The sequence below is a fragment of the Ricinus communis genome, chromosome 4 (genome assembly GCF_019578655.1).
Source record: "Ricinus communis isolate WT05 ecotype wild-type chromosome 4, ASM1957865v1, whole genome shotgun sequence".
NCBI lineage: Eukaryota > Viridiplantae > Streptophyta > Magnoliopsida > Malpighiales > Euphorbiaceae > Ricinus > Ricinus communis.
Window position 1 is genome coordinate 3346636 of NC_063259.1, and position 72089 is coordinate 3418724.

The 72089-nt window shown below is 36.3% G+C and overlaps 1 non-coding gene across 1 annotated transcript; it reads left to right on the top strand.

Annotated features, from left to right (window-relative positions):
* The first annotated feature begins 14307 nt into the window (after positions 1–14307).
* Positions 14308–14413, top strand: LOC112535016. The gene has a single exon (XR_003079222.2). It is a non-coding gene; the product is annotated as a small nucleolar RNA R71 (small nucleolar RNA).
* Positions 14414–72089: the final 57676 nt, after the last annotated feature.

The window sequence follows — 72089 nt, forward strand, 5'->3', positions numbered from 1 at the left end:
CGTTTTGCAGGGCTACCGATCAACTCTCTTCTCCTATCCTTTCATCTCAAGTCTTTTGTTGTGGTTTACATGTGTGTAATGATTGTCCATTGTATAGTGATGTTGCTCATTGTTCTTATAACTGTGAACAGGTGAATTATACGGGAAGTTGGCCAAATGACTCGTATGGAAGCACCTACAATCAAGAGTGGAGCACTCATTCACCCTTTGGATGGAGCTTAGATGGCCAAGAACCACTAGGAATTCGAAGAACTACATCAGTGACCCTAATCTTGCACCTTCAACTCAAGATGAAGAGTTAGTGTCAGAGGAGCTGATGATGAGGTTCATAACAAGTCTTGAGGAAAGATTCCAACAAACAGAGAGGGTACTTAAAGGTCAACAAGCCTCAATTAAGAACATAGAGCATCAAGTAGGCTTGATCTTTCGCCATTAGTGGCGAACAATGGGGAACTCCATCAAATGCTACTGAATCCGAGGAGCATTTGAGCGCCATCACTTTGCATTCAGGTGAGAATTTTTCTGGTTTATCTACTATGTTTGATGATAATGCTTCTGTGCAGGACGATTTCTTGAACATGGAGATGGAACCAGAAAAGGAAGAGGCAAACATAATCCCTCTGAAAGACTACCAACTGGAATGTACAGTTGATGATGTTGAGTTGCAGTTAGAGGAATTGTTGGTAGATTTTCCACAAGTCCCTTCGATGATGGAAGATGAGCACGAGTTATCCAATGAAGAAGTCTTGGAGGAGCTCGCGTTTCTCCTAACAAGTGAACCAAGCCAAGGACTGAAGAAAACCATCAACACTCCTGAAGAAATTGCCCAACCGTCGATCCTTCCAATTGTTGAAACTCCAGCTTTCAAATTGGAAGAGCCCCTAGAGCATCATGACTACGTTCAATTATACGAGGAGCAAGTCTTGCCCATCATACTGGCAGCTTGCTTGATAGTCGGGAAGAGGAAATTGATGATTATCCCTCTAAGCGGATACTTGAAGACATTTTCTTGGAAGAAGGATGGATGGTCTTCGATCACGCCCATTTGCCTTTCACCATGAGTCCAGCTAAGAAGACTCATCACATAAAAAAGAAGCACTTTTGGGAGGCACCCCAATTTTTATCTTTAATTTCTAATTTTTTAACCTTTTTGTTTTGAAACATTTTATTAGTTTTAGTTTTCATATTTTCAGTTTTGATTTTATTTCTTTATTTTATTATTTTCAGATTCTACCGAGGAGGTACTGAATTTACACAACATCAGCTTCGATGGATGATCAAGGCAGTCCCCTAGATCTTTTTATTTTTCTGCATTTATTTACTTTATTTTTCATACATGTCATGCACTTGGATTGTATTGCCTTTGTTCTCTTAGTTGAGCATTCCATGCGGGGTATCAATAACATTTTACACTGAGGACAGTGTGTTCTTCAAGTGTGGGGTGCTTATGGGTAAACCTTAATCTCTCATATAGTTTTTAATATATCTGAAATTGCTATGGCTAGGTGTTGTGTATTTTTAGGGGATGTTAGGACACTGTGTTTTTATGCACTTGAGTATGCTATTTTTGAGCTGATTGATGACTTGATTTATAGAATTGTAGTTACTTTTCTTTGTTGTTCATTGTCCTTGGAAAACAATTTATGGTGTTTTACACATCAACCTACCGGGTTAAACCGTGTTATTTAATTGTTTTTTGAATTGTCGAATTTTAACTTAGAACGTTGATAATATCATATGCATGTGTTTCTTAAGTAATGATTCAATTAATGATGTTGCGAACCAACTGCACCTAATACCACACCTGAAAGTGAGATTTTGAGCCAGTTGAGCATTCATTATACTTATGCTCTTTATATTTCTTGTTTGAGTGTGCATTGTACTTAACTTTGCTTCTAGAACTTGCTTTGTAATGTGTGTTGAAGTTACATGAATATTGTGAATACCATGGGATGATTTGGGCGATTTAGGAATCACCACATTTGACCAAAAGCCTATCACCTTATGTTTCCATTAGTTAGCCAGTTTTTGAGCCTTAACCTTTTCTTCATAATCTACACCTATACACTTCAATTATACCATTCTTTACATTTATCTTTCCTTTACCCTTATGCTGGAATTTCTTTCTGTGATTTGTTCAACTTTATGTGGGATTAAAATTCTAGTTGCTATGTTAGTAAATTCACTAAATCTTTTTAATATTTTAAATGCTCCCTTTGATCCAATTTGCATTTGTTATTCTTTATGTTTATTCGAGTTGTATGCGGTGGCTAATAAGCTGCTAGTTCATTTCTTCTTAAAAAAAAAAAAGAAGAAAAAAAAAAGAAAAAAAAGAAGAAGAAGAAGAAGAAAAAAAAATATATATATATATATAATAAATAAATCTCTTTAATTATTTATCTTTTTATTGGATTTAGAGCATTTGCAAGCGTTATTCTATGAAGTGGGGATTTTAGTGAATGATTCTTTTTATGATCTTAGGCATTTAATCCTTTGAGCATATAATACTATTTATCGCACGAATTCCAGCATTTTCATACTTCTATCCAAATCTCCGTACCTTTGCCCTAGCCCCATTACAACCTTGGTAAAGACCCTTTGGTTTTGGTATTTACTTATTCACAGTAGCGAAGATATGATTTATGAGCAAGCTTATGGTGAGCGGGTCTTGTGCATTTGCTTTGAGGGATTTGTTATTCACCTAATATACACTTTGAGCGACTTGAGTGATCCCTGTGAGGCATTGGTTCATGATGTTTGTGTTGAGTTGTCATTTAAGTTACTCATGCATTAATATTATTTCCATTCTTTGTTAATGATTTGCAATTTGATTTATGATTGAGTATCCTTTGAGATGTGTTGAGTACTATCTGTTGTGGACTAGGGGCATAAACTGCAAGGAATTGCTAACTGTAGTTTTATGGGTTGAGTTGTTAATTGCTTGAGGACAAGCAATAGCTTAAGTGTGGGGTAATTTGATGAGCATAGTTTTACACATATTTGCTTGCATATTATTGCGTATGTTCTTAGCAATTATTGTGCTTTTATTCCTAGATCACCCGTCTTTTGTGTTCTTTTGCATTTCAGGAACATTTATAGGACCATCATCGGTGTTTAAGCAATTATAGATCAATACGTGCGGAAACGGATGAGAATTCATCAATATCGGACAAGAGCCCGCAATGCATACATTGAGCACGGCCTGGACTCTGGCCGTGCTCAACCATTGGCTTTGATTCTTGAAATTTGCACTTTGGGCACGGTTTCCATATAAGAAAAATGAATTTTTCTTAGAAAGAGAGAGGGGGAAAAAGAGTGACATAGAGCCCTGGAGGCTGGTTCGGTTTCTGTACAGTATTGAGTGCAAGAGAGAGTTGCAGTGAGTAAGAATCCTAGAATCGCAAGGTTCCGAGTACAAAACAGTAGTGGAGCAATTCAAGAGGCAGTTTGGGAGATTAATCAAAGTGTAGATCCAGATTTGAAGCTGTTCATCCAATTCGAGAGAAAAGGGTGTACATGTTTTATTTTCATTATTCTTTCATTGTAATTGATTTCCTAGATTGTTTTAAACATGAACATGTTTAGCTAGACTGATTTAATCCATTGAGATTTCTTTACTATGTTGGCTTGATATTATATTGTTGGATTGTTTGGGTTAATTTTGTATTCTTCTTGTTTTCAGTATTAATAAGATAATGCATTATTCATGAGACGTTGTGAATTGTGATGTTTAGATTGCTTTATGAGATTGAGAAATCCGTTTGGCAATTGGAATTTTGAATAACAAGAACTGGTTAATAATTGCTTAGAGATAAGGATAATTAACTAGCCGGATTAAGAATTAACAAAGCTTATTAGAGGCGGATTAAAGCTTAATGCTAATTTAAGAATCAATCGTTAGGAAGAGATTCCAACTTTAGGTTATTAGGTTTAGGAATTCGGTTATCTCGAGAGAGAAACCGAATTCGGTTAAGAATTCATCCACGGGTAGCATAATTAGACTCACCGATCCTTTATCTTTTGTTTGATTGCCAACTAGTTTAGATTCCCTTTGGGTTTGTCTTCTTGTCTTGATTATTTCACTTATCAATCACTCCTGCATCTCCCTTAGAACTTAGCTCGTAGTTAATAGTTAGTTTAGAATTTATTCATCATCCATTTTAGGTTAATATAACAAAGAACAAAGAAGTAACTCTGGGCTTTCGCTTTCCCGAGAAATACGACCTTGATACTCGCCATTAATGCTAGACTGCATCGATAGGTACACTGCCTTAGATTGTAGCTAACACGAGTAGCACCCATCACATTAAGTATGATTTAAAACTATTAAGAGTTATTAGTTCTTAATCCGGCGAGTAAATCAACCTTATCTTTAAGTGTTAACTACCAGTTCTTACTATTCAATGTCCAGTTGTAATAAGCATTTCTCAATGTCAAGAAACAACCTAATAAACAATTAATCCAACGTCTCAAATTAACTGAATCAAATTTTTATTACTGAATAGCAAGAAGATTGCAAGAATGACAATTATAAAAACTAACAATTAAGCATAATCCATCAACAAAGGTGAACCCTAATGGATTCAAAAGATCTAGCTACTCATGTTCATGGTTAAAGCAGTTAGGGAACAAAATAAGGAAAAACAAATTAAAGGCATGTACACCCTTCTCTTTCAAGCTGAATGAGAAACCCTAAAATTGCAAAATTCGAAATCTCAAACCCTAGTTGCCTCTTGAATGCTCCCAAAGTTTGTCTTGATCTTCAATTCGATGTTGGAACAAGTGAAATCCCCCCTTCAATTGATGAATTTTGATCTCTCAAGGTCTACAATTGAGGTATAGGAAATAATTGATTAAGTGTCTGTCTTGGAATTGAGTCCAAAAATCGTCCCCCTTCAAAAAGAATTCAAAATCGCCTATATAGTTGATTCAAGATGGCCGAGTCCAGTCGATGATTCAAAGACGCACGAGTCCAGTCGGCCGAATCTATGAGTCCGCTAGCCGACTCCTTCCAGGCCGTGCCCAAGCCTGTGCTGATCCACCACAGGCCGTGCTGGAGGCCGTGGTGGCTACGGAAGTCGTGCTGAAATGGCACAACTAGGGATAGCCTCTTGGTAATTCAACACGGCCGGAGTCCAGGCCGTGCTCAACCCTCTGGGTGCTACTCCTCGCCCAATCTGATGGATTTTGGTCCGTAATCACACGTATGTCCCTCGATTACTGATGATGTCCTTCGAAAATGACCTGAAATGAGAAAGGAAACAAAAGACAGGTGATTCTAGCATAAAATGGGATAATCATGCATAAAAAATGTAAACAATCGGGCATGAAAACATGTGTATTATGATGCTTATCAAATTACCCCATACTTAAACTTTTGCTTGTCCTCAAGCAATTTACAACTCACTCCTCAAACAGATACCAAATAACTCAATCAAATGCATTGCAGGAGGTTAGCTCAAAACAAATTTCAAAACTCCGTAATGATTTTTCCCAAAATCCCCAAATCATTAAATCCTTAAGAGAGAGAACAAACTTAATAAAGTTGCTAAAGTTAAAATGATAAACCATCTAAATTGAGAAATTGAGAACCATGCCTCACAAGATGTCACTCAAAACACACAAGTGTATATAGGTGAAAGAAGATCGCCAAACTCTCAACGCAAAAATACAGAAATAGTGCTTACCATAGGCTTGCTTATGGATTCAATCTCCACTACTACGAAATAATCAATAATCATGATCAAAGGGTCTTGAGCCAGGTTGTAATGGGGTTAAGGTAAGGTACGTATAAATATGGAAAGTAGGCCACAAGTTGCTGGAAGTTAAGCAAGTAATGCAAGAAAGTAACGAAGGATCAAGTGCTGTACCAAAATGAACACTAAGTTGCTCTAAAAATAAGATGATGCTCGAAATGAACTAAATTAATACTTTTTTTTTAATATAATTATATATATACTATGTATATATATTACAACAGCTTATGTAGGAGTTGTTGGTTATTGACACATACAATAATTGAAGGGAGCATCTATGAAAAATCTAGCAACTTAGTGAAATATATGAATGCAGATTGATCCAAAGTAAAATGCAACATAACTTATATAATTTCCAGCAACAATGGTAGAAAGAATGGTCAAATGAATAGAAGTGATACAATGAGTGTCACTGTTATTATTGTCACGAAAGGAATGGCTAAGGCTCAAAATTGGTTCACTAAGGGAAAAACAGGGTTAGGCTTTTTGGCCAAATTGTGTAAATCCTAAGTGCCCAAATCATCTCAAGATTATTGACAATTCATGTAATCTCAACAGATATCGTAAAGCAAGTTCTAGAAACAGAGATTCTGTAAAATGCTCACTAATGAAAGAAAAGGGAGCATAATAGTGATGCACCAATTGGCTCAAAATCTCACCATTTGAGTGGGTTAAAATTGCATGAATTCTCAACCTAAAGTTTAAACAGTCAATCACAATAATAAGCAGCAATATTAACAGGGTTCTATATCTAAGATAAAGTAATATGGAAGAATTAAGGAAAAATACCAGTTTTACCTGGCTGGATTGTAGTTAAGAGATTTATTCATTGCCTTCTTCCCAACAAGGTTCGATAAAAGCTATAAGGGAATCCATTCAAAGGAGAAAAAGTCATCAACTACTTAATTAAAACAAAACTCAAGATAGGCACAACATCGGTAGGTACCTACCCCACATTTTAGTATAACACTGTCCACAGTGTTAGACAGATGAAGACTGAGGAAGCATATGATTCACACATTATGGTTATGGAAGATCATGCTGATGATTTTTTTTTTTAATTAAAAAGGCATAGTGTTCTACTTAACATAAACAGACAAGTGCAAGGAAATAACATAAAATTAAGCAAGCTACAAGCAAGAAAGTAAAAGGAGATAATAAATTGAAAGAAAATAAATTTAAATAAAAAAAATAAAGAAAAAGGAAAGAGGAAAATATCACAAATTTTTTTTTTCGCTAGGAGTCTGCTGATGGTGTATCGTCACTAGTTGGATCTCTTCCGGAAGTTGGGGCGGAAATTTCTTTGAGGAAGGTGGCGGTGGTGGATCAGGGTCCGTGAAGCATGTTGCCAAATCGAACTCTATATCATCAATGAGCCGCTGATTTTGTGCTCCAGCCTCTGCCATCTTTTGAATCTGCACTACTATAAAGTCTATCTGGGTGGCCTGTCTTTCTAAACCACTCAGGAACTGTTGAAGTATACTGTTCAAACTGCCCAACTGTGCCTTCGTTTCTTCTTGAAACCGCACAAACTCAGTATACTGCTGCTGTTGTAGATCGCAGACTCGATCTAGACGGTCAGCCATAGCACTGATTTGAATGCTCGATGGCCCTGCCGAATGAGAGGATGAGGCTCCAGATGAGGGCATAAACACTCTAGCTAGGTTAGGAATCCTAACATCCGGGATCCCGGCCGACGGATGTTGGGCTCCTCTAGCCGCTGCCTTTCTAGCTTCCCTGACTATTGTGCTCACGAGCCTATATTCAATACCATGTGGATGTCTAGTGGCCGTGATCATCTGCATATTGATCATCTATCTGATCCCTAGTGGTGTCATGTCACCAATATTTGAAAGTTCCGAGAGACAGTCGTCCAATACATCCAGTCTCTTAGCTAACCTAGTCACATACGGACCGAAAAAACAATGCATCTTCTTCTGGGCGTCTACTATAAATGAACGGACTTGGCGAGCCAATAAATATCCTAAGTCTAGCTTCTTCTGATGTTGCATAGCCCAGAGAATAAAGAAATCAGTCTGTGTGACTGCCCCAAAATTGTCCCCTCGGCCTATAATGGTGTAAGCTAGTAGGGTATGAATGTAGCGGAGATGGTCCTAGGTGGGCTAGAGGCCTTAGACACCCTTGGGTAGTATGTTTCCGGCCTCATTACCAATGAGTCCCACATGGCGTCATATGAAATTGGGTGGATGTAGAGACATCCCTGATACTCCTCCCCCGAGATTTCTTGTTCAGTCCATAATCCCAAATGCATGACAAATTGTGGGACCGACATCGAGAACTCCCTTCCCCCAAGCCTGAAATAAATTGCATCAGTCGATGCCAGCCAGGATATGTTGCCGCAGGAAGAAGGTGCTGAGGAACTCGATCGTAAGCTCACGGTAGGTTGGCTCAATGATGTCAAAGAATCTCGTGATACCAGAGAGTGTCGAACAGTGTGTGCATATCTTGAGCCAATCCCACTCTCTCTAGGGATGTGAAGTCTATGCAACGGCCCGCCATCACTTGCTTCCATCTCATGACTTGGAATTTACTTTCATTGTCTGCATTAGGGAATGTCCACAATGGATGACGGCCAGTGTGGATGGATTCACAGTAGTGCTTTCCGAGTCTGGACTATTTGTTGTGGTGGAGGTGGAAGTCTTTGGTCCGGTTCTGGCTACCGTGGAGGAAGACGTTCCTTCACCACGCGATCGCTTGCTGGTAACAACGCGTTTTAGTTGCTTTCTACGAGATTTATCGCGGTCCGTCATATCACCTAATGCAACGAATTATTAGTTTTTTGTAAGAATTCAAGTTAATGAAAGAAATAATCTACCGAATCAACAGCATAATGATTATACTTCGACTAACCGAAAACTTGTATAAACTAATAAACCGATACATACCAATCTAATTTATCATGAACCAGCAATTGCAATTTAAGTCTAAACATTATTCATGCTTTGCATGCTGTAGGCACATTTTATTTCCACCAAAACCCCACACTTATCATTTTCATAACCGATTACACCACAAACACAACAACTAATGTAAATTAACCTAACCAAGGTCATATGGTTACAATATAAAGCCACCAAGATATCCTAGCATGTCCTAACAAGAGTATATGTATAAAATAGAAGTCAAATCATAATAAAAAAAAATATAAGGCAACAAATGAAGGGACTTACCTGAGTTCGCTGAGGAAAGTGAGAAGGGTGAGATAAGGGTATAAGAACAACACCTTTGAGCTAAGAAAAACAAAAGGGAAGCAAAATTTTCGGAGGCCTCCCCTTCTTACAGGCACGTGTTTAGCACGGGTGAGGGTAAGGCCGTGCTGACCAGCACGGTGCTAATGAGCACGACATGGGGTTTTATCCCGTGATGCCTTCGGAAGCCGTGAAAAATTATTCTTTATCCTTCAACACGGGCTTGATTCTGGCCGTGCTCCTCAGCACGGCCTGGTGTTCTAGCCCGTGATGGCCACGGAAACCGTGGTGAAACGGAGTGTTTCTAGGCTTTCCTTTGCCATCTCGAGTCGCCTTGCCCCCTACCTGTAATTAACACATATATGCATGTAATTAGATCATAAAACAAGTAGATATGGTCAAACGAAAGAGTCCGTCCTCTCCGATTATATAAGTCCGAAAAATTAAAAACCCTAATTACTGTTAAGCAACTATAATAAAGTCAAATGAAAATGATGAAACAATCACAACTAATTAAAAACATAAAAGTATAATCCAAGTCAAATGTACAGAAGTGCTTATTTGCAGAGTCTTAAGCTTGACTCATTCGGATCACCCTTCTTGTGCATACAAAGCCAGGTCAACTCGTTGCTCACTATCCAACGAGTTACAATGGTATTGCTTTAGCCGATGGCCGTTCACTTTGAAGTTTCCCTTCTCTGGATGATGCAACTCTACCACTCCATATGGAAAGACTTGTCCGATCTGAAATGGTCTAGACTAATGAGTCTGCAGCTTTCTGGGAAACAGAAGAAGGCGAGAGTTGTAAAGCAACACTCGATCCCCAACCTGAAACTCCTTAGGCTCACGAATCCTTTGATCATGCCATTTCTTAGTCCTTGCTTTGTAAGTTGAGGAGTTTTCGACACCGGCACCACTCATCTAGCTCACTCACCGCCATTGCCGCCTCCTTACCCTGCAGAATCAATATCAAAGTTACAAGTTTTAAGGGCCCAAAGTGCCCTATGCTCTAACTCAACAGGCAAATGACATGACTTTCCATAAACAAGCGATAGGGCTTAAAACCTATAGATGTCCTAAAAGCATTCCTAAACGCCCATAATGCATCATCTAACTTAAGAGTCCAGTCCTTCCTACTGGTACTAACGGTTCTCTCTAAAATACGTTTAATACCCCTATTAGTTACCTCAACATGCCCACTAGTCTGGGGGTGATAGGGAGTAGAGAATCGATGAGTAACTCCGTACCGCTTAAGTACTTTCTCTAATTGGGCATTGCAGAAATGTGTTCCTCTATCACTAATAAGCGCCCTAGGTATGCCAAACCTAGCAAACAATCGCTTAAGGAACCTGCAGACAACCCTGGCATCGTCAATGGCTACAGCCTGAGCTTCAGGCCACTTAGAGAAATATTCAACAAAGAACTGTGAATGTACTTATTACCATACGAAGAGGGAAAGGGTCCCATGAAGTCGATGCCCCAAACATCAAAAATCTCAACGACTTGCACACCAGTTTGGGGCATCTCATCACGAGAAGAGATATTACCTGCGCGCTGGCAAGGGTCACAAACCTGAACAAATTTCCGTGCATCTTGGAAGAGCGTAGGCCAATAAAATCCTGCCTCTAGCACCTTCCTCGCTGTATGGTTTGCTGCTTGATGACCTCCAGTGGGTCCCTCATGGCAGTGCTTCAATATTTGGAGAGTCTCCTCGCCATATACACAACGGCGAATCACCTAATCTGCACATACTTTAAACAAAAAGGGGTCTTCCCAAATATAGTATTTCAAATCAGCGAAGAATTTCTTCTTTTGCTGATAAGTCATACCCTTTGGTAGAACCCTAGTAACCAAATAGTTAGCGTAATCTGAAAACTAGGGAGTATCAGTGTATACCAGAGTGACATATAAATGTTCTTCGGGAAATCGATCGTCTATGGCCGTCTCATCAAGTGCATCCAAGTGAGGATTTTCCAATCTTGATAAATGGTCCGCTGCCAGATTCTCCGCGCCCTTCTTATCCTTGATCTCGACATCAAATTCCTGTAACAAAAGAATCCACCGAATCAATCTCGGTTTTGCATCATTTTTTAGGAATAAGTACCTCAACGCCGAGTGGTCCGTGAAGACAATGGTTTTGGAGAGAACGAGGTATGATCTAAACTTGTCGAAGGCGTAAACAATGTGACCAATAACTCCTTCCCTGTGGTGGTGTAGTGTTCCCGGGCTCCCGTCCAAAGTCTTGCTAGCGTAGTAAATGGGTTGGAACTTCTTTTCAATCCTCCTGTCCAAGCACAGCTCCAACTTCATAATCACTAGCATCGCACATCGCTTCAAAAGGCGGCCCCCAATCGGGGAGAAACTATGATTGGGGTCAAGAAGTTTCTTAAGTAACTCAAAAGCGGCCAAGCATGCATCATCAAAAATAAAAGGTACATCTTTAACTAACAATTGAGTGAGAGGCCTAGCAATCTTAGAGAAATCTCTAATAAATCTCCTATAAAACCCTCGCATGGCCCGTAAAACTCCTAAACCTTAATGAACTAGGAGGAGGTAGCTTAGATATTACTTCTACTTAGCTCTATCCACCTCCATCCCGACTGAGAGATCTTATGCCCCAAAACAATCCCCTCTCTCACCATGAAATGGCATTTTTCCCAGTTTAGTACCAAGTTAGCCTCAATACACCTAGCTAACATGCGCTCAAGGTTTGCCAAACAAAGAGAGAAAGAATTACCAAAAACAGAGAAGTCATCCATAAATAACTCCATAGACTCCTCAATCATGTCCTAAAAAATAGCCATCATGCACCACGAAATGTAGCTTGCATTGCAGTCCGAATGGCATCCGTCTATAAGCAAATGTCCCATAAGGGCAGGTGAAGGTAGTCTTCTCTTGGTCCTCAGGTGCAATAGGAATCTAAAAGTAACCTGAAAAGCCATCAAGAAAACAATAAAACATGTGACCTGCTAAACGTTCAATCATCTGATCAATAAAAGGAAGAGGGAAATGGTCCTTCCGAGTTGCATCATTAAGCCTACGGTAATCAATGCAAACTCGGAAGCCTGTTACCGTCCGAGTTGGGATCAGCTCATCCTTCTCATTCCTTACCACTGTGATGCCTCCCTTCTTGGGTACAACCTGCACAGGACTAACCTACGAACTGTCAGAAATGGGATATATTAAACCTGCATCAAGAAGTTTAATTACCTTCTTCTTTACCACTTCTTTCATGTTCGGATTGAGTCATCTTTGAGGCTGAACAACCGGCCTGAAACTGTCCTCTAATGAAATCTTATGAGAGCAAAAACTTGGATTTATGCCCGGGATATCTGCTATATTGAAAGCAAAGGCCTTCTTGTACTTCCTTAGAACTTCCAACAGCATGGCTTTTTGAGTTAGATCGGCTGCTATGATTACTGGTAAGCGCTTCTCTTCATCCAGGAAGGCATAAACCAAGTGGCTCGGTAACTCCTTCAGTTCTAAGACTGGTGGGTCCTCGAATGAAGTCTTTACTTTACGCACCCCGGACTGCCAAGAAAAGATAGGGATCAGTTGACAAGCTCGGCTCGGGCTTAATAAAACAAATGAGTTGCTCCAACACTTGCTCGTTGGACAACTCCTCCTCATCCTTAGCTATTGCTACTTGCAAAGGGTCAGAACATAAAATTTCTTGCAAATGGGACTCAACCACATCATCAATCACATCAATAGAATATACAGTATTATCATAGTCCAGTGACTGTCTCATAGAAGTGGCTAGGTCAAAGGTAATGGTCTCATCATCAACTCTAAGCTTAAGCTTTCCATCGCTTACATCGATAATAGCCCTCGATGTAGCTAGGAAAGGCCTACCCAGGATAAGAGGCACAGTGCTCTCACCCTCCATATCCATTACCACAAAATCCACAGGAAAGATAAATTTATCTACCTTTACAAGTACATCTTCAACAATACCTCTAGGAATTTTAATAGTTCTATCTGCTAACTGAACACTCATCCTAGTAGGCTTAGGTTCATGCAACCCTAATTTGGCAAATAAACCAGTGGGCATTAAGTTAATGCTAGCTCCTAAATCAGCCAATGCACCACTAATTGATAAATCACCAATCATACAAGGGATAGTAAAACTCCCTGGATCTCGTCGCTTGAGTGGCAGTTTGTTCTGGAGAATAGCTGAACACTCCTTATTAAGCACCACCTGACCAAGATCCTCCAACTTCCTCTTGTTGCTCAAAATCTCCTTTAAAAACTTGGCGACTTCTTGACCGTGAAATTGCCTCAACAAAAGGTAAGTTAATTTTTAGGCCGCTTAAATAAGTCAAGAAACTTACTCAGATTGCTTGTCCACCTTATCCCGCCTCAACCTTGCAGGGATATGGAACCGGGGGCCGATGCTCCCACAGGCTCTTTGCCTGTATTCTTTCATTCTCTCATTCTCTACCACCTCAAGGTCCGGTCCTTCCTTAGGCCGGCTCGACCGCACGATTGTATTATCCTTATCGGCCTAAAGGCGAAGAACTACCAATTTCTTACCTGAACACAAGGTGATAGCCTTGCAATGCTCCCTCGGGTTTGACTCTGTAGTGCTAGGGAGCGATCCTGGAGGTCTCTCTGAAAGCATCTTAGAAATTTGGCCAATTTGAGTCTCCAAGTTCTGAATCGAGGCCTGCTGATTCCTAAGTGCACTATCAGTCTGCTGCAATCTTGTTTCCGTAGACGTCACAAACTTCATCATAAGCTCCTCTAAATTTGACTTCTTTTCTTGTGGAGGAGGAGCTTGTGCAGGCCCATCTGGTTGTTGCTGTGGCTGTTGATGAAGTCTTTGAAAACCTGGCAGACTCTGGGCATTATTGTTCCTCCAACTGAAATTGGGATGATTGCGCCATCCAGGGTTGTATGTATTGCTATAAGGGTTATTCTGCTGCCTTGGGGCATTCCCCATATAATCAACCTGTTCAACATCAGAAGATATAGCAGAATTAGATGGAAAACTAGTAGAAGATGAAGCAAACATACTTCCCGCGACGACCGTAATACGGGCCACCACAAAACTCGCAGCCAACGCTCACCGCATGAACTCAAGATCTAGAGTTGGTCGATCTTCTTGGTTAGAAGCTCCACTTGAGCTCGCCAAGGCTACTGTAGAGTCCACTTGGTTGACCACTCCCTGTCTTCCTGGTCGGCTCCTAGAGGATTGCCAACGATAGTTGTTCATGGCCATTTCCTCTATCAAGTTCGAGCCCCGCCGGGCTCATCGCTTAGCGCCCCCACCGCAAAGATCCACCATCTCGTTGCAAGGTTCAACCCACGTAGAAGGTCTGAACTGCATCCACACCGGCAATCCGTGATGTGGGCAGATCTCAAAAGATCTTTAAATCTCTCCCATGCATCATACATGCTTTCATCATCAAACTGCACAAAAGAAGATATGTCATTTCTAAGTTTAGCAGTTTTAGCAGGAAGAAAATACTTATCATCTGGATAACATTGGCCTTTATCTCAAAATTGTTGGCCGCTATAGCAGGTCTGACTATACTCGTTTTCGTCCCATCTAAAGAGGGTCGAGCAAAATCGTACATAGTCCTTTGATCATCATCGGCCTAGGGGTTGAGGTTCTCCATCGCGTCAGTTCCTTGAACCTGAACCGTAACTCTGTCCTCCTCCTCAACTGCCTGCAAACGTCATCTCAATAATCTGAGAGAGCGCTCCGGGTCAGATAAGGGTACTATTGGATCAGGGTTAGAGCTCTTGGTCATATACTACCTGAAACCGACAACCAAACAACCACCAATCAATCCCAAAAAAAAAATATAACAATAAATGATAATAAAAATAAAGAATAAATGAATAAACAAATAATGACTAAATTAACACAAAAATAATTCACTCTAGTTCACCGTTACTATTCCTCGGTAACGGTGCCAAAAACTTGATGGGCTCTTTATGCAACCTAAACCTAAGGCAGTGAACCTATCGATGCAGCCTAGCACTAGTGAGTATCAAGGTCATATCCTTGGAGATCGGGTGAACCTAGAGTTACTACTATTTGCTATGTTATCTAGTCTGAAATAGGGTGTGAAAGTTCTAACGTACCAGCTAATGGTTATGAGTGCAAATAAGTAAATGAAGAACAATGGATAATCAAAAGACAATTGCAAAGAGAGAAACAAACCCAAAAGGGAGCCTAAGTGATGGAATTCTAAAGATGGATTTTATGGATTGCCGATCTTGCTTACCCGTGCCTAAATCCTGAATTGAATCCCGGTTCCTCTCTCTCGAGCTTACCGGATTCCTAAACCTGCACTAACCTAATGGAATCTCATCCTATCGGATTACTACAGATTAGCATTAAGTATGATTTAAAACTATTAAGAGTTATTAGTTCTTAATCCGGTGAGTAAATCAACCTTATCTCTAAGTGTTAACTACCAGTTCTTACTATTCAATGTCCAGTTGTAACAAGCATTTCTCAATGTCAAGAAACAACCTAATAAACAATTAATCCAACGTCTAAAATTAACTGAATCAAACTTTTATTACTGAATAGCAAGAAGATTGCAAGAATGACAATTATAAAAACTAACAATTAAGCATAATCCATCAACAAAGGTGAACCCTAATGGATTCAAAAGATCTAGCTACTCATGTTTATGGTTAAAGCAATTAGGGAACAAAATAAGGAAAAATAAATTAAAGGCATGTACACCCTTCTCTTTCAAGCTGAATGAGAAACCCTAAAATTGCAAAATTTGAAATCTCAAACCCTAGTTGCCTCTTGAATGCTCCCAAAGTTTGTCTTGATCTTCAATTCGATGTTGGAACAAGTGAAATCCCCCCTTCAATTGATGAATTTTGATCTCTCAAGGTCTACAATTGAGGTATAGGAAATAATTGATTAAGTGTGTGTCTTGGAATTGAGTCCAAAAATCATCCCCCTTCAAAAAGAATTCAAAATCGCCTATATAGTTGATTCAGCATGGTCAGAGTCCAGGCTGTGATGATTCAAGACGGCCGAGTCCAGCCAGGCCGAACTGTGGAGTCCCACAGGCCGACTCCTTCCAGGCCGTGCCCAAGCTCAGGCCGATCCACCACAGTCGCGGCCGGAGGCCGTGGTGGCTACGGAAGTCGTGCTGAAATGGCACAATTGGGGATAGCCTCTTAGTAATTTAGCACGGCCGGAGTCCAGGCCGTGCTCAACCCTCTAGGTGCTACTCCTCGCCCAATCTGATGGATTTTGGTCTGTAATCACATGCATGTCCCTCGATTACTGATGATGTCCTTCGAAAATGACCTGAAATGAGAAAGGAAACAAAAGACAGGTGATTCTAGCATAAAACGGGATAATCATGCATAAAAAATGTAAACAATCGGGCATGAAAACATGTAACATGACTTATAAATCTAGAAAGAGTTAGAACATACAGTTTACTTTCTAAGATTGAGATCTATAGAGATAGTTGCTTCAAACTGCATGAATGTTCTGAACTTCGTGTACATAGACATATGTGTTAAAATGTTTAACGTGGAAGAATCAAACAAAGATCCTTGGCATATATATTTCTAAAGATATGTGTCATAAACACTCATTGAGAAAAATGTTATTGATAGAATGATTTATGCCAAGCATAATATTCTATTATGTACATATATCATGTTATGTACATAATATTCTAGATGTTCATTATGAATCATATAGAATAAATTCGCAAGATAGATTCAATTCAATTTAATGGAAAGTATGAATCTTGGAAAGAATTCTAAAAGGTCATAATTCTTACAACTTAAGGTTAATATTTATCATTATATTTAAGGATATATGAGATATATTTGAATCTTTATTATTCTTTTTCAAGCATAAGATATGGTGCTTAAGTATTATTGATCTAACGAGTTAGACAAACAATAAAGCCATTTTAAAAGAACCAGGGTCTCATGTACGATCCAAAATTCTATATTGGAGCATTACTAATAAATGACTTATTTATATAATATAAAGACAAAACAAATACCCATTGAGGATAACAAGGTTGATCCTCTAACAAAGTCGTTTGACCTAGCAAGGACATGATCATCATCATAAAGAGTTCAGTATTGGATACCATGATGATTGGCTTTGATTATTTTTTAGTGCAAGTGGGAGATTATTAAAGTATGCCCTAAAGACAAGGAGTTATCAAATAATCTATGTTAATTTATACATCATATTGATAACATACAATTATACAAAAGGTATTGTTCAACTCTTCAAGATAGTTTGAGTAGTTGTGGTATTATCAAAGAATAATGCAAACCGTTAGAGGTGAACATTATGGAATATATACACAAATGTAAGAGAAATTGTAAATCAAGTTATAATGATGAGGTTCTCATTACATACATTTCTAAACTTTATTCATAGAGATGTTTGATACTAGCATTTTCTTGAGGGTGCATCGGTACGATATCGTCGTATTCTTGAGGCTGCATTGGTGCGATACCGTCGTCTTCTTGAGGGTGCATCGATACCAAACTAGCTAGGGCATCTGCCATTTGGTTATGATCTTTCCCAATCTGTATGAACTGGCATCTCTTCAACTGCTTGGCTACCTCTTATATGTGCTCATGGTAAGGCCTTAACTTCTCTTCTTTCAAGTCCCATTCCCACGTATCTCGAGACACCACTAACATTGAATCTCCAAGAATTTTGACTTCCTGAATACCAATGGTAAGTAAGTTCTTCAAGCCGAAGGTGCATGATTCATATTTTGCCATATTATTCGTGATCACAACCTTAGCTTTTTAATCAGCAGGATCACCTCACCTGCTGGGGTTATCAACATTATGCCTATCCCTACGCCCCTTCAGTTGACTACTCCATCAAAGTATAACTTGCATCTGACTACTAAGATAGCCGCAAACCCTTAATTTGTGAATTCAAAGTCACAAGGATCGATTTCAGGAATCGAATTATGTGCCAAGAACTCTGCCACTGCTCGGCGTTTCACCACTTTTTTGGTTACGTACTCAATATCGAACTCTGTTGGCATGACTAGCCACTTTCCCAGTTTTCCAACCAAAGAGGGCATTCCTTATAGGTACCTTATTGGGTCATGCCTCAACATTGCTTGTATATGGTAAGACCGGAAGTAGTGTTGCAGTTTCTTCGAAGACCATACTACTGCTAGACATGTTTTCTCAACTTCATTGTACTTGGTCTCATAGGATAGTAGCTTTGTATTGGTGTAGTACACGACATGTTCAGCCCCTTCTTTTGATGCTTATGCCAACATAGCCCCCAAGGATTCCCCTTATACAACTACATATAAGATGGGACTCCGCCCAGGCTGTGGATATTCCTTGATTCTCTCAAAGTAGTCTGACACTATATGGGCAGCAGTTTTAGGCGCGCACCTAAGTGTCCTAGCGATATAGCACTGCAAGGCTTTTCACCCTAATTGGGAACATGCTAACTAGTCATAGAGACTAGCATGGAGAAAGGGAGTTGCCACTTTGGTAAGTTTACTAGGACAATTTTATTTTTACATGTCATAATTAGATTCCATAAGGAAGCTTTGCCACATTTAGAGATGGATTCAGAAATCAACTTCCTTATTTATGTATACCCACCTTTAACTTTATTAATTAATAATCAATTCCCTACAAATGCAGCATAATAACTATCTACACATCAAGTAATATAACAAGTTAGGTCCACCTAATTCTAGCATATTTTATTAAGTTTAGCCTAATTCCTTATCTTCATTTGATTAACCTAATAAACTATTCGATTATGCAAAAGCGCCCCACTTAGTCTAACCCAGCTTTTATGTATTATGTTCTAATTACCAATCATTAATCCTAAATGGGCTTTATTTAAATGCCAAGGCCTGTTTTAATTCACCTAAGTCTAAGTGGGTCAATTTTAATTATTAGTATGGCAAAGCCTACCTAAGTCTAATTAACTTTACTTTTAGGCCCAATTTCTATCTTATTAACCTAATGGACTACATTTTTCCTGCCAAGATCCAAATTAAAAGCCTTGAGTCTAGGTTATTAGTTTTAATTATCAATCAGTCAAATAGGCATTTGTCATCACAAGTTATAAAGAAAAGCAAAATAAAAGAAAGTAGAAAAATTACTAAGCTAGCACAACCTCCTACAACTAAATAACTCAAAATTGACTAAAATATGCATTAAAGGTCGGAAATCATATAAAATCTTAAAAAATCAGCAAAACGGGTGACTCTCGAACAAATACCGCTTGGCTATATCACAGAGCTGTTTGGCTCTATGTACACCCGATTGGCTATGCATAGAGGTGATTGGCTCTAGGTTGGCAACTTTTAATTTTTTTTACAATTTAGTCCCTAAACTTTTTAGTTGATTCAATTTCATCCTTAGAAACTTAATTTTTTTATTAATTTAGTCCAAATTGATTTTAGAAAAAAATATTTGGATTAATTACTCATAAACCGAGCTAGGATTTAACTCTCCTCAAGTCCATGAGTCTCGGGAGAAGTAGCAACTTTCATCATCGGATTTTCCGTAATTACCTTGATGGCTAGATTTAAAAAATGGGCACTTAGTGTTTACCCCCACTTTGTCAAGATTTATAAACATGCGCATGATTAAATAAATCAAGACAATCATAAACATCAAGGATATGGATAAACATCAAGTCAATCATTTAAAGTACACTTTATAGGCTCGACATTTTAAAGACCACCCACAGATATGCATAGAAACTTCTGACTTAGGGACGACGCTCGCCACATTTTAAGGTATACACTTGATACAAGGACTACGCCCATCACATATTGATTTGTGGACCACACCCGCATACTTTGATTAGGGACCATAACTACATACCTTGATTTAGGGACTATGCTCACACACTTTGATTGGGGACCACGTTTGAACACCTTGATTTAGGGACTACGCTCACACACTTTCATTAGGATTACGACCAGACACCTTGAATTAGGGACTACACCCGCACACTTTGATTAGGGACCATGCCCACACAATTTGATTAGGGACCACATCCGCACTGTCTAATTAGGGACCATGCCTGTCCATTTTGAGTTACTTTCACTGCGAAAAATAAAAAAAGTTAAGATGTTTGATTTTCCCATTCTGGGACCAAGCTGGATAATTTTTCACTTTTGAGATATAAAATGATAGTTTTCCAACATTAGGAATGCAATTTGATTGTGTTTTCCATCCAAGGACTAAATTGGTAATTCGCCAACTAGGGACCAAAGTGTAATTTTCTAGTTAAAGACCAAAATGGCAATTTGCGTCTTTTAAAACATATATTTATCTTTTTCCTTTCTTTGATTTCTCTCTCAATTCTCAACCAAATTCGCTCAAATTTGTCTTGAAATGCAAGTTCATCTCCATGATTAATGGGCCGCACTCCATTCACACCAAATCGGGGCTTTTCATTGCTGGTTTCAAGACTAAAAAACCTAGGGTTAGCGAAAGGGGAGAAAATCCCCTTTTGGCCAAATTGAGCGCACACTAGGCTTTCTCGGCCGACGATGAGGTAGTTTTCCTTATTATTTTTACTTACATGTCATTTATACAATGTAATCTATCAAAATTTTGCAAAAATTTGAAGAAAATTAGATTGCCCTAACCTGAATAACCGATCGGCTCTGGCTCGCCAATAGCATCATAGAGCCCCGGAGTGGTTCAATGAGCTTCCAGGCGTTGTCTAGGCCTAGATAGGTCACACCATTGGTTCATAGCTACTCTTCCCTCTACTATTGGAAGGACATGTCACACTTGGTCTATACACTCATCGAGCATGTGGGCGGCGGTTTCGGATGTGTATCCAAGTGTCTTTAGAGTCTATGGCACTGTAAAGCTTTTTAACCTAATTGGGAACAAGCTAGCTAATCACTGAGACTAGTGTGGAGATTGGAGTCGCCACTCGGATAATCATCGGAACACTTTTACTAATGAGTAGCATTTCTCATATTCTATAAGGAAGCTTTCGCCACAGAGTCCAAAGATGGATCCGAAAGCTAACTTATTTGTGTATATTAGTTTTTAATTTTATTATTTAACAAATTACTACCTATAAATGCAAGAAATTCATACACATGCATGCCAAAACAACAAACATAATACACCTGAGTGTAGCCCATTTATTCAAGCCCAACCCATGTTTAAGTTTGTTAATTTAGCTTACTAGTCAATTATGTACAAGCCGACCTAGTCTAGCCCGATTACCAATTTTGTTCTTGAATTCCAGCTTTTAAACATAATGGACTACTTGTTATGAGAAGGCCCATTAATTGTGATCTTAACCCTAACTAAGTTCAAACTCTAACTAAACATGCCAAAGCTTGCTATTCCACTTGGATTTTAGAGTTTCAAGCCCAACTAAGGTTGATTAGCCTATTAGACTACCAAATTTAAGTTGGATCAATTTTTAGCCCTAAGTTTGTGTGGCCCATTTTAATTAATCAATCATCTAATCATATATTTGATTAACATACAATAAATAAAAATATAAACAAAATAAAGCAAAAAGTAAGACCTAGTTATTACAACTAGCCCACAAACACGATTGCAAAAAGGAAAAGACCTAAAACTATACAAACACTGAGTGTACGTCAAAAATCGCCAAAAATACAAAAAAAAAAGGATTTTGGCACACACAACCAATGGGCTCTATATGAAGAGCCGATCGGCTCAATTAGAGCCAATTAGCTCTACCTTGAGCCGATCGGCTCTAGGGTCCTTAGGCAGATTTTTATCGATGTTTCCTTAATCCTCAGCATAATTTCGCATCCCTAGTGCCGATTTTTACATGCACAGACATTAAAAATTGATTAGAATAGTTTAAAAATGTCAAAATAAAAGTGACAAAGGCCATTTAAACCATCAAGACCCTAAATTACTAAAGAATAACCTTAAATATTATGAACTAACATAAGACAATCAAAATAAAAGAATCATGCTTTAACAGGTTCAATTATTTTATCACAATGACAAATAGATCTAAACATTGATCCTACAACATGTTTCTAATTAATTTTAAAATCCTAACTGGCGAAACATCAAATCTCAAAAAGAACCATAAGTTCTTATTATTAGATTCAAAACCCTATTACCATGCATATTAATAATAAACCTAATCTAATCATATTTATCATAGATCAAAACCATAATCATATTTCTAAGGACAAATAATATAAAAAAGTCAAATAAGGAATGAAAGAAACAATTTTTATGATGAATGTGGATGTATGGTGGAAGGAACCCTTAGGTTGTCACTATGAATGTTGGATCTACGAGTCTCAGGCGAGGAAGATACAGTTGAATCGAAAACTAGGTAAGAATCCACTACTAGATCTGACTTAGAGAAACCTTTTGTTGATTGAAAAACAGTTTTCAAAAATGCTCTTTCTTCAGTAACTTATTTCCTAAAATAGTTCTTTCTTCAATGACTTGGATTCTCAAAATGATGACTATGATTGACAATACTTTTCTTTTTGTTTCCTTTTGATTTTTTTTTTCTTAATGTTTCTTCTATCTTGATTTTACTCACAGCCGATTTTCAATTCTCCCTCCTCCTCTAAAATCCTAAACACATCTTTCTGTTTATAGAGATAGGGTTTCAAAGGAAACCGTAGAGAAAATGATAGACTTTAGGATTATATCAATAAATATCTCATTTAATTTATTTAAATTTAAATAATTACCAATAAAACAATGATTATCATCAAGGAAACTTTCCAGAATTTGTATCTAGACGTAAAATCTTCTTAAAAAAAGATGTCGGAGTGTCAAAATCTCAATCAGTTCTATGAAGAGCCAATAGGCTCTTCAAAGAGCCGATTGGCTTTATAGAGAAAGTTTGAAAAATTTGCAATTTAGTCCATGTTTTTGTAAAACTATAATTTTGACTCTCAAACTTATTTTTTTCTAACAATTAGGTCAATTTGATTTTGAAAAGATAATTCCAGCTGGATTAACCTTGACCCTAGCCTTAAATTCACCTGTCTTCCACTTCTCGAGACACGAGAAGGTAGTAGCTTTACTGATAGGGTTTTTCGCCCTCGATATTTAAATCTGGAAATGGGGTGTTGATAGAGCAGTGGATGGCTACGAACCACACCTTCAACACACTAGAAGGAGAGCTTATAGGTATCAAATTCTTAGTTACGCCTGTACTCTTTGATGATACTATCCATGATCAGAGGTTCTTTGCTCGAGACCAATTTATTACTGATCCATTGAGGTACTTGCCTACGAGCAAGAACACCCATTGCTTGGCCTACCAAAGCATCCCTCTCCACTACAGATGGTTCACCCCTTGGCCTATCTAAGAGGTAGATCAGATCGCTCAAGCTTTCTTGGTCTACTTATTTGGGACCATATTGTTCTACGATTTGAGGAACTCATTGAACCGCCACTACTTGGCCCCTTTGAAAGACTTGGACCGGGTCTTCTTGTATAACTAGGGGTTCGCCGTGTTGTCCTATCTATACCATCAACTGTATATCATGGTTGTCAGCATCCATTTTTCGTATTTAGGTATTAAGGGGATTATGGCAACTCGATGATAAAAGTTACTGTCTTTCTCGAGTCTCAGAGATTGGGAAGGGGTGAATCCGAGAGAAGGATGGAAGACTTGAACCGCCACTACTTGGCCCCTTTGAAAGACTTGGACCGGGTCTTCTTGTATAACCAGGGGTCCACCGCGTTGTCCTATATGTACCATCAATTGGATATCATGGTTGTCAGCAGCCATTTTTCGTATTTAGATATCAAGGGATTTATGGCAAACTCGATGAAAAAAGTTACTGTGTTTCTCGAGTCTCAGAGATTGAGAAGGGCTGAATCCAAGAGAAGGATGGAAGTAATTGGATTTAAAATTACTTTTGTAGAATCAATTTGGACCTAATTGAAAGAAAAAGTAAAGTTTGGGAGGTAAAATAGTAATTTTCACAAGTTTAGGGAATAAACCATCAAATTTTTTAGAACTTTTATTTCTTAGAACCAATTGGCTCTATGCACAGCCGAATCAGCTCGACATAGTGCTGATCGGCTCTGTGTAAAGGTGATTGTCTCCACGCGGGACTGATTGGCTGTTTTTCAAATTTTCACGTTGTTTTTTTGTGTATTTTCAATCCATAACACCAAGAATTGGTAAAAGTAAGTTTCTAGAATATATTTATGATAATAATTAGGATTTATAAATCATAATTGTTCAAAACTAAAAGAATAAATCCCTTTTTATTTGATATTAATCTAATAAAGGGGATAGTTATAGCCTATTTATTTTTATAATTGAATAATTATCAACATCTCTTAAGGTTTTCTAAACCTACTCCTATAAATAGAATAATATGGCCTAGGTCTAGGGTTAGCAACAGAGCTAAGCATAACAACTAGAGCAAAATTTACATCGACATATACATAGAAGAAACCCTGAACATGCCACTAAGAAAGAACTCCCAAGTTAGGAAACCCATTGAAGAATGATAAAGATTTTTTTGAAAACCTAAAAAAGTAGAACTGGATTCTCGTCCCCTCTTTGATTCTACAGCTTGCTCATCTCCTGAGACTCACAGAACAACAATTAATGGTGATAACCTAAGGGTTCTTTTACATTAACACCTCTTCTTTCCTTGCTTCTAATTTTATTTTTATTTATGAAAACATATTAGGAATGTTTTCTTAATGACCATTCTACATAATTCACATAATTAGATTAAGATTTCTTTTTGTTTAACATGTTGATTTTATTGGGTTTTGAATCTGATAATAAGAACACCTACGATTTTAAATATGATTTAATTAAGGTTTGAATTTGATTGGTTAATAATAGATATAGTTAGGTCATATTTATGTTTTCTTGTTAATTATACGTGTTCTATCTAAATTTTTTCCCTCTACATATGTAAGAGTTTGTTCTGGGCGCAAAAATTAAAGAACAAACTATAGAAACCCACTCAAGCCTCTAAAGCCGACCATCTCAATATAGAGCCGATTCGGCTGTGCGTTGAGCCGATCGATTGTGTACATTATGAGGCTGCTTCTCGATTTTCTTGATGTATTTTAGTAATCTCATGCACTATAACTTAGTTTTAGGGTCTTCTTTACTTTGTTTTAGTTGTAGGTGGGTTATAATAGCTAGAGTTATTTCCTATCCTTTTATTCTTGCTTTTATCTATGATGGATGCCAAATATATATTGTACAATTACTTATTTAAAACTGATCAGATAGACTTAGGCCTTAAAATTGGACTAGCATGAAAACTATAGTCCATTAGCTTAATTAAGGTGGTAATTGGGCTTTAACTCAAAATCATATAGACTTAATGGGTTTTGTAATGCTTTAGTTAGGTTAAATTGGGTCATAGTAGATTTAGGATCACTAAATTGGGCCTCATCATAAAGAGTTGTCAATTAGGATTAAAGACTGGAAATTAAAGCATAATCTATAATTGACTAGACTAGGTAAGGCCTTGTTTAATTAGTAAATTCGGCTAATAAATTTGATATATGGGTTGGACTTTATTAGAATGAGCTAGATTTAGGTGGACCTCAGATGTTATAGTGCTTGATGTACATAAATACTTAGGGTGCATTTATAGGGAATAGCATGTTAAACAATAACATTAAAGGCAAATATATATAAATAAGGATGTTAGCTTTTGGATCTATCTCTAGATTTTTAATGTAAGCTTCCTTATGGAATCGAGAAATGTCACTCATTAGTAAAAGTGTCCTAGTTACCCAAGTAGCGACTCCCATCTCCATGCTAGTCTCTATGACTAGTTAGCGTGTTCCCGATAAGTTTTAAAAGCCTTGCAGTGCCGTAGTCATTGAAGACAATTAGGTGCACTCCCGAAACCATTGCCCAAAGTGGCAACTCCATTGGGGATAAGAGAAGCTGATTTCAGTGTGTGTTTGTCTTTAATTTTATTATTTAATGAGTGGTTCTGACATCACTACACTTTCACACATTATCCACACCAGTTCCTATAGCCCCGATGGCATTAGTTAGTGGTTCTTTGGTTCTACTCAAACCCTAGAATTATGACACTAGCTAACCATCACTCACAAGTAATGAGTGAATTTTCTTCATCGTATGGACTCTTGAGTGGAAGACAAGCCAAGGGAGAACACTTTTTACTTGTGGAAGCATTTTATCCTTACCCAAGACTCAATTCATGGTAATGGAAATAGCAGTCTCCTTTACGAACCTATTGCTTGCTATTTTTGATGTTTCTCCTTATAAGTACTCAAAGCCCACATATTGGAAAACCTTGGCCCAAAGACCGTGAATTAGTAAAATGGTCTAGAATAATCTACCAAAGTTGAATGGCGTGATTTATGTGATTCATTTGTTAAACGATATGACTATAATACCTAGTTGGAAGTCTCAATTAGAGATATTAAGTCCACCAAATAGAAGCTGAATGAGTCCTTCTTCGATTTCTTGACTAGGTAGAGAAACAAGGCCGGGTTAATAAAGAACAAGCCTTCCGAAAAGGACCAAGTATGTATAGGGGTCCGAAATGTTCTCCAATTTCAAGTAACTTCCCTCAAAGATTTTTGAGAGGTAAGTGCAGAATGGCATGCTCCAACCAACCACCTTTGAAAACCAATCAAACCGAAATGCACCTTGTTATAAACCCAACATCTACTACAAATTCCACTAAGCACCTGGCCACCATACAGACAACTACATCTGGCTAAAACACAAAATTCAAGACCTTATTGATGTTGGAAAACTAACCGACCCAGTACTAGAAGAAAGACCCCTACCAAACTACAACAACACACCACTACCAAACCAAGGGTCCATGATTACCCCTAACTTCAATAAAGAGGAGGTCATGAATTCTTTCGAGGACATACCTCAAGCTGAGCTAGAACCAAAAAGTAAACCTAGTTAACCTACAAAGAATCTTCATTGAGCTATGAGCACCACTATCCATGGTGTTCTATCACCTAAAATGGTGTGAGAAACTTAAACCTAGTTGCCTAACAATGGTCAGTATTATTATTTTTACCAAGCTTTCGGGCATGTGACGGACTAGTGCAATCGTCTCAAGCACGAGGTTCAGGACTTGATTGTTTATGTAGAATGGTAGGTTGAGCAACTTCCTCAGTCTCATTGTGAAGATCCATTGGGACAGCCTTTGGGCAAATTTAATTTTAAGGACCGATATTTGAAGCCTCCTTCGGCTAACATCCTACTTGAGAACATCATGCCAAGTAGTTGAGGATCAGATGATGAAGCAGTTTGTGAGCCTTGTCTCCTAAAGGTTTAGATGGAAGGAGAAAAGAAGTTGGTCATGGCTATAAATATCTGGTACGGTATCAGAGATGAGTGTGTGGTCCAAGACGCTAAGGGTAAGGATATGTAGGCAGACAATGACTCTTACAGAGAAGTCGAGTCAGTGGGTAAAGACGCAGGGTTCAAGAACTAAAGTAGGTTGAGAAAGCACCCGAATGGGATAATTGATTACTAGAGTAGCTAAAGAAAGAAAAGAAGACATTTATTATATGGGAACTGCTGATGCACTCATCAAATCACAAAAAGGCTTTAATCCAAGCTTTGTCCAGTATAAGCATTAACACACCAGCTTCCCCCGAAGAGATGATCAAAATAGTAACTGACAAAACCACTAGGATGATCATTTTCTCGGATGAAGACTTACCACTTACGGCAAGAGATCATGATAAGACTTTCTATATACTAGTAGAAGTCAAGGGAAAAAAGACCTATGTATGATGGTAGATGATGGGTCAACCATCAATTTGTGCCCTTCTCACATACTCCTTGAGCTGGGGATGACTACAAAAGATCTAAAGCCATTAGATATGGTGATAAGAGCTTGTGATGAAACAAAGAGAAATATGAAAGGAACATTCTCAGCACTAGTGAAGACAGGCCATATCAAATCTTGGGTAGAATTCACTGTCTTGGACATCCTAGTGACTTTTGTACTGTAATTAGATATGCCATAGTTCCATGCCCTAGAAGTAGTGCTTTGCACTGTACATCAAAAGGTCAAGTTCCCTTAAGATGGCGAAATAGTAACCATTAACATTGAAGGTCGTAAGGTGGTTTCAGCCATCCAAGAAGCTACAAAAGAGCTGGAAGCCCCTATTGGATTCCAAGTTGTTATTCTCTACGAGGAATACATGGATCCTAAAGTGTGCAGCATGTTCAAAAAGATGGATTTCATGCCTGGAATGGGTCTAGGAAAGAATAAGTAGAATATTGTAGAGCTACCAGCCTTCAAAGGTTAAAAAAATCGGCACAGGCTGGGTTACCATAAGGATGAAGATGAGGGCAAACTAAAGGGTAAGAGTCTAAAAGACGTATTTGTCCAAGAGTACAAGACTTAGTCTAGGGAGCTTGAACTCGTTACAATAGTTGGGACTAAGATGCATAGACTTGAGATATTCAAGAATTTGATCATCGATAGGATGGTCGAGTTAAGCATCAAGAAAGTCCATTAGAAGATCACCACCGAGGTTGAGGAGTTGAAGTTGGAAGAATTTGCTGCTCCACTTGAGAAGCTGAATTAACAAGAGCTACTATCCTGATAGAGGGGCAAATCATTGATCTATTTTATGATGATGTAATAACCTCTAATCTACATGAGGATGATGTTTCTTTCTATTCAAAATTAATGATATAAACGATAATTTTTGCATATTTTTATGATGTTCTCCTGATGGTAGTGTGTTTTTTGATAATCATGACATGTGCATGTTTGACATCAGTTCTATACAAATTGATTCATTTAATTTAGGCACGAATGAAAATCCAAGGAATATTGCGATAACTCATGAAATAACTCTTGAGGAAAGGAGAGAATTAGAAAAAAATAATGGAAAAAAGGAAAGAGGTATTTGCTTGGTCCTATGACGACATGCCAAGGTTAGATAGAATGATAGCAAAGAACCATATTCCAACATATTCGCACATCAAGCCAATGAAGTAAAAAATGAGAAGGCTAAGGCTAGAATGGGCAGAGAAGATTCAGAAAGAAGTTGCTAAGGAGGTGAAAGCAAATTTCCTCAACATAGTCGACTATCCCGAATGGTTAGAAAACATCATCCCGATCTTGAAGAATGATGGTAAAGTAAGAATGTGCGTGATTATCAGGATCTAGACAAGGCATGCCCTAAGGATGATGTTCCTCTTCCTCACATGGATGTTAAAGTTGACAATACAACTTCAAGTGTTATGTACTCTTTCATTAATGGTTTGTCTAGATATAACCATATCATGATAGTAGTAATAGATAAGTTGAAGGCATCGTTCATCACTGAGTAGGGAACATAATGCTATAAAGTTATGCCTTTTGGAGTAAAGAATGTGAGGCAACTTATCAGAGAGCAGCCACTACTTTGTTTCATGATATGATGCATAAGGAGGTGGAAGTATATGTAGATGATATGATGGTGAAGTCAAAAACAAGGGAAAGGCACTTCCGGGCTCTTGATGGGTTCTTAGGATGAGTGGAAAGGTATAATCTAAGGCTTAATCTGAAGAAGAGCGTATTCAGAGTAACATTAGGAAAGCTAGTGGGGCATATAGTGAGTCAACAGGGATAAAAATTGATCAGGATAAGGTAAAGGCTATTTAAGAGATGCCATAGCCGAAGATAGAGAAAGAAGTCAGAGGATTTTTAGGACGTCTACAATACATTAGCAGTTTCATTTCTAAGCTTATAATGGTTTGTGATCCTATATTGAAACTCTTGAGGAAACATCATCCTATTATTTGGGATGAACATTGTTAGAAAGCCTTTGGCAGGATCAAAGAGTATCTAATGAAGCTGCCAATGCCAAAGCTGCCGAAGGATGGAAAACCATTGATTCTATACTTGGACTTAGAAGTGGAAGCCATAGGAGCGATGCTGGCACAGTGTAGGCCTAATGACATGGAGCATGCAGTTTATTATCTCAGTAAGATGTTGTTGCCTTATGAGTTGAAGTATAACCTCATAGAAAATATATGTATGTCCATGATACGGGCTACGAGGAAGTTGAGACATTATTTCCAATCTTATATAGGGTGCAAGCAATTTTAAAGATAGACCCACTGAATTACCTGTTTAAAGCTCCGTCTCTTATAGGAAAGTTGGCCAGATGGTTAGTACTCCTAACAGAATTTGACATCAAGTACGTCACCATGAAGGTGGTCGAGGGTAGGGCTGTATCAGAGTTTTTAGCTTAGACTTGGGATCTAGAATTCCTTAATGAGAATCTAGGGGTTTAAGAATGAAAAATATACTTTGATGGAGCTATAAACATAAAAGGTGCAGGGTTAGGGGTAGTTCTAATTACGCTAGAAGGAGAAATGCTATTGATGAGATTGGATTTCAAAGTGACTAATAACATGGCAGAGTATGAAGCATGTTTATTTGGATTAGAAACGGTCGTGGTAGCAGGAGCGAGACAGCTGATGATCTATCGGGATTCCATGCTAGTGATCTAATAAGCTATTGAAACCATATGTCAATTATCTTAGGACTTTGGTTTGCAATTTTTCTAAATGTTCGTTTATACACCTGCCATGAGATGAGAATCAGATGGTGGATGCACTAGCTACTTTATCATCAATGTGAGATAACCCCGTGCAATTTCCAATGAAGCCGTTAGTGATTATGAATTTAGGAGCACCCTGTTATCAAGAAAACCAGGTAATGCAAGTTTAGATAGGACCAAAAGAGAAGCCATTGTTCTACAACCTAATTATGGAATACATGGTGTATCTAGAGGAAGCGACTAGAAAAGAAAGGTATGCACTGTTGATACGGGCTAGAAGTTACCTCAGCCATGAAGGAGTACTGTACATAAAAATGCTTCAAGTGTCTAGCTTTGATGTATTACTAAGGCAGAAGTGCAAGTAGTGATGGAAGAGATGCACAAGGGAGTGTGCCAGCCTCACTTGAATGATATAGTGTTAACTACAAAGATTACATGTTAAGGCTATTACTAGTTAAAAATGGAAAAACATTATATAGCTCTGGTAAGGAAATGTCGTGAGTGCCAGCTATTTAGCGACTTGAGTCATGTACCTCTGACTGAGTTGCACAATTTGACATCCCCATGGCCTTTTATAGCTTGGGGAATCGAGATCATCAGAGAGATAAAACCTCCTTTAAATGGTCATTGATACATAGTATTGCCGATCGACTATTTCGCCAAATGGCCTGAGGCTAAGTCATTCACTACTATGAGGGCAAGAAAAATGACCAAGTTTATAGAAAGGAATCTAATATGAAGATATGGAGTCCCGCATCATATTGTAACGAATAATGCAATGCAGTTCATAGACGAAATAGCAGACCTCTTAGTAGAATACAAGATCGAGCATCATAGGTCTTCTCTATATGGATCTCAAGCAAATGGAGTAGTGGTAGCAGCCAATAAAAACTTAAAGAAAATTCTCTTGAAGATCCTATGGAATCATAAGGATTGGTCATTTTGGTTACCCTTTGCACTTTGGGCGTATCAAAGAACTGAGCGAACGTCGATCAAGCAGACTTTGTGCTCTTTAGTTTATGGGACTGAAGTGGTCTTACTATCTGAGGTAGAACTGAAGTCCTTAAGAGTTATATTGGAGGCAGAAATACTAGAATACTAATGGGTTGAACAGAGATATTAACAGTTGACTCTGGCCGATGAAAGAAGGATTAAAGCCCTATATCACATGTAGTTGTACTAGAAATGGATAGCCAGGGCATTCAATAAGAAAGTGAAGCCAGGAAAATTTAAAGCCGAAGATTTAGTATTGAAATACATAAGATTTACCGTGTTTGACCCAAGAGAGAAATTCAAGCCTAATTGGGAAGGCTTATACTTAGTAAAGAAAATCCTGCCTAAAGGTGCTGCTAGGGTCTCAGATCTGGAAGAGAACGAATTCTCTAAGCCAATCAACCTAGAACGTCTCAAGAAATACTATATGTAAAAAATATAATAGAAAAGATGCCATGTTGAATGGAAAACCCAAAGAAGGGCTGGTTAGGTAAAATTCAGGGCAATGAGAGAAAATAATCAGTTAGAAAATCTAAAAAAACTGGCTGATGACATGAGTTGTATAATGAGAAATCAAAATGTACCCACTTGGGCCACTACTAAATGAATAAATTATTTGAAATTCTTATCAAACGTACATATGCCTATTTATTACCTATGTACTAATTGAAAAGAAGAACTAAGCTAAAACACTAAGCAGAATGAATGAGATCTAAAAAAGAAACATGTTTTTCATTTCCTTTTTTTTACATTTACATTTGCATCTTTAGAATCACCAGCTAGATCTCGAGTTCTTTTAGACCTCATAAATCCATGAGAAGTGGTAATCAAAAGCTCGACCCAAGCTTTGTAGCTATTATTTGTGATCAGATAGTCTTCAAAGTCAAGGTTGCACTCTATGTCCTGACGAGGCTAAAGTCTCTCCATCTTGTCTAGGAAATCCTGTATGAGTGGAAAGCCTTCAAATTCAAGAGGGAATTCTAAAATCCATTCTTTTGCCCATACTGGCGGTAAAGTCTTGAGGCTATGTCGAAAGTGGATGCTCGGAATCCAGGTAAAGGCACACAATCACTATATACCTTAAGCATGACATGCCGGATTCTCCACCAAGGGCAGGACGAGCGGATGAGTGTATCTAGGATGCCCTACATCCAAGAAATTCAGCCGTCATGGTCTCGCGGAGTGACAACTGATCGAGCTTCCACGTGCTTCGGCTAGTATTTATCAATCTTTCGTAGGATGGTCACTATTTGGAGCTTTTCATGCAACCAAATCTGCAAAAGGAAAAGAAAAAAGAAAATAAAAAAGAAAGCTAAGTTGAAAATTCGAAAGGGCGGCTTAGGAAAAAGTTAAGGCAAAAATAATAAAGGAGAAAAAGAGATTTGGTTGTATACTTGTAAGAGAATGAGGCTACCTCTAAACCATTGATGGATTTTGTACATGTCTAATCCAATGATGGTTTCATCCAAAATGATGGGTACATGATATTCTCCATGCTCTACTTGATCAATGATACCAGTAATTCTGATATCTCCCCCTTCCTGAGGAGAAATCAATAGAAATTGGGCATAAAGGCAAAAGCACAACATCTGAATCCAAGAAGGTGTTCCTCTTTCTTTCTTCTTACAACAAGAGATTAGGGAAGTAAGGGTAATGTACTCATCAACAGAATGGGAAAGAACATCAGCTAGGGGCATGTCGATTTTTATTTACACTGCTCGAGTTTGATTTGGATTATATTTAGCTCATATTAGTTACTGTATTTGTGTGATTTTAATAATGACATGCTAAGTGTAGGGTTCGGGAGTAACAAAGTTAATTTATGGCAGTTCATTTTCATAAATTCGTAGCATAAATTCTCTTTATTTGGTGAGTAATACTATGGGCAGGAATGCCATTGGGCATTATTTTTCTATAGGGAATTGAGGCTTTAGTCTTAGTTTTAAGCCTAAAGTTTTATGTTAATCAATTTCTAGCTGTTATGCTGCTAAATTTTCAGTGGAATTTATGTTAACCTGATTTCTTTAAGTTGGCAAGAAAAGGATCATCATGCCTTGGCAAAGCATTTAGATGAGAAGAATCCTTAGGGCCTCCAAAAATGGAAAAAAACCCTTCAATCATGGGGTACAGTTCTAGCCCTTTGAATCTAAAAATATGGTCCCTTAAACATAAAAGTTAATAGCAAAATGAAGAAACCCATAATCAAGCTTAGTGTGTTGCATGTCTTTGGGGGATGAAAGATGAAATTCTCCAACTTTGATCCAATCATCACTAGTTAGGGTTTTGAGAACAGTTTGTAGGCCTTTGGCACATTTGTGAGACATGTTTTTGACGTTTTCAAGATGAAAATCGTGTATGGGAAAGTGTGAGGGGTGCAGGTCCATTTATAGGACTTAAAATATAAGTTAAATTCAGACTCTACAACCGCAGCGTCAAATCACATGAGCCCACAACAGATTGGCTATGTGCAGAGTCGAATCGGCTAAGCCCACAATTGATCGGTTATGTGACGTCATCATGTACTTTTTGGTTTTTTAAGGGCTTTTAAGGCATTTTCTCGGTCCCCTGTTGTGTGTAAATATAAAGTATAAAAGAAATCAAGAGAAAGATGTTTAATACCAAAAGCGCAGAATATTTAAACATCTTGGAAAGATACGAAGTTTATATAAAGAAACAAATAGCAAAAGAGTGAAAGTATACGTAAACAAGAAAAATCAAAAGTTGTGGTTCTCTCTCAAATCTCTCATCCATCATTTGAATCGGTGTCCATCCCTTGAGTTCGCAAGGTAGATAGCTGAAGCATCAGAGTATCGATTCTGCATTATCGAGCATCAATCTGACGCTGCCGATCGTCCATTTGACCTTCCAAGCTCTCTGAGGAAAACCTAAAAGAAGATTAGTTAATATGTTTTATACATGCATACATACTACATTTCATATAATAATTTTGTTCTTACCCGCTAGTCCTCACCGAGGATAAAGAATTGCCTCCTTATAACACCAACCTATCGATGTACGTGCTCAAAATGGTCTCTCTCAATCTGTACCATGGCAATTATATGTTAGTAACCTTTCAGGAAGAATATACGTGCAAGAACAAAGGATAATGTTACTTACATGTGTATAGATACTCAGAGTAAACTTCGGTAGGAGGCAGTGCTTCATGGCAAATCGGTGCTCCATCACACCATTAGGGCTCTAGTATGAGACCATCTTGTCTAGGAGGAATAGGACACTCTCTGAAATCATGTCTACTATGGCTGTAGGAGGTGCCTCTGAGATAACACCAACATAAGAACTTAAGACATGGGAGGGCCTAGAGCATCGAGCAGGTCGCCCCTCAGTTGGCTTAGGGCACGATGGATGAATTGTAGACAAAATAGTTGGATAAATAAGCAGAATAAAGAAAAATAAAAAGATTCCAAAAAAAAGTCAGAAGAATTACCTAAGCCACGGTGTCATCATCAAAGCCTAGTCAGTCCTTCGGGATTGGATAGCGAGATCCTCAAGCTTTCATATCTCGTTAAACATGTCACTAGCTCCTCCTCCTCACCAAGACCCATTGTCTAGAACATAAAAAGAGGTGGAGGCAAGGGGACTCATCATCTATTAGGGTCTCGCTCCCACCCATAAATCATCTCGCCCAAATACCGCGCCCGATAGGTAGTTCTAGTTAATAGAATTCTCCTATGCTTGAGGTCAGCAACAAAGAGCATATAAGGATCTCAATAACAGTACTCCCCCAACCAATCAATTTAGATCTATAAATTGGAAAGGTAAATAACTTTACACATAAATTGCAAATATGAACTAATAAATTTTTTTTTATATAATCATTCTACATAATTCACATGATTAGATTATGATTTCTTTCTACTTTGTATGTTGATTTTATTGGGTTTTGATTATGATAATAAGAACATTAGGGTTTTAAGTATTATCTAATTAGGGTTTTGAATTTGATTGGTTAATAATAGATATAATTAGGTTATATTTCCATCTTCTTGTTAATTATACGTGTTCTAACTAAATTTTTTCCCTCTACGCATATGAAAGTCGATTCTAGGCCCAAAAATTGAAGAACAAATCGCAGAAAGCCACTCTTAGCCTCCAAATCTGATCGGCTTAATGCATAAGCGATTTGGCTTTGAGATGAGCCAATCAGCTCTTCATCTTGAGCTGATCGGCTGTGTACATTATTAGGCTAATTTTTGATTTTCTTGATGTATTTTAGTAATCTCATCCACTGTAACTTAGTTTTAGGATTTTCTTTATGTTTTTTAGTTGTAGGTGGATTATAATAGCTAGATTTATTTCCTGTCCTTTTATTGTTGCTTTTATCTTTGATGGATGCCAAATGTATGCTATATGATTGCCTAATTAAAACTGATAAGATGGATTTAGGCCTTAAAATTAGACCTGGCATAAAAACTGTAGTCCATTAGCTTAATTAAGATGGTAATTTCTTTAACTTAAAATCCATATAGACATAATGGGCTTTGTTACGCTTTAGTTAGGTTAAATTAGGCCATATTTGATTTAGGATCATTGAACTAGGCCTCTTCATAAAGAGTAGTCAATTAGGCTTAAAGGGTAGAAATTAAAGCATAATCTGTAATTGGGCTAGATTAGATAAGGCCTTGTTTAATTAGTAGGTTAGGTTAATAACTTTGATATATGGGTTAGACTTTAATAAAATGGGCTAGATTTAGTTAAATCTCACATATGGTAGTGCTTGATATGTAGAAATACTTATGTTGCATTTATAGAGAATTACTTGTTAAACAATAAAATCAAAGGCAAATATACACAATTAAGGAAGTTGGCTTTTAGATCCATCTCTAGATCTGTGACATAAGATTTGTTATGGAATTGAGAAACGTCACTCATTAGAAAAAGTGTCCCGATTACCCAGATGGCGACTCCCATCTCTATGCTAGTCTCTGTGACTAGGTAGCGTGTTGTCAATTAGGTTGAAAAGCCTTACAATGCCGTAGTTGCTAAAGACACTTGGATACATGCCTGAAACCACTACCCACAACAGTCTACGGAAGCAAGAGGCTTTGATATTTATGGCATGCCATACACGTATGACTTTCCCTTTTGTTATGCATTCACATTCCCTCTATTGTACATTTTTGTTAATTATTTGAGTGTAGGTGTGGGCCTTGGGGCTATGCCTCTTGGTGTGCATTCAGCTTATCATCATCTCATGAGCTTTTCCATGCTTGAGCTGTTGGGTTTTTAGCAAGAGCGTTTCACTAGAGTAGGCGCAAGTCTATGTGCACTACATGTGGATCAAATCCTTGACTTGGGATCAAGTAAAAATAGAATATATTATTTTAATTTATATATTTAAGGTTCAAATGCTTACCTCGGTATCTTTCAGATTCATGTAGACTGGCTCGAGCATCAATGTAGTTAGGACCCCTACATGTTATCTACGGTTGATGTCAAAAGAAGTTCAAGAAGCTACGAGGAGTGGTAAACTTTGAAAAGAAAGATGGAAACATGGGAGTTGGCTAATAAAGATGGTGGACAGCAGACTAGCACTAACAGCGAGTATCAAGGTCGTATTCTCGGAAAAGGTTGATCCTAGAACTATTACAGCGTCTTATTATATCTAACCCTAACAAAATCGATGAAGTTTTTATTCTATGATTAAATGCAAACAAGTGAATAACTAAGTGTCAAACAGTCTGAAAGGATTTCGTGAAACAATCAAAGGAAAAAGCAAACCCAAGGGGACCTAAGCTAGTTGTATTTTAGTGAAGGTAGAGATTATATTGATTACCAATTGCGATTACCCGTGCACGAGTTCTTAATTGAATTCGGTTTCCCTCTCGAGATAACCGAATTCCCAAACCTAAGAACCTAAAGTTGGAATCTCTTCCTAACAATCGATTATTAAGTTAGCATTAAGCTTTAATCCGCCTCTATTAAGCTTTGTTAATTCTTAATCCGGCTAGTCAATCATCCTTATCTCTAAGTGATCATTAACCAGTTCTTGCTATTCAAATTTCCAATTGCTAAATGAACTTCTCAATTACATAAAGCAATCCAGAATTTGCTTATAATAATGGCGTTCATTCTAGTATTTGTATGCCACCATATGAACCATTATTGGGAGGAAGTGTAGAAGCCCAATATGTTGGGATGTATAAGGGTTGAGATAAGTGGAAGGCCCTGAAATTGTTCAAGAAACAGTAGATAGATACGAGTTATGAAACAGTGTATCAAGGCCGCACAAGATAGAAAAGCCATGCAAATAAACACAGAAGAGAGATTGAGTATAAAGTTGGGCACAAGGTCTTCTTGCATTACCTCCAGAGTTGGCTCAGGTACATAATATTTTCCACATTTCTATGCTTCGGCGGTATCATTCTGACCCAAGCCATATTATCAAGACACTAGAAATTGAAGTTTTAGAGAAACTTAATTATGTGGAAGAACTAGTTGAGATACTAAATTGACAAGTTAAAAAATTGAGAAGCAAGGAAATTCTTATGGTAAAGGCGAAATGGAGTCAATATTCATCTAAGGAAGCAACTTGGGAAGTAGAGGAGCGTATGAAGGATAAATACCCAAACTTATTTGACATGACTGGTGGTGAGTAGTTAATTTCGGGGATGAAATTTCCTAAGTGGGGAAGAATGCTCACAGCCGTATTTTAAATAATAATGAATATGCATTAACATATCATTAAACATGTCATTTGCATCATAATTTTATATAACACCTTTCACTATATTAGGTAGTAGAAAGATATATGAGTGTAGTAGAGTTTATGGATATTTCAATTAAGTGGGGACAAAATTGTAAGGATAGTTAGAGGAGTTATTTGTAGTACAAGTTTGAGTGAGGGGTAAATTGATTGATAGAATTTATAGTGAGGGTTATATGGAGAGGAAAGTTATAAGGACAAATGGCACCTTAAAGAGAGTGACAAGTGGCAATAATAATAATAATATGAAAAGGTGAGTCGGGAATCTCTACCATCACCACTTCATTTCCTTTTCTTTCTTTCTTCTTCTATTCTTTTTTTTCCTTTTTCTCAAACTCCATTAGCATCATTTGAAGCATTTGATAAAGAAGATAATTAAGGTTTGGAGAAGGTTTCATTGTTGATAGATTTAATTGAAGAGCAAGAAGCTTAATAGAGGTGAGTTTATCTTTAACTATCTATTTAAGTGATTAAGTTAGGTTTTTGGGTAATTTGGAAACAAACTTGATTTCAACCTGTAGTACTGTAATTAGGACATAATATAGCATGAATCATGTGTAATTTTATGGAAAAACATATTATTTGATATTTGATTACGTGAGTTATGGATATTTGCATGTTGTTGATTTTGACCTATGTAAAATAGTCTCGGGATTTTGACTATAAGTTTAGTTCTACAAGTCTAAATTTAGTGAATTTAGTGTCTATGAAAAATTCAAGATGTTATCTATAAGCTTACAAAATCTCATGAGAAAATTCATCCATTTGATTGGTCGTTTAAGAGACAACTTTCTACTGCTCTGCTAAAACGAGAATTGGAGCAGCTATACTAAAATTGTCATAACTTTTTTATATAAATTATTTTGCGATGATTCTTGTTGATACAGTTTCTAAATGGATATGAGTATGATTCTGTAAAATATAAGATTTTTATTATTTGTATATAATTTGTGGCGTAATTTTAAATTTAGTACCTTTATAGATGATAATTTGGTGAATTGGGATATTTTTAGGGAGACTGAGGACTGATATATATATATATATATATCACTCTCACACCATCTCTAGTTAGAAAGTCTGGAATTGAATTCGAATCTCCTCTTATGTATTCGATTTCAAAGTCAAAAATAGAAAGAATGGCTTGCCATCTGGCAAAAATTTGTTTCGAAGCTATGTTTGAACATCTTTTTGTAAAACTTCTTTAGCAGATTTACAATCAATCCTTAAAAGAAATTTTTGGTTTAAAAGATCGCTTTGAAATTTTGAAATGCACAAAATTATCGAAAGAATTTCTTTTTTGATAGTTGAATAGTTTTTTTGTGTATCATTCCAGTGTGCAAAAGTAAAGTGGACAATACATTCTTTGTTGTTTTGGACTTGCTTAAGAATCCCACCATATCCTAGATTTGATGCATCAGTTTCAACAATTTTGAATGCAGATGGATCAGCTAGGTGTAAACATGGTATTTCAGAAACTTGCTTTTTTATGCTTTGGACAATCTTTGTATGCTCATCGGTCTATGCAGGGGGGTTTTTCTTTAACCTATCATGTAGGGGCTTTGCTAGATAGTTCAAATTTGGATAAAAATCCATCACATAATTTAAACTACCAAGGAATCTTTGTAATTGTGTTTTTTCCAAAATTTTATCTGGAAACTTTGAAGTAAAGGCTAAAGACCTTTCAATTGGGTGATAGTTCCCCGAGAGATATAATGACCAAGAAACCTAATTTTTGCTTGGAATAAAGATATCTTGGATTTTGAAACCACTAAGCCATTTTTCTTGACAACATAGAAAAATGTCTCCAAGTGTTTGAAATGTTGCTCTAGAGAATTTGAAAATATCAACACATCATCAATGTAAACAATGCAAAACTTTGAATAAGGATTAAAAATGTCATTCATGATTTTTTGAAATTCAGAAGAGCATTTTTTAATCCAAAGGGCATTACATTCCATTCGTACTGGCCAAATGGAACTGTAAAAGCAGTTTTGTACTTGTCTTTTGGATGAATCTAAATTTGCCAAAATCCTGATTTCATATCAAACTTTGAAAAAATAAAAGCAGAATGAAGCTTTTGAAGAAGATCCTTTTTGTTTGGAATTGGGTATCTAATCCATTTTAGGGCTTTATTCAAAGGTTTGTAATTAATCACCAACCTAGGTGTTCCTCTTTCTATCTCACTATTTTTGTTGACATAGAAAGCTGTACATGACCAGGGGGATCTAGATTTGGTAATCAAACCTTTTTGCTCTAAATCTTATATTTCTATTCTACAATGGCTTTCTAGGGTTTCATTCATTTGGATGGGTCTTGCTTTGGTAGGGATTTGTTTATCAGAAAAATCTTTTTCATATGGTAAATCTACCATATGTTGTTTTCGTCTCCAAAAAGCATTAGGAAGATCAGAACAAACTTCATTTTCAATCTTCTTTTGCAAATTAGAGATTTTTCTTTGGACAAAATCATTTTGCATTTGACTTTGGATCCTTTTCAAACCCTTGCAGGTAGGGGAAGGCTCTATGGGATTATACTCAAACTGGTTACAAAAACTACCTAGTTCTTGCCTAGTCTTCTTCATTTCCCATTTGAGTTGCCTTTGAAGTTTAAGGTCATGGCATATCTTCAATTCTTCTTTCTGGGTAAGGCTCACTAATTCACCATAAGTGTAGAAATCATAAGGGATCTGGCCATTATGGGCTTCTCTTATAGTATTCCTAACTCTTTCACCTAGTATCTTAGGTAAACCAGCTAAGAATTTCTCTTTCCAGAAAGGTTGGTTTGAATCTTCCCTAAGCATGACTCTGGTCAAGAAGGTGTGTTTGTAGGCTTGGAAATTGCTAAGCTTTTTACAGGTTAGATTGCTAAGGAGCTCAGCATTCTTATCTTTCAGAAGAGAAGGGTCTCCTATGAAGTGGAGGGAAATCGTTAGGATTAAGGTTGACACAGCATCCTCAATTAGATTTCCTAGTTCATCTAAGATGGGGGTCCCTTCTATTGTGGTTTGGATAACACCTAGGATTTGGAGCTGTTGTGTTTGTGTGAGGTGGTAATACCACCATCCTTTAAGCTGGCCAGAATGCACACCAGAAACTTGATGATCTATCTTTTTGTTTTACTATCTTGGTATCAGAGCCAATTGGGTTCTGGGAAAGAAACATCATTTGCATAAAGAAGATTTTAAACTCATATTAATCTGCATCGTATCACTGATAAACAAACATTGTTCATTTATGCACAGTAGTAAGTCCCGTCTGGTGTAAGGGCAGTAAAACTGGTGGCTTGGTTCATGTTTGTTTAGAAAGTTATCTTGATTTATTTTAAAATGAATTTAGAACCTTTTTTCTGTAGATCTTCTTCTCTCTCAAACTCTTCTACCTCTGAGTCCTCAAGGTACAAAGGTTTAGTAAATAATGAAGAAATCACTATTGAAGATTTTACAAAGCATATTGATGATTGGGAAATACCCAAAGTCCAAAAGAAACAAATTTATGAGTTTTCAAAGTTTCCTCTCTCAAAACTGATTTTACTATCAAAACTGAAGAAAGAGATATTCAGATTTCAAAGTCTTTTGAAGAAATTTATCTTTTAAATCTAAAGACCCTCTAGAAGCATAAAGAAGAAGACTATAAGTATATCCATATAGGCCTTGTCCAGGTAGGAATAAAGCCCCTTACCAGAGAAGGTTTAGATACTTCCATCTTAGCAGTCCTTAGAGATGCTAGGTTTACAAATTTTTATGATTCTTTATTAGGTACTGTTGAGTCAAGCCTCAATAAAGGACCAATTTTTTTCAATTGTTTTCCAAACATTACAATTTCATTAAATGATAAAAATGTTTTAAAGAGCATTGTTCTTCAAATAAAGACACATAATTACAAAATGCTTGAAGGATCTATTCCGATGGCATTGATTTTCAAAATACATTACAAAGCCATGATTTCTGCTTTTGGTTCAAAACACAAGCTCCATTCACCAAAAGTAGAAACCTTATTCCTACAAACAGACCTCTTTAAATCCAATGCAACTATTCCAAAAACCATTCAATGGAAAGATATCACTCTTCCAAAAGAATGGATCCTTGAAGGTGCAACCTGTAACACCTGCATTTTCTCATCATCCATGTTATGTGCATTTACATTTAATCATTGGGCATATGATGGTATATCAATAATATTTTTATTTTATGAGAACATATATATATTAATTATAAGTAGAGAATAAGAAGCATGATATTAGATTATTAATTTAGATAAGTTGATTAAGTACTTGGATTATGTGTATTAAGCCTTAAGACTTAATTGAACCAATAGTTGAAGGTTGGGTAAATAGATTGGACTTAAAAGATACAATTAAAAGTTAGTACCTATATATGGTTAGTAAGAATTAATTTAGGATGATAAAACTAGTTTAAGTAGGTGGTGGCATTGAGAGATGAATCTTGGAAATTGGAACCATGAGCAAGCTCATTTTACCTCCTCATTTCTCTAAAATTCGTACATAGCCAAAAACACAAAATTTGGAATAAGAGAGAGGAGTGGAATACCTAGAAAAACTTAAGATTAAGATAGGATTTTACCAACTATTGAAGGAGCCAAGCTAAAGCTAAAGGATTTAAGCATATTAGCAACCCAAAAGCTGAAATTGGTGAGTTGTTACTTGAGTGTTATTAATTTGTCATTAGGGTTCTTGATTACAAATTGGAAAAACTTCAATTGATGCTCTCATTGATTAATTAAAGGTCTGATTATCATGAATTAGTAGAGTATTGAATGATTGCATAGAGATTAAGCTTGATTTAAGTTTAAGTATGTCAAGATAGAAAACTGTCAAAATTCCAGCAACCTTGATGTTCTGTAGTTTAGGCATAACATGGGTTATATAAGTCCAAATTAAGCTTAATTGGTGTCTATGGAAATTTTGAATAATCCTCTATAATTTTTAGTTTTGTGATTATGCTATTTTTGCCGTTTTTGTTGCTTTAATTGGGCAAACAGATTTCTACTCGGGTACAACTAGCTGTATGACCCTTGCTCAGAAATTTGAAGATAATTAAATCTATAGAAGTCGGAATTGAGTAATTCTTATTGGAGATGAAACTAGAGGCATAAATGGATATGTCTATTTAATACGAGATTTTTTTATTAAGCCAATTTTGCCCAGCAATAAATATACCTTGGTACTAAATTCTGTTTAGAAAACAGAGATGTTGGAAATTAGTTTTATGCAATTTATTTGATGTTAATTTGAGTTAAATTGGTATTTAACTAGATGGAAAATATTTTTATGATATTAAAACAATAATTGAGAGTCTTAGAGGAAGAGTTAGACCTATGAATTAGAGAGGGGATGATCTTGTAATGCATTAGAACTAGCATTTACATGAATATTTGGAATATGCATGAAATGTGAATTGATGAATGTGTTGACAGGTACTCAAAGGCCTGGAAAAGAAGTTGTGGAGAAAGGAGGTTCTTATATGCTGAAGGAATAAGTGTATTTTGAGTAAGTAAATAGTTAATATTTGCTATGTTCATATATTTAATCAAATGTTCCGCGAATGGTTGCGTTTACTTAATATTATTTATGTTTGAATGAATGAGATGGAAATGATTGGTGTTGAGCGGAACAATTGTTATTGCTTGAATATGATATAAGTGAAATGATTGAATTGTGATGTTAAGTGCATATGTGCATGTTAATGGTGGATTCTCCTGTGAAAATATATATATATATATATATATAAAGCCTTGGGAGGCTAAAGCCTAGAGAGGCTATAAAAGTGTATAATGTGAGGATGAGGCGGAGTAGCACATTAAAGGGGATCCATAAGCCGTGAGAACTAACCATAATTGTTGAATTGTATTTCTTCTATGATGGTTGTAATGAATTGAGTAGAATGGTATGAATTTATACCTAAACTATGAATCATGGTAAGTTATGTGATTGGGTGGAAATTGTATGAAGTGTATGTGATATAGATTATGTTGATTAATTATTTACTGAGCTGGAGGCTCACCCCTCTCCAAAATTTTTCTTTTCAGGTTTGTAAATAGTAGTGCATCTGTTGGTTGTATCTGAAGTCTAGCTTTTAGCAGTTCTGTTAGGTTGGGCCAGTTTTGTGGAGTCTCCTCCTAATGCATTTTGTATGCAGTTATGTGATATATATGGAAGTATGCCTTATAAGGCATAAGAAGGTGTTTTGAATACTTGTTAAATGATGTTTAAGTATAATCATATGTTTATATGTTAATAACCTTGTGTCTTGATTCTTAACAACCTGCATATTGTCCTATCTACATGTAGTATATATTCTACGACGCTTGTATGCTTCCTGGCTAATGTCTAATGGTTAGCATGTAATAGGGGTGTGACATTTAGTGGTATCAGAGCAGGGATTAGATTCATTGGGAGTAGATTCATGTTGCACATCATTAAACATGACATATGTTCTTTGAACTTGACTGAGTATTTGCATTTCATATATATAGATGGAGAGACAAGGAGAACACGCAACTGGCCCAGATAAGTCATTAGAGTCTGTGCATGGTCATGAAAATGCATCTGAACATGATGAGCATGAGCTACATTTTGAAAATGCTGCACAATCGAATGTACAAAATGTTATGGAACAGTTTATGGATTTTCTAATGCAACGGGTAGCTCGACAACAAGCACCGGCGCCTCAGACTCAACAACAAGAGGCTGTGATAGATAAGAATTATGAAAGGGTTAGGAAAGAAGGTGCTAATGTTTTTCAGGGTACTACTGATCCTGCTGAGGCTGAGGAATGGTTACAAAATACAGAAAGGGTGTTGGACAGATTTAATTGCACATCAGAATAAAGGCTTCTATATGCAGTGTCTTTAATAGAAAAAGATGCACTTGATTGGTGGGAAACAGTTTTAAGAAGCAAAGATCGACCAATGACTTTTACTTGGAATGATTTCTTGAGAGAATTTGCTGAGAAGTATACTCCAGAAATTTATAGAGACAGAAAGAAGCTTGAATTTCTTCAGTTGAAGTAGAATGATATGTCAGTTGCAGAGTACGAAGTTCAATTTGTGAGATTATCTAAGTATGCACCAGAAGAAATAGCCAATCAAGAACCGAAAGGAAGAAATTTGAGATGGGTTTGAGGCTTGACATTCGTGAGAAAATGGCAGTGAAACCTCAGAATTACAATGCCTCAATTGAAGCTGCTTTGAGAGCTGAAGAAACATCATTTGAAAGGAATACTATGGAAGCTAAAAAGAAGAAGATCATTGATACTTATAGTAATCCTCCAAGACATATTAGTATTTCTTCGTTCAGAGGCTCTAATTCACAGCGGAGTAGTTATCGTGGACGAGGGTTTGGTGGTCAGTCTAGTAGATCCTCCACAGTACCTTATAGTAGAGGTGGATATAATTCATCCAGACTTGAGGGAGGACAAGTTTCGGCCAGTAGAGGGTTTGCTCCTATTTGTCCTACGTGCAACAGGAGACATACTGGAGAATGTTGGGGACCTAGACTAGTAGTATGTTTCACTTGTAGTAGGCTAGGACATTATTCTAGAGATTGTCCTATGAGAAGAAATAATGCTGGAGAATCTTATACAGTGGGTCAGAGTAGTGTTGGTAAAAATATTCCAGTTGGTTCAGGCAGAGGCAGAGGAGGTTTAACTATTTCAGCAACACCATCAGAACAGATTGGTCAACCACAAGCACAAGCTAGAGTATTTGCTACTACTAGAAATGAAGCATTTGTAGCACCTGAAATTATTCGGTATACTTTCTATTCATGATTCTGATGCACATGTTCTTATTGATCCTGGATCCACATGTTCATTCATATCACATGATTTTGCATCGCATGTTCATGCTAATATAGAGGCATTAGGTTATGATATATATGTATCTATGCCTGCTGGGGGTATTATCACAGTAAATACGATAGTGAGATCATGTCCTGTAGTAGTAGATAGTGTCAAACTACATGCATATTTGGTTGTTATTAATCTTAGAGAGTTTGATGTTATTTTGGGGATGGATTGGTTGTCAAGAAATCATGCTATTGTTGATTGTAAAACGAAGGAAGTGGCTATAGAAATACAAGGAGAAATGAAAACAGTAATGGTGGGTGAAAGGAAGACAATTCCTAATTGTTTGATTTCAGCAGTGACTGCGTGTCAGTTAGTTAAAAATGGATGTGAAGCATATCTAATTAGTTTTATAGATACTACTAAGGTCAGTCCAGGGGTATTAGACATTCCAGTGGTCAGAGAATTTCCTAACATATTCTTAGATGATTTGCCTGGTTTGCCACCAAATCGATAGGTTGATTTTGAGATTAACATCATCCCTGGCACGGCACCTATTTCCATTGCACCATACAGAATGGCTCCATTGGAATTGAAAGAATTAAAGAAGAAATTAGAAGAGTTACTTGATAAAGGTTTCATCAGGCCAAGTACTTCACCTTGGGGAGCACCAGTTATGTTTGTGAAGAAAAAGGATGGTAGTATGCAATTATGTATTGATTATAGGCAATTGAATAGGATTACAGTGAAGAATAAATATCCATTGCTGAGAATTGATGATTTGCTTGATTAGTTAAAAGGTGCAACTGTGTTCTCTAAAATTGATTTAAGATCAGGTTATTGGCAACTCCGGGTTGAAGAGAAATCTATTGCCAAGACAGCATTCAGAACAAGATATGGGCATTATGAATTTATTATGATGCCATTTGGTTTAACAAATACTCCTACTGCTTTTATGTCACTGATGAACAAGACTTTCCAGCCATATTTAGATCACTTTGTGTATTGTGTTCATTGATGATATTTTGATTTACTCTAGAAGCCTAGAAGAGCATGAACAACACTTGAGAATTGTTTTACAGATTTTGAGGGAAAAACAATTGTATGCAAAATTCAACAAATGCGAGTTTTGGATGGAGGAAATTGCATTCTTAGTGCATATTATTTCTAAACATGGAGTGCAACCAGATTCATCAAAGATTAAAGCAATTATTGAATGGAAACCACCTAGAAATGTTTCTGAAGTTCGAAGTTTTCTTGGGTTAGCTGGCTATTATAGAAGATTTGTAAAAGATTTTTCAGTTATTGCTAAGCCTCTCACAGCTTTGTTAAAGAAGAATTTGCCATTCCAGTGGACGGAGTTATGTGATCAAAATTTTCAAGAGTTGAAGAAAAGGCTTACTACTACACCGATACTCGCATTGCCATATGAAAATGGAGGTTATGTTATATATACTAATGCTTCTAGGCAAGGACTTGGATGTGTCTTAATGCAGCATAGGAAGGTTATAGCTTATGCTTCAAGACAACTGCGACCTCATGAGCTGAATTATCCTACGCATGATCTTGAATTAGCAGCTATTGTACATGCATTGAAGATATGGCGACATTATTTATACAGGGAGACATTTCAGATATTTACTGATCATAAGAGTTTATATACTGACTGTCTAAAAATCTCGACTCTGAAGAATTCTACCGAAAATCCGGCAGAACCTCCCCTAAAATACATACATTTATCCCCCTAAAATGGGTCCAGGACCTGCTAGAAAACACTTTGAATAATCAACATTTCATTTTAACGGGAGTCGGGTCCCTAACGCTTCACTATTTTCCTGACTACGCCACACAACACAAAACAAGACTCAAGGCGGGCAGTACAACAATCAATTATTTTGACTCACAATATTTTCTAATATTCAACACAATTCAATAAACATAAAATTTACTAGAGAATTCTAAAGTCAACGGGCTAGAGAAAAATTACCGAGACGCTTGATCGCTCGGTCGACTCGCCTCCAGCCATCGGAGTCCGATCGACGATCCGAATGCACTAATGGACTCGAAATGATGCACTGATGACTATCCCTGCTTTCGATTTTCCTATCCGACACTCGATCATCTGGAGGGATTTACAGACAATCTCGACCGTCGATTTGCAAACAGAGTCTGATCGCCACAAAACTGATACCATTGCGAAGCTTGAGCTAAGGAGAGTATGAATATGTCCTCTGATCGTCCAAAGCTTGTCAGAAAAGCTAGAAAACATCGGCTGCCCCAACTTTTCTCTCTCCCGCAACTACCAACTCTGGCCACCACTTGTGACAGCCAGAGCCCGGGCCAGGGGAGTCGATCGCCCGGCCAAGATCGGTGACTGCGATCTGGGAAGCGTATGAACGGTGGCAAGGAAGTCTCGACTACCTTCCTCTCTCCCACTCCAGCCGATGCCGCCTACTAGTACCGGTGCACTTGCCGATGCCAGCCGCTTCATCGGCCAGCTTCGCCGCTCCCCGCATGACCCGCACGACCTTCTTCCTCCTCCCTCTCTTCTCTTCCCCGACGCCCAACGCTTTCCTCTCTCCCTTCTTCTTCTTCCTTCTTTCTTTTCTTCTTTTTTTCCTTCCATATCGACTTTTCATCCCTGCATTTTGCTTTCTTACCATTTGGTCCCTCAACTTTTTTTTTAATTATAACAATTTCGTCTTGTGGAAATTCCAATTAACCCGTAAACTTTTCTTTAGCTTTTCAATTAAGCCCCTAACTATTTAATTTGGGTCAAATTAGAATTATTGAAAATACACAATTACATATTCACCCTTATTTTTAAATGTAAAATTGCCAAAAAGCCCCTGCCGACATATTTAATTACAAAAATACCAAATATATAAATTTTCATTAAAACCCCATATTAATAAAATTATACATTTAATCCTTATTCCAAATTAATTTTTTAATTTAATCCTAATACACAATTAATTTAATTAATCAATTTGCTAAATATTTTTCAATTTAAAATTTAATACCTTTAGTTAATTAAAATGCCCTTTTTTTCCAATAATTCTTTTATAAAATAAGCTTTACAAATTCCTCCATAATTCTCAAATATAGAATTTAATTTATATATATTCATTTGGGAAAAATAATTTGAATAACTAAAAATATAATCTATTTCTCAAATAATTTACTTAATTAATTCTTTAAAAATCAAACTAATTGGATATGGAAAATAACTCCTTTATTTGTCTAGCATTAAAATTTCCATTAATTCATTCCAAATTAAACCAAATAACAATAAAGAAAAAATAATTTAAATAAAAACTCACTTATCAATTATTATTAATATTATCATTATTAAAGGAAAATTCCGGGTATTACAGTTTATGATCAAATTGCCTTCGCAGTCAAGGCTGCGCTCTATGTCTCAGCGAGGCACAGTCTCTCATCTTGGTTAGGAAATCTTGTCTGATTGTGAAGCCTTCAAATTCAAGAGGGAATTCCAAAATCCGTTACTTCTGCCTATATTAGTGGCAAAGTCTCGAAGGTGTATAGAAAGTAGATGCCTATAATCTAGGTAAAGGCACATATTTACCATATACCTTAAGTGTGACAAGCGTGATTCTCCACTAGGGACAAGTTCATTGAATAAGTGTATATATGTGATGCCCTTCATCCGATTAATCCAACCATAATTATCCTGCTCGCTAGCAACTGATTGGACTTGCACATGCTTTAGCTCGTATTTATTGATGTTCCTTGGGAGGGTCAGTATTTGGAGCTTTTCACGCAACCAAATCATCACAGGAAAAGGAAAAGGAGAAAAAGAGAAAGCTAAGTTGAAAACCCGAAAGGGCAGCTTACGCAAAAACTAAGACGAGCCTGCTAAGTTGGAAATCCTAAATGGCAGCTTAGGCAAAAATAATAAAGAAAAAGAAAGAGAGATTTGGTTGTATACCTATAAGAGAATGAGGTGCCTCTAAACCATTGATGGGTTTTATACATGTCTAACCTAATGATGGTTTTGGCCAAAATAATGGATTAGGATCTGCAACATGCTTCACCTGATAAGTGAATCTAGCAATCTTGATATCTCCCCCTCCTTGAGGAGAAATTAGTAGAAATTGGGTATAAAGGCAAAAGCCCAGCATCCAAATCCAAGCAGGTGTTTCTCTTTCTTTCTTCGTACAATAAGAGATTAGGAAAGTAAGAGTAATGTACTCACCAAAAGAATGGGAAAGTACTTCGACTGGGCGTATGTCAAAAAGTTCCACCAATTTCCTAGGAACACAATCATCAAGCCTTGACAAAGTAGTCAAATGAGAAGAATCCATGGGTCCTCCAAGAATGGGAGGGAACTTTTTAATCATGGGGCACAGCTCTTGCCCAATGAATCTAAAAACATGGTCTTTTTGACACCAAAAGTTGACAGCATAATGAAGAACTCATAATCAAGCTTGGTGCGTTACATGGTTTTGAAGGATGAAAGATGAAATTTCCCAAGTTTGATCCACTCATCAACAGCCAGGGTTTTTAGGAGCGTTTGTAGGCTTTTGGCATATTTTGAGACATGTTTTTTGCCTTTTGAAGATGAAAATTGTGTATTTGGAAGTGTGAGGGGTGCATATGTATTTATAGGCCACAAATAATGTTTAATTCAAACTCTATGACTATAGAGCTGAACTGGCTTATCATGGAGTCGAATCGAGTTAGCCTACAACTGATAGGCTGAGGCCGCTTTTTAGTCTTTTGAGGGTTATTGGGGCATTTTCTTAGGCCTTGTCATGTGTGTCTAAAATTTACAATATGGAGAATAAATTAAGAGCAAGAAAAGGGATTTAAACACCAAAAGGATCATAGACTCAAGTTTACATAAGAAATACATAAAAAAAGAAAAGAAAAACAAAAGCAATGACAGAAAATCAAAAGTCGAGGTTGTCTCCCGAATCCCCCATCCCATCGTCTGAATCGGTGTCCATCCCTTGAGTCTGCAAGGTAGACAGTTGAAGTGTCAAAGTGTCAATCCTATACTATTGAGCATCAATTTGACTATGCCGATCGTCCACCTACCCTAACAAGCTCATGGTGTCTTTGAGGAAAACCTAAAAGGAGATTAGTTAATACATTTTATACATGCATACATGCATACATATAGCATTTCATAAATCATTTTTTTTCTCACCCTCTACTCCTTACTAAGGATGAATAATTGCCTCCTCACAATGCCGACCAATCGGTATACATGCTCAAATTGGTCTCTTTGAACCTGTGTGATTACTATTATGTGTTACTAATATTTTAGGAAAAAGAGATGCTAATGCAAAGGAGAATGTTACTCATGTGTGTACAGGTACTCAGAGTAAACTCCGGTGGGAGGCAATGCTCCATGGCAAGTCGATGCTCTATCGTACCATGAGGACTCTAGTACAAGACCATTGAATCACGGAGGAACGATACGCTCCCTAGAATCACATCTGATGTGGCTGTAGGAGGTGATTCAAAGGCAACACCAGTAGAGGTACCCGAGTTATGGGAGGGCGTAGAGCATCAAGCATACTACCCCCTTGTCGGCTTAAAAACAGTAGGGGTACGATAGAGGAACTACAAAGCAGTTGCATAAATAAGCAGAATAAGTGGGACAAAAGAAGATTCAATAAAGTAAGTTAGTAGAAGTACCTGAGCCATGGCGTCATCATCAAAAGACATGATTCCTAGTAGTTGATGGATGAAGGAGGCATAGTCTCCAAGACCGAATGATGAGATCCTCAGACTCATCATATCCTGCTAAGCATGTCGCTAGCTGTTGGGAATTGAAACTAAAAAATAAGAAAAGGCGCAATGAAAGCAATTTAAAATTTTCTTAATTTCCACCAAGGATCTCATTGATTTAGATAGTAATAACACACAAAATAAGTAAAAGATGAAGAAGGCTTACAAAGGTGTGTGCTGCCTATTCGATGGAGTGCTTCTTGCTTTGTTGATTCTTGATTCTTCAAGGATGATTGATGCAATTTAAAGCTATTCAAATGACCAACCTCTAATGGTGATCCACACAAGCTTCAGGAATCTCCTATGAACAATCCTTCACAAGAAAGAGTATGGAGATGATGAGGAGTGAATGCTAGTTCTAAGCTAGGTTGAATCTTAATTAATCTAATTAATTAAGTATTGATGGCATCATTCTCCTTCATACATATTGTCACACCCGTACTCTAAGTATGTATTCATCCTTTTAGCATTATATTTTAATATATTATCTTAATTGAATTAAGATAGTACTTAAGTGTGTTTAATAATAAATAATAGTGGGACTTAATTGAAATGAAAGAAAGATGGTCGATTGAATTAGGATGAAAGAATAAAAGTTAGAGGGTTCATAAGTAATATGAATAATTCTTTAAGGACCTAAGGAGATATTTTATAACTAGTCCTATCCTAAACTATCTCTAGAATCATCCATTCCCTACTCCTAAGTCTCCATATACATATATGTTCACACACACACACTTAACATAAGAAAAGAAAAGAGAGGAATTGAGAGAGTTTCTTCATTAAATAACCTGGTCTAATCTACAAAGAGGAATTTCAAGGTTTAACCACTTTGTTGGCCATAATGTTCATCTATAAAGGCTTTAAAGGATTATTTGGTAAGTATTATAAGAGTCTTGATTGATTTGAGTTAGGATTGGTAAGCTGTATTCTCGGGTTGGATTTTTCTGATTTTTTAGCCTTTGTATTTATTTCATATCTTGAGCTAGAAAACTCCAACTTAGGTGTCGCTTGATGCGTAGGAAACTTTAGACAGTCCTCTATGACCTTTTAGTTTTATGTTTGCGCTAGTTCTATCTTTGTCTTTGTGCAATTAGAACAAACAACTTCTGCTTATTCTGTCAAGATAGTTGGAGTTGGTCATGTTAAATTATGCTTAACTCCTTCTATATTTATCTGATTGAAGTGAAACTTTTTTTTGCATATTATAGACTTGAACACCTAGAAGTATACAAAAGATAAGCCTCAAATACCTCATATGTAATTCCCAATAATGTTTCAAATTTGGCCCCAAAATCTGCCACATCATGGTTATTGAGATAGAAATATAAGATTGAGATTAAAAGCATAATTTGCATATCATTTGGAGGCTGTATGATAGGAGAGCATAAAGGCTTATTATTTTGTTGAATTCTAAGTGAAATTTATGAATTACGTGTTGAAAAAGGCAAGAAAATTGCAAGTGCAAGGTAGATATTTTATGAGGCTAGTTGGATATGTCTAAAGGCCACTTTTTGTGAGTAGATATCAAGCCCTTGCAAAGTTCATTTCTTTGATTTGAAAGCTGAATATTGAACTTGGAGAAAAGAAACTTAACGTTGTTATTTTAAGCTTATTAAGTTTCAGATTGGTACTTATTTCAAAATATATTCTATTATTTTTACAAATTTGAAGTATAATTAACAAAAGTAAGTTCTTTATGTTGGGTTTTACATGTGATGAATTTGCAATTCAACAACAAGAACATTTCAGCTTTTAGTTCGCCTAATTAATCAATATATAATGTCAATTAAAGATCTTAGCTTTTCCTTTATGAGCACAAATATTGATAGCCTTAATTTCATAGATTACACATTACTTATATTTCACAATTACTGGGCAGTTTGATATAGTTTCATTTTAACGTTAAAAAGAGCATTCATCTAATGCCTTTGAGCAAGTGAAAGTATACTTTGTTTTCAAGAAATGGTCCCTCATAATGACGTGTTTGAAATGTTCTGAGATTGATATATGCACATGTGATTAGTTTGTGGTTGTTAATGAGCATTAGAAAACAGGACACTTGATTATAGGCCACTGAAGGGAGAAGGGTCGGACCGTGCTAATGTAAAGGAAGAGTTAGCCATCAAGTGTGCTTAGAATGAGACTTTGAATGATGGTTGATTGGTGATGATCGTTGTGAGGATGGTTAAAATCTATGAGACTTTCTATACTATTTAAAGTATATGATATTGATAATTAGTATTGCTATTTTGTATGAGTGTTAGAACAATTTTTGTAGTGGGGTTTTCTTGCTTGATAAAGATTAATTGCCTCAAGAATTTGATTCACAACGTTATATATTTTGTATAATTATGTGGTTTTCTTTTACTTATAGTTATCTAAATTGTTTTCTACTTATATATCCATTCACTGAGTATTTTTATACTCATTCTTCTCTTTCATAAATTTTATTCAAGAAGTAAGGCTTGATAGTGGGTGGTTGAGCTAGTAAGTGTGATTAAAAGCGAGAGTAAGGTTGGCCATCATTTCTCTTCTAAGGAGTCATATACATATTCATTATAACTTGTACATAAATATTCATCCTTGTTTCATACCATGGTGTTTATGTACATGTAAAATGCTATGTTATAAAGTTAATGTTTAAAGGCAAACTTTGTATATTAACTTATTTAATAATATTTAATGAAGGCATTTCTAGTTATAGTCGTTGTAATGAAACATCATGTTAAAAAAATTATCTACTTCTCATAATTTTCAAATATATTATTAAATATATATATATATATATATATATATATGTAAGTATGTTATAATTCAACTAAACTAAAAAAATTTTAGCAAGCATTTGGTTTTAAATATCCATCTCAGGCTACGTGAGATGAGGTGTGACACATATACACCTTAGCCGCCCCTCATACTCCATATATATATACATGGGATTTAACCTAGTCTTATAACAAGCAAGGCCTTACTTACTCTTAAGTTAGATCTTAATTGGGCTTGTTTAGACTAAGTTAACTTAATTAATACATAAGCATAGTTATAGGGCCCTTATAGTCGAACATCATAGCCCAATATGTATTAAACTAATTTACTTTTAATTAGGCCCAATTTATATAAGCTTAAGCCCAATCTAAAGCCTCATTTTAATCTCAACTTTAAGCCCATTTATATGTGACCCAAAAAGTAACATCCTGGCAATGAATTATGAATTAAACCCTTTTAATGCAATGTTAATTCTCTAATTAACTTAATTCATATTTCATAGATCAGGATTGGCAAGGATTTCCATGTTAAAGCATATCAAGAATCATTAGGATAAGGTCCTATGAGATATTACCTTGGGCAACAAATTCTATATTGATAACTTATTATCTTCATATGACTCTTACTATACCCAATGACTAGCCCTTGGGTGCTCTATGGATATGAGAACATATTATAGTATCAAAGTAAAATAATCCTCATATAAGATAATTTATTGTTATCTCAAGTCTAAGGATCACGTCTTACATGATTGTCACAAGAGTATTATCCATAGACACTTGGGGTAAGTTCCACACGGACTACTTAGCAGGGTCCTGTTTAATGAACTTATTCTTGTAACAAGCACCCATATGCTCATCTCGGAATCCTTATTCCTCAACCTTATGAGACAGATTGCTTACTTCATAAGTGATAATACATTATGGTAGTCTCGAGCATTTGATCAATATCTAACAATCTGTATCTAATTCTTGATCAAACATCAATTATGGATAAAGTTTAGGAATGCATGTAATGAGAACCTCATCATAATAAACTCACGTTACAATTTCTCTTACATTTTTGTTTACATTCCATGGTGTTCATATCTAACAGTTTGGATTATTCCTTAATAATACTCGACTACTCATACTATTAAAGTCGAACAATGCCTTTAGTGTAATTGTATGCCATCAATTATGATGCATAAAATAACACAAATCATTTAACAACTCTTTATATTTAGGGCATACTCTAACACTAGCTCCTCCCTAACAAGATCCACTGTCCATAACATAGAAAGGGTTAAAGACAAGGGGACTCGGCATTTGTGAGGACCTCACTCCCATCCGTAGATCCTATCACCCAAGTACCATGCCCAATAGACAACTGACCAAAAAAATCCTCTTATGCTCGAGGTCAAGTGTAGAGAGCATGTAAAGATCCCAGTGACGTGCTCCCCTAGCCAATCGCTCCCAATCTATAAACTCGAACGATAAGTGACTCTATATAAGAATTATAATATGACTAATGAATCTTTGTTTAGTTTGTCCTAGGTTAGGGAGTTGAACCATATGCGATGCACATAGACCTATGCCCACTCTAGAGGGACGCTCCTGCTCAAGCGCTAGCGACTTAAGCGAGAAAAGGCCTGTGATGTGTAGATGGTTTGGGAGCCCACCAGAAGGCCAATCTCCAAGGCCTAGACCTGCAAAACAAAAGTCACTAGTCACGATGGAAATATAAGAAAGCAAAAATGGAGAAAGTGAGGCAGAACTTACATGTACGACATATGCCAAAAGTCGCAAGTCCTCTTACTCTCGCAAACAGTGATGTCCATATGATGGTACAGATAAGCGAGAGTTGTTGACCCCCAATTGTAGGAGGAGACCCGGTGTAGATCTCGCAGAGAGGCCAGAATAGTGAAAGTTCAATGAATTTCCTGAGTCACTGAAGAAGGTAGTCCTAAGAAGATACACAAGAAAGGCCTGAGCCATCTGATCCACCTCTCGATCATTACAAGGCAAGAAACCTCTATAATGTAGAAGGATACTTTGGTAAGCGATACAACGCATGCTCTTGCACGCCGGCAAGAACCCAAGCAATTTCGTTATATTAACGCTTTCTGACATCAGAGCACTGATCATGAATGGCATCATCAAAAGGTACAGGATTACTTGTAAAATGAATCCCTATAATAGCAACAAACAAAAGTAGGAAAAGAGTCAGCTCACCAACCCAGGTGTGGAAGGTATGGGTGATGTCCATCCACCTCTTAAACAATGCGTATACGGAGGTGTGATCTGTCCTCCTAATTACAGACAAAAGTGTAGCCACAAATCGACGAAAGTCAGTATGATCGATCCTAGCATGGATTGAGCTCGAGAGCTCGTCAAACGACTCATAGGCCCGTAAAAAATTTTGGCGAATCAGATCAATACGATGTTACTCTGGAAAATCCCAAAAACATGTAGTTAAACATAATGAACACATAAAAAGACTTTGACCAAGTAAGTATGGTATTGATCTATTGTTGTTTTACACTAAAATGCCCTAAAAACCTAGTTTTAGCTTGTGTATAGTCGATTCAGACTGTATAGAGCCAAATCGGAACTCATAGAGCCGATCGGTTGTGCACACAGGCAAATTAGCTCAGTCGATTAAGGCACGCAATTTTCTTCAACTTATTCATATTATTCATGCATTTTGAGTAAACAACGCATGTATATAGTGTATAAATTACAAGAATCAAAGTTTAAAGCTAGAAAAGTACCTCTCTGACTGTCGAAAAAGCCTAGTGTGTTAAAGACAGATTTCCTCTTCTTTTACAAGCCCTAAGTCATTCTAGCGGGAAATCAGTGGTGAGAACTCCTAATTGGTTGAAATCGAAGTACGTTTGGGAGAATCTAGAAGATGAGGTTGCAATTTTAAAATTGGTTTCACGAAATTTGGTTTAGAATTGGTTGAGAAATTAGAGAAAGAGCAAAAGAGGATTTGAGAGAAAACAAAGGAGAACATGATATAAAGTGATTTGTGAATGAACATGAGGATATATATATGCCTTAAAGAGGGCAAAAATATCATATAGACCCCTGGGCATTCAAAATTACATTTTAATCCTTAAATGGACGAAGCACAATACAACTCTTTAGAAGACACATAGAAGGTTAGTTTGCATCCGAGATGGAAATTTTCAAAAAATTATAAATACAGTCCCTGACCCATCAAAATTATGTTTTAGTCCCTGAACAGGCCGAATAACAATATAGCTTCCAAAGAATACTAACCAAGTCAGGTTGCACCCCAAGGCAGGAATTTCTAACCAAAAACACTAGAAAGTGGATAATTACCAAATTGACCCGAAGTCTCTGCAAAAGTGAAATCAACGGACGTGGCTCCTATATCAACCGGTGTGGTTCCCAAATCAATGGGCATAGTTCCCAAATCAATGGGTGTGGTACCCATATCAATTGGCGTGGTTCTTAAATTACAAGAGAAGTCCTCAAAACTTAAATGGACCACATTAAATCAAAGCTTATGGGGCGTAGCCTCTACCGCTCACCAAGATATCCTTTTTTGTCGTATCCTTGATATTATGATTTGTCTCAATTTATTTAATCACATGCATAGTTATAAATTTTGATAAACCAGAGGCAACTATGAGCACCCATTTTTTTAATCTAAATACCGAGGAAATTAGGGAAAATTCGATGATGAAATTTACTATCTTTCTCGAGTCTCAAAAGATTAAGGAAGGCCAAATTTGAGTGAAGGATGGGAATAATTGGAATCAATTTGGACTCAATTGACAGAAAAAATAAAGTTAGAGGGATAAAATGGCAGTTTACACAAGTTTAGGACTAAATGGTTAAATTTTTTGAAACTTTTGCTTCTTAGAGCCAATTGGCTGTATGCAGAGCCGATTCGCTCTCCAAAGTGCTGATAGGCCGTTTTTCAAATCTAACACTATTTTATGTATATTTTTGACCTAAAACGCTAAAGATTGATAAAAATAAGTTTCTAGAAGATATTTAAGATAATCATTGGGATTCTTAAATACTTTTAATGGTAATTGCTTGAATATAAAATATTTAACCCCTTTCTATTTGATATTAATCTGATACAGGGGAAAGATAGTTACAGTCTTTTTTATATAATTAGATAATTATCAGTATTTCCTAAGGTTTCCTAACCCTAGTCTTATAAATAAAATAATATGGCCTAAGTCTCGGGCTAGCTACACTAATTAATTACTAGAGCAAGAATTCTTAAATTTTTCTAGCTACATCAATCTATTCAGAAGCCCTTAACAAGCTACTAAGTAAGAGCTCCCAAAGTAGGAAACCCATTGAAAAACAACAAATGCTTTTCTGAAATCCTAAAAGCAGAACTCGATTTCAACCACTCTTTGATTCAACAGCTTCCTCGTCTCTTGAGGGTTCCCCTACATCCACATCATCAACATATTTTCCCCAATTGTTTCTTTTATATATACATTTGTTTATAGAAAAATATTAGGAATTCTTTTTAATGTGTGTTCCACATGATTAGACTAGAATTCTTTCTACTTAACATGCTGAGTTTATGGAGTTTTGAATATGATAATAAGAACACATAGGGTTTTGAATATGAATTGATTGGATTTTGAATTTGATTAGTTAATAGTAAATGTAATTATATTATATTTCTATTTTTTGGTTAATTTTACATATTATAACTGAGTTTTTACCCTCTATGCATTGCAAAATTAGTTCTAGGTCCAAGAAATGAAGAAAAGCTATGAGAAAGCCATCTGAAGCCTAGAGTCGATCAATTGTGCTTGATTTTATGCTAAATTTTGAGTGTCTGATGTATTTTTGGCGATTTTATGTACTGCAACTTAGTTTCTAGGGTTTCTCTTTCCAATTTTTATTTATAAGCGGGTTGTAATAGCTAGATTTATTTTCTGCTTTTTATTTTTGCTTTATTTATGATGCTAAATATTTGCTATGTGATTGTCTAATTAAAACTGACATATAGACATAGACTTAAAATTGGACCTGGCATGAAAACTATAGTCCATCAAGTTAACTAAATGGTAATTGGGCCTTTAAAATCAATAGAGACATAATTGGCTTTGTCATGCTTTAGTTAAGTTAAATTAGGCCATATTAGATTTAAGATCACTGAATCAGGCCTTTTTATAAAAATAGTCTATTGGGCTTAAAGGCTAAATATCAAAGCATAATTTATAATCGGGCTAGACTAGACGGGCCTTGTATATAATTAACTAGTAAGTTAAGTTAATAACTTTGAATGCGGGCTGGGTTTTAATAAAATGGGCTAGATTCAAGTGGACCTCACATATTGTAGTGCTTGATGTGTAATGTATGATTGTTGCAGTTATATGGAAAAGCCCGTTAAATAATAAAATTAAAGATAAATATACACAAATAAGAAAGTTGGCTTTCGGATCCATATTTGGATTTATGACGTAAGTTTCCTTATGGAATTGATAAACATCACTCATTAGTAAAAGTGTCCCGGTGAAGTACCTTGGTGGCCACTTTTATCTATGCGCTAGTCTCTATGACTGGTTAACATGTTCTTAATTAGGGTGAAAAGCCTTGGAGTGTCGTAGTCACTAAAGACACTTGGGTGCGCGCCCGAAACCGCCATCACAGCTATATATTTCAAAGAAAGCATTTTTCTCCTATTTTTATCAATCGATATTGCCCTATCATCTCTTTCTATAGATATGACATTTTAATCAAAGTCGTTAAAGGTTTAGAATTACTACAAAACCCTAGCATACATTAAGTTGGGCTTTTATTTTCCTAATTGCACTTTGATTAACTCATATCTAATCCATAAATAATAAAACCATCATCTGGCCCATTAACTCTTAATTAATTAACCTTTAATTAGGCTCAATATATATGAGTTTAAGCCCAATGCTTAGAGCCTCATTTTAATCCTCAACTAAAGCCTACTTGTGTGACCTAAAAGGTTCTTAACATGTTAGCAATGAATACAGATTATGAATTAAACTCATGTAATTCAATTTTAATCCTTTAATGTAACTTGATTCATATTCATAGAACAAGATTGGCATCTAGCAATGCATCATGACTACCCAAATCTGTAGGAATGATTAAAGTGCTTTAAGTAACCTTTACAGTAAACAATCTTACAATGTAATTCAATCCTTTCATCGTACTTTTATCCTAATCATATTTGTTCTTGATAATTTCATATAACATCTTTAATAAGATCTATGAAACAATTTTCGTAATCTTCATTATACAACCTTGGCCCAGGATCTCTATGTTAATGTATATCAAGAATCATCAGGATAAGGTCCCATGACATAATACCTTAGGCAATAAATTTTTTATTGATAACTTATTTTTTTCATATGACTCTTACTATACCTAATGACTATCCCTTAAGCACTCTATGGATAGGAGGACATAAGATAGTATCAAAGTATAGTAATCCTTATATAAGATAATATATTATTATCTCAAGTCTAAGGATCACATCTCACATGATTGTCACAAGAGTATTGTCCATAGACACTTGGGGAAAATTCCATATGGACTACTAAGTAGGGAAAATAAACCCTACTTTAGGGGGGCTGAGCTCATTACTATGACTAGAACTAAGATTCTTGTGTTTTAGATCTTCAAGAGCTTGAGTATCGACAAGATAGTTCAACTAAGCATCAGTGATATCTGAAAGAAAGCCACTCCCAAGGTTAAGAAGCTAAAATTAGAAGAATTCATTAGCCTGCCCAAAGACTTGAGTCCATAAGGTTTAGCTAAGAATTCATTACCCTCTCACGGGGTTATTTTCTCATACTCATAAAATATATCCCTTCTACAAGGTTGTTTTCTCATACTCACAGATATATCCTTATTACGGTGTTGTTTTCTAATATTTATAAATATACCCCTCTTACAGGGTTTTTTTTCTCATATTCATAAATATACCCCTCGTGCGGGTTGTTTTCTCATATTCATAAACATACCCCTCATGTGGGGCTGATTTCTCATATTTGTAAAGATAACCCTCTCACGGGGTTATTTTCTAATATTTACAAGTAGACCTCAGTTACGGTGTTGTTTGTCATATTAAAAAATATACCTTTTTTACAGGGTTGTCTTCTCATACTCACAAATATACCCCTATTACGGGATTGTTTTCTCATACAGACAAATATACCCCTGTTACGGTATTGTGTTCTCATACTCATAAATATAACTCTCTTATGGGGTTGTTTTCTCATATTGATTAATATACTTATTTAACGGGGTTGCTTTCTTATACTCATAAATATACCCTTGGTGCGTGATTGTTTTCTCATATTCATAAAAATATCCTTTTTACAAGGTTGTTTTCTCATACTCATAAATATACCCCTCTTCTTGGGTTTTCTTTTCTAATATCTAGCAATATACCCCTTTTATGGTGTTGTTTCTCATATTAAAAACTATACCACTTTTCCGAGGTTATTATCTCATACTCACAAATATGCCCATCTTACAGCGTTGTTTTGTCGTACTCATAAATGTACCCTTTTTATAAGTTGTTTTCTCATGTTCACAATTATACTCCCGATACGAGGTTGTTTTCTGAAATTTATAAGATATACCCCTCCTACTGGGTTATTTTTTCATATTAAAAAATTGACCCTTTTACGAAATTTAAATCTCCTACTAAGAAATATACCCCTCTTACAGTGTTGTTTTCTCATATTCAGAAATATACCTTTTACTAGGTTGCTATCTCATACTCATAAATATACCCTCGTATGGGTTTGTTTTCTCAGATTCAGAAATATATTCTTTTACAGGATTGTTTTCTCATACTCGCAATTACATCTATCTTACGAGGTTGTTTTCCAATATTTTCACCTATACCCCTCTAACAGGGTTATTTTCTCAAATTCACAAATATGCACCTCACACGGGGTTGTTTTCTCATATTAAAATATATACACCTTTCACTGGGTTCTATTCTCACACTCATAAATTTACCACTCTCACAGGGTTATTTTCTCATACTCGTAAATATATCTCTTTTACGAGGTTGTTTTCTCATTCTCACAGATATATCCCTATTACGGTGTTATTTTCTAATATTTATAAATATACCCCTCTTATAGGCATTTTCTTCTCATATTCATAAATATACCCCTCGTGTGGGTTGTTTTCTCATATTGATAAACATACCCTTTGTGCGAGGTTGATTTCTCATATTCATAAAGATAACCCTCTTGTCAGGCTATTTTCTAATATTTACAAGTATACCCCTATACAGTATTGTTTGTCATATTAAAAAACATACCCTTTTTACTGGATTGTCTTCTCATACTCACAAATATACCTCTGTTACGAGATTGTTTTCTCATACACACAAATATACCCATTTTACGGGGTTGTTTTCTAATATTTATAGATATACCCTTCTTACGAGATTGTTTTCTCATGTTAAAAAGTATACCCCCTTAGTGGGGTTGTTTTCCCAAACTCATAAGTATACCCTTTTTACGGAGTTATTTTCTCATATCCATAAATATACCCTTTTTATGGGGTTATTTTCTTATACTTATAAATATACCTCTTTTCTGGGGTTTTCTTTTCTAATATTTAGCAATATACCCCTCTTACGATGTTGTTTCTCATATTAAGAAAGATACCACTTTTCCGAAGTTGTTTTCTCATACTCACAAATATGCCCACCTTACAGGGTTGCTTTGTCATATACTCAAAAAATATACCCTTTTTATAAGTTTGTTTTCTCATGCTCATTATTATGCTCCTAATGCGGGGTTGTTTTCTAAAGTTTATAAATATACCCCTCCTACGGGGTTGTTTTCTCATATTAAAAAATATATTCCTTTTACAGAATTTTATTCTCCTACTAAAAAATATACCCCTCTTATGTGGTTGTTTTCTCATATTAAGAAATGTACCTTTTACTAGGTTGCTATCTCAAACTCATAAATATATCCCTCGTATGGTTTTATTTTCTCAAATTCATAAATGTACTCTTTTAATGGGGTTGTTTTCTCATACTCACAATTATACCCCTCTTACGAGGTTGTTTTCCAATACTTTCAACTATACCCCTCTAACCGGGTTGCTTTCTCACACTCACAAATACGCACCTCACACGGGGTTGTTTTCTCATATTAAAACATATACACCTTTCACGGGGTTCTTTTCTCATTCTCATAAATTTACCCCTCTCACTGGGTTATTTTCTCATACTCACAGATATACCCCAGTTACGGTGTTATTTTCTAATATTTAAAAATACACCCCTCTTATGAGGTTCTTTTCTCATATTCATAAATATACCCATTTTTTGGGGTTGCTTACTTATACCCATATATAAACCCTATAATACGGGGTTATTTTCTCATATTTATAAATATGCCCTTTTTACAGGGTTGTTTTTTCATACTCACAAATATACCCCTTATACGGGGCCCTTTTCTCATATTCATAAATATACCCTTTTTATGGGGATGTTTTCTCATACTCACAAATATGCTAGTTTTATGAGGTTGTTTTCTTATAATCACAAATATACCCCTGTTACGGGGTTGTTTTCTAATATTTATACATATACCTTTCTTACGAGGCTGTTTTCTCATGTTAAAAAATATACCCCCTTAGTGGGGTTGTTTTCCCAAACTCATAAGTATACCCTTTTTACGGAGTTATTTTCTCAGATTTATAATTATACCCCTTTTATGGGGTTGCTTTCTCAGAATCACAAATATACCCCTTGTAGGGGGTTGTTTTCTCGTATTCATAAATATACTCTTTTTTCGGGGTTGTTTTCTCATACTTACAAGTGTGCCCCTTTTACGGGGTTATTTTTCCATATTAAAAAACATACACCTTTTATGGGGTTGTTTTCTCATACTCACAAATGTAAACCCCTCACGTGATTGTTTTCTCATACTAATAAATATGCCCCCTTTACGAGGTTGTTTTCTCATACTTACAAATATACCGCTATTACGAGGTTGCTTTCTAATGTTTACAATTATACCCCTCTTATGGGGTTATTTTCTAATATTAACGAATATACCCGTTTTACACGGTTGTTTTCTCATACTCATAAATATACTCCTCTTATAGGATTGTTTTCTCATATTCATAAACATACCCCTCGTGTGGAGTTGATTTCTCATATTTGTAAAGATAACCCCCTTACAGGGTTATTTTCTAATGTTTACAAGTATACCCCTATTACGGTGTTGTTTGTCATATTAAAAAATATACCCTTTTTATAGGATTGTCTTCTCATACTCATAAATATACCCTTGTTACGGGATTATTTTCTCATACGCACAAATATACCCTTGTTACGGTTTTGTGTTCTCATACTCATAAATATAACCCTCTTATAGGGTTGTTCTCTCATATTGATTAATATACTCCTATAGGTTTGTACTCTCATATTAATTAATATACTCCTTTAACAGGGTTGCTTTCTTATACTCACAAATATACCCCTGGTACGGGGTTGTTTTCTCATATTCATAAATATACCCTTTTTACGAGGTTATTTTCTAAAATTTATAAATATACCCCTCCTACGGGGTTGTTTTCTCATACTAAAAAATATATCCCTTTTACAAAATTTTATTCTCCTACTAAAAAATATACCCCTCTTACAGGGTTATTTTCTTATATTCAGAAATATACCTTTTACTGGGTTGCTATTTCATACTCACAAATATACCCGTATGGCTTTGTTTTCTCATATTCATAAATATAATCTTTTTACGGGTTTTTTTTCTCATACTCACAATTATACCACTCTTACAAGGTTGTTTTCTAATATTTAGAAATATACCCATCTAACGGGGTTGCTTTCTTATACTTATAAATATACTCATACGGAGTTGTTTTCTCATATTAAAAAATATACACCTTTCGCGGGATTGTTTTCTCATACTCACAAATTTACCCTTCTCACGGGGTTGTTTTCTCATACTTGTATATATACCCCTTTTACGAGGTTGTTTTCTCATACTCACAAATTTACCCCTCTTACGGGGTTATTTTCACATATTTATAATTATACCCCTTTTATGGGATTGCTTTTTTATACCCACAAATATACCCCTAGTAAGGGTTATTCTCTCATAATCATAAATATACCCCTTTTACGGGGTTGCTTGCTCATACTCACAAATATACCCCTCTTATGGGGTTGTTTTCTCACATCTATAAATACAATCTTTTTATGGGGTTGTTTTCTCATACTCACAAATATACACATCTTCTCGAGTTGTTTTCTAATATTTATAAATATACCCCTCTTATGGTGTTGTTTCTCATATTAAAAAATATACTGCTTTTACAGGGTTGTTTTCTCATACGAACAAATATGCCCCTCTTACGAGGTTATTTGCTCATACTCATAATTATACCCTTTTAAGAGGTTGTTTTTCAAATTCACAAATATACCCCTATTATGGTGTTTTTTTTCTAATATTTCCAAATATATCCCTCTTACGGGGTTGTTTTGTCATATTCATAAATATACCCCTTTTACTTAGTTGCTTTCTTATACACAAAAATATACCCCCAGTATGGGGTTGTTCTCTCATATTTATAAATATATCCCTTTTACGAGGTTGTTTTCTTATACTCATAAATATACCCCACTTACAGGGTTGTTTTCTCATATCCATAAATACACCCTTTCTACGGGGTTGTTTTGTTATACTCACAAATATACCCTTTATACGCTTTTAAGATGTTTTCTCAAATTTACAAATATACCCCTCTTACGCGGTTGTTTTATAATATTTATAAATATACCCCTCTTATGGGGTTGTTTCCTCATAGTTATAAATATATCCCTTTTACGAGGTTGTTTTCTCATATTCACAAATATGCCTCTATTACGGTGTTATTTTCTAATATTGACAAATATACCGTTGTTATGGGGTTGTTTTCTCACACTTAAAAATATACCCCTCTTTATGGGGTTCTTCTCTCATATTCATAAATATACCTCTTCTACGGGGTTGCTATCTCATACTCATAAATATGCTACTAGTACGGGGTTGCTTTCTCATATTCATAAATATACCCCCTTACAAGTTTTTTTTCTCATATTCATAAATATACCCCTTTTGTGGGGTTAATTTCTCACACTCACAAATATACTTGACTTCAGTGCCTCTATTCATGCCTCATGCTCACCCTTGCAGAAGCCACTTCAAATATTTACTGCATATGGATCTCCACTCTCTGTGTCTCACCACGGAGACATTGGCCGGTTTTTTATTCTCTCTGTTTTACATATTCTTAAGTTGTCTATGAATTTCTTTTTCTGCTAGCCAGCTTACCGATCATGACTGCACAACTTCTGTCCTGGGGGATGCTCCCTATTCTAACTTTACTGCTCCGTGGGGTTCTGCTTCTCTCCTTTACAGTCGAGTGGCTCCGCTCCTTAAAAACTTCGCCTCAACCTGAGTCCAAGTCTAAAAAAGTGCTCGTCTTCCCCTGTCCTTGCGAATAGTAGAAGCAACAGAAAGACTATGTACCAGAGCCCTAACCATCGGGACTGAGCAATTCTGCACTAAATACAAGCTTTCTTATTCTTAAGGTAGTTCAGTTGCTTTGAGATGAGCCCACAATGGTGATGTTAACGAGTCTTTCCAGCTTTTTTCGATTTCTTTTCTTCACTAAGAAGGCCTACTCACAAATTGGGTTTGAACCAATATAATATTAATATTTCCCCATTGGGACGACTTTCTGTTTAGTCGATTGTGATGGGTCTGTCGTCCTCCTCATTATAGTCCTCCTAAAATCAATAGCATTTCATCGAATTAGATCCTGTCTTTCACCGCTCCGTGGGTAGTCCTATCCATAGTCAGTACTATAGCCCCAATCATGGCTACTAATAAAATAAGACTAGGAACCAAAAACCAGACAAAAACAATCCTACCGGACTCATTTAAAATAGGAATGGCTAAACTTTTTATCTTAGGAATCAAGCTAATGAAAGCAAAAGTAGAGAATATCTTGGTTTAACAGAAGTTAGTAAGAATATCGCTATTTGAACTAGTTGAAAAGAAAAGGCTGGGTTGCCCCTTGGTTCTTTCAACCCTACTTCCTTGGGGCTTGCTTCTTATGACCCCACCCTTCGCACCAAACGCCGGCAAAACGCTGATAAAGAAGAATGAACTAGGGAAGAAAGATTTTCTAGAACTAGAACCTTGGCGCTGCTTTCTAACACCGGCATTCAAAGTAGGAGCTGCTACTTTACTTTCTAGCGCTTGCTTGCGATCTGGAGACCGCATAAAGAAGAGCTTTCCCCCAAGCCTGCTTTCTTCGTAGCAAACATCTGCTAACAAAATGTGCCAAAACATCCTAGGTGTGCTGGCAAAGCATTCCATATCACTTCTTGTATTGTGCTCTTTCGAAAAGGGGGATCCCTTATGAAATTCGATTTAGCTTCCGCCCCAAACTACGCTTCCTTGGTTCGCCTACTGGGCCCTTCCCTCCGCCCTTTGGTTCTTTCCTTCTTAGATCCCTTCCCCCCTCTAGTGGTAAGGCCTTGAAGGCAGTTCCTAAGACTCAAGCCCTGGTTCACTTATTTGCTGGTCACGACCTCTTTGTGGGAGAACTAGTACTTCCCTTTGGGACAGGATTCCATAACTCTATCATTTTCATGAGAGCCGGTATACTTTTGCTCCAACTTCCACTCTTTGTCCCAGCGTGCTCGGACTCGGGCCGAAGCTGGTTGGTGCTTTGGGGTCCAGGAAAAGCGATTCTCGATTAGCTTTTTAGCATAGGAGGCTAGTCGTAGATCAGGAAGCAAGTCTGACACTCATATTGGAAGGGACTGAATTTCGCAACTTATTAGGAGTAGGGACTTACGGTGGGTAATTTTATCATATTTAGAAATATACTCCTATTACGAGGTTGTTTCACATATTACAATATATACTTCTTTTACGGGGTTGTTTTCTCATACTAAAAAATATACCCTTCTTGCGATGTGGTTTTCTCATACTCTTAACTGTACCCTTGTTATGGGGTTGCTTTCTCATACTCACAAATATACCCCTCGTACATGGTTGTTTTCTCATATTCATAAATATAACCCTCGTACGATGTTCTTTTGTCATACTCACAAATATACCTCTCGTGCGAGGTTTTTTCTCATATTCATAAATATATCCTTTTTACGAGGTTGTTTTCTCATATTTAAAAATATAAGCCTTTTATAGGGATGTTTTCTCATCCTAAAAAATGTACCCTCCTCAAGGGTTTGTTTTCTCATACTCATAAATATAGCCCTTTTACGAGGTTGTTTTCTCATACTCACAAAGTTACCCTATTACGGGGCTGTTTTCTAATATTTACAAATGTACCCCTCTTACGGGTTTGTTTTCTTATATTGAAAAATACCCTTTTACGAGGTTATTTTCTCATACTCACAAATATACCCCTCTTTCGGGGTTATTTTCTCAAATTCATAAATATACCCCTTTTATGGGGTTGCTTTCTCATACTCATAAATATACACCTCATATGGCGTTGTTTTCTCATATTCATAAAAATAGCCTTTTTACGGGGTTGTTTTCTCATACTCACAAATATATCCCTCTTACGCGGTTGTTTTCTAATATTTACAAATATGCCCCTCTTACGAGATTGTTTTCTCATATTTAAGAATATACACCTTTTATGGGGTTGTTTTCTCATACTCACAAATTTACCCCTCTTACAGGGTTGTTTTCACATGCTTATAAATATACTTCTTTTACGAGGTTGTTTTCTCATACTTACAAATATAACATCTGTACGGGGTTGTTTTCTAATATTTACATCTATACCCCTTTTAGGAGTTTGTCTTCTCATATTAACAAATATACCCCTTTTACGAGATTTTTTCTCATACTCACAAATATACCCCTCGTACGGGGTTATTTTTTCATATTCATAAATTTACCACTTTTACGGGGTTGCTTTCTCATACTCATAAATGTATCCCTCATATGGTGTTGTCCTCAATTTCATAAATATACCCTCTTTACGGTGTTGCTTTCTCATACTAACAAATATACTCCTCTAGCGGGGTTGTCTTCTCATATTATAAAATACACAACTTTTATAGGGTTATTATCTCATACTCACAAATGTAACCTTCTACGGGGTTATTTTCTCAAACTCATAAGTACACCCATTTTATGTAGTTATTTTCTCATACTTACAAATATACCCCTACTATGGGGTTGTTTTTTAATATTAAAAATTATACCCCTTTTATGGGGATATTAACAAATATTCCCTTTCTACAAGGTTGTTTTCTCATACTCAGAAATATACCCCTCGTACGGGGTTATTTTCTCATACTCACAAATGTACCCCTCGTACGGGGTTGTTTTCTCATATTCATAACTATACCACCAGTACGAGGTTAGTTTCTCATAGTCATAAATATACCATCTTATGGGGTTGTTTTCTAATATTTACCAATATACCCCTCTTACGGAGTTGTGACTCATATTAATAAATATCACTTTTACGGGTTGTTCTCTCACACTTAGAATTATACCCCTATTACGGGGTTGTTTTAACATTTTCATAAATATACCAATTTTAAAGGGTTATTTTCTAACACTCATAAATATGCCCCTCTCTCGGTGTTGTTTTCTAATGTTTACAAATATATCCCTCATACGGGGTTATTTTTCTCATATTAAAAGATATTCCCTTTTATGGGGTTATTTTCTTATAGACAAATATACCCCTCTTATAGGGTTATATTTTCATATTTATAAATATACCACTTTTACAGGGTTGTTTCTCATACTCACAAATGTACTTCACTTATGTGGTTGTTTCTTATATTGACAAGTATACCCCTTTTACGGGGTTATTTTCTCATACTCACTAATATACCCTATTACGGGGTTGTATCTAATATTTACAAATATACCCCTCTTACGGGGTTGTTTTCGAACATTAACAAAGATACCCCTTTTACGGAATTATTTTTTCATACACATAAATATACCCCTCTTATGAGGTTCTTTTCTCATATTCATAAATATACCCCCGTTACAAGGTTGCATTCTCATACTAGCAAACATACCCCTCGTACGGGGTTGTTTTCTCACACTCAAAAAATACCCCTCTTACAGGTTATTTTCTAATATTTACAAATATATCCCTCTTACATTATTGTTTTCTGATATTAACAAATACATCCCTTTTACGGGGTTGTTTTCTCATAATAAAAAATATACCATTCTTACGGGATTGTTTTCTCATATTCATAAATATGCCCCTTTTACAGTGTTGTTTTCTCAAACTCACAAATGTACCCACTTAAGGGGTTGTTTTCTTATATTGATAAATATGTTCTATTTTTGCGGGGTTGTTTTCTTATAATCACAAATATACCCCTGTTACGAGGTTGTTTTCTAATACTTACAAATATACCCCTTTTACGAGGTTGTTTTCTCATATTAACAAAGCTACCCTTTTGACGGTGTTGTTTTCTCATACTCAGAAATATATCCCTCTTACGTGGTTATTTTCTCATATTCATAAATATACCATTTTTACGGAGTTGCTTTCTCATACTCACAAATATACCCCTCGTATGGGGTTGTTTTCTCATATTTATAAATATACCCTTTTTATGGGGTTATTTTCTCATATTGACAAATATACCCTTCTTACCTGGTTGTTTTCTCATATTATTAAACATACACTTCTTATGGAGTTGCTTTCTCGTATTAATAAATATACATGTTTTACAAGGTTGTTTTTTGATACTCGTAAATATACCCATCTTACAGTGTTGTTTTCTCATATTCATAAATATACCCCTTTTACCAGGTTATTTTCTCATACTCACAAATTTACCCCTTGTATGGGGTTGGTTTAGATGTGATAGTCGATAGTGCTACTTCGAATGCAATGTACTCCTTTATGGATGGGTTCTTTAGGTATAATCAGATTATGATTGTAGTAGTAGATAAGCTGAAGACATCGTTTATCACCGAGTGGGGGATACTGCTACAAGGTTATGCCTTTGGGACTGAAGAACATGGGGGCAACTTATCAGAGAGTAGCCACTACCTTGTTTCATTACGTGATGCATAAGGAGGTGTAGTTGTATGTAGATGGCATGATGGTAAATTCTAAAATAAGGGAATGGCACTTCCAAGCTCTTGATAAGTTTTTAGGACGAGTGGAAAGATATAGCTTGAGGCTCAACCAAAAGAATGGCGTATCCGGAGTTACATCAAGGAAGTTGTTAGGGCACATAGTGAGTCAGAGAGGTATTGAGATTGACTCGGATAAAGTCATAGCCATTCAAGAGATGCCAGCGCCAAAAATAGAAAAGGAAGTTAGGGGTTTCCTAGGACATCTACAATATATTAGGTGGTTCATTTCCAAGTTCATGATGGTCTGTGATCCCATCTTCAAACTTCTGAGGAAACATCAGCCTATTTTATAGATGAACATTGTTAGGAGGCCTTCGACAAGATCAAGGAATACCTGATGAAGCCATTGGTACTCAAG